The sequence below is a fragment of the Bidens hawaiensis genome, unplaced genomic scaffold (genome assembly GCF_021521415.1).
Source record: "Bidens hawaiensis isolate Kalapana, Puna unplaced genomic scaffold, B.hawaiensis_p1.1 tig00000820_1, whole genome shotgun sequence".
NCBI lineage: Eukaryota > Viridiplantae > Streptophyta > Magnoliopsida > Asterales > Asteraceae > Bidens > Bidens hawaiensis.
This window is the reverse complement of record NW_027491048.1, coordinates 457,262-529,350: the sequence shown is the minus strand read 5'-3', so window position 1 is coordinate 529,350 and position 72,089 is coordinate 457,262. Positions and strand designations below refer to the sequence as shown.

Sequence of the window (72,089 nt, the reverse complement as noted above, 5' to 3'; positions counted from 1 at the left end):
TGCCGCGACTAAATAACTTATGAATTACTCGTGGGCGTTGATTACGAGGCGTAAAACTTATTTAGTCTTGACGAGTAAATGGTTAGTAAATCTGCTCGTTATGGTTAGTTTAAAGACACGTGTCAAGTTTTAATTGGTTAGTTTTGGTGGGCTGTGGCTACAAGTCAAACATCATGCGTCAGACATGCTGTGCTCTTCGCGTCGGATAAATTGACATGTGGACCCAACCTCCCATCCTTTTTTATTATTCACTTTTGTACAGCTCAACAAAATTATTAGATTTACTAAAGAATAAAGCGAAAATTACCAGAATAGCCCATTTATAGAATGTGGTTTCAAGTTTGTCCTTCTAAATTCAAGTTTTTAATTTTGTCCCTTTGGTATCTCGTCGCCGGCAACATGTTAGCGAACATCGACGATGTATTAACATAACATAGGGTTGACGATGCGTTATGTTGCTAACATAGGGTAGCAGCGATACGTTAATGTTTAAAGCGGGGTTCCACGATGCGTTATTGGATAACGCATCGCTGCTACCCTATGTTAGCAATTGAAGAGGAGTTTTGACATAGTATGTTATAGGTGGGACCCTGCTTTTATTTCCGGACACACTTTTTAGAGTATAGAGGTCACATCTTGCATGTAGCTTATCTAGCAAGTCCTAAACGTTACATGCTTCGTCGTAGGAGTTACATCAATGAAGAAGTCGTGTAAGTTCATCCGTCGGTGAGATCATACTTCATGCATCTTATCAGTATGTAACTCATATTATAAATCTTTTTATGTATTTCATGATTAAATAAGTAATCTATGATATAAATAAGATCGAATGAATATATTAAAAGTAATAATTTTTAAAGTTTTCTTTTAAACGTTTACACATTTTCTAAGAGTTACACATTTTATTTTTGTTGTCATTTGTAGAATCACTTAACATTTCCTTTAAAGCCGTTAAATAAAAGTTTTGTAACAATAGTTCATGCGTTGAGGTTACCTAATTAGTTATGTAATGTACCCTAAATATCATGTCACGTTAGGTATGCCCTAACGATCGTTTATATAATCATATCAATTTTGACTACTGAGTATCACGTTATACTTCTTGTTATGAAACCAACGGACAATAGCCAGGGCCGGCTCTGAGAAGGCGAAAAATTTTTTGGGCCAAAGGCGAAAAATTTTTTGGCCCTTAAATAAAAGAAACATTTTGTTGGATTTAAACAATTTAATTTTAAATGGGCTTATTTGATTAAGATTTGAGTTGTGTAAAAAACTCTTGTATAATCAATCAATCATACTCAGTAAAGTCCCACCGACAGCAAAGCTATAAGTAGGGTCTGGGGAGGGTGGGATGTAGGCACACCGTACCTCTATCCAAATGAATAAAGAGGTGGCTTCCAGAGAGACCCTCAACTCTAAGTACATGTGTATGAAGCAAAATAAAGGAAATCAAAGTTTAACAGTTATATAAAAACTACTACTACTACTACTACTAATAATAATAATAAGATCACAGTTTAACAGCTATATAAAAACTAATAATAATTATAAAAATAATAATATATGTAAGAGAAATACCATTATGGTATGTGACCTAAATAAGTTAAGTCTAAGCCCTAAGGTATTCAATTCTCCCTAAAAATCCTTAACTTTAATTCTACTTCTCCACGAATTCCTATCCTTAACCATGTCCTCGGAGAGGTTTAGGTCTATCAAATCATGCCTAATCCTCTCATCCCAAGTCAATTTCGGTCGTCTTCTACCCCTCCTCCCCTTTATAGTAATGTTTTCTACGGATCTAACAGGATTCGTCGTCTGTCTTCTCTTCACATGTCCAAACCATCTCAATCTCCACTCTCTTATCTTGTCTGCTATGTTCGCCACCCCTATCTCTCGCGAAACACAACGTTTCTTATTCGGTCTAGCCTTGTGTGCCCACACATCCAACGTAGCATTCTCATTTCTGCTACCTCTATCTTCCGCACTTGTGCCTTCTTGATGGCCCAACAATCGGTTCCATATAGCATTGCAGGTCTAACTGCCACCCTATAGAATTTTCCCTTTAGTTTAGTCGGGAAACTCTTGTCGCACAATATACCTGTGGCTGCTTTCCATCTACACCATCCTACCTGAACTCGATGGGTCACATCACTGTTTAATTCCCCATCGCTCTGTACAAATGATCCTAAATACTTGAACTTCGTTACCTGCGGGACCACCTGCCCTTCAATGGTGATGTGTGCGTCGTCATTGTCGTTTATCCCACCAAAATCACAGTGGAGGTACTCCGTCTTAGATCGACTAATCTTTAAACCTTTTGTCTCTAAGGTTGTTCGCCACTCCTCAAGCCTCATGTTTAGATCTTGTTTTTCTCAGCAAGTAACACAATATCGTCTGCGAACATCATGCACCACGGGAGAGTCCCCTGAATCGACTTTGACAACTCATCCAAGACTACTGCAAAAAGAAACGGGCTCAACGCTGACCCCTGGTGAAGACCTACCTCTACAGGAAAGAAATCATTATCCCCCACTGGCGCACGGACACTTGTTTCACTCCTTGTATAAAAATAATCTTAAATTTGTCTTAAATAAGACTAGAACTCACAACCTTTTGGTTAGACGTCATAGCCCTTTACCACTAGACTAAGCTAGTAGTTATGTAATTATCTTAAAATATTGATTATACATATTTTTTTTATAAAAATACATATAATTTTTTTTGAAAAAAAAAATTTCTGACCTATGGCCGTCGACTACCCTGCCATGCCTCAAAGATGGACCTGTCAATAGCACAACTTTCAAGCCGACATAATGTGTTCTCAACTCCTCATTTGACTTAATGTCGAATAAGTTGGTATGTATGTTTGATAACTTTGTACATCAATGGTCTATATATATATATTATTATTTCCTGCCGATAAGAAAAGTGAGTGAAGTAGACTCTAAACAAACAAAGGCGTAAAACAATACAATACAAGAATCTGAAATACAATACAGAATCAAAGAAATAAACCAAATACAATACGAAAAAAAATATAAACGGTTTGGCTGAGGATCGTGTTGAACACGGGGCCCTTAAAACAATATTTCGAGTCTCCCAAGATAACTCGTTGTTTCCCAGGGTACAACAGCCGGAGCAGTAGTACTGTCGAATTTAACCGTAAACCTGAAAAAGGTTCGAATAAAAGAAACCAGAAATGTAGAAGAAGAAGAAGAAGTTGGAAAAACCTTGCAACAATGCTTGTGTTGTGTGTAAGGTTTTGTGTGTGTTGCAACTTAGTTTACCTCTCTATTTATAGAGGAAAAACAAGACACAAGTTTTTCATCCCATCAATGTGGGATACACCACTATAGTATTTTCTTTCAAATACACACAATCACACATCGATATCTCATTCATCAATGTCTATTAGTGTGCATTTGTTGTGTCATAACAACCTACTAATGCACACGTAACAAATTTTCCAACAATCCCCCACATGAATGAAAATCGATTCTTCGAAGTAAGTTTCAGTAGTTGAGTATTGCCGGATAGGTAGGTGTTACCCTTTGAACCTTCCGTTGTGAAGCATACTTAGCCTCCTAGCGATTTGTAGTCGCGATGACTTTGAACAGACCCCCATTTGTGTAGACGACAATATGCCTTCACACAATACTCTCCCTGGTTTGGTCAACCCCTCATTCTTGTGTCCGTTACGGTCATGAATCACGGTCCTGGTTCTGCGAGAGCTCTAGGAAATTGCGCCTCCCCACAATTCCATTCGAAGCGACCACACTTCTCTCTAACATAGGTGATTCCCATAATCATTAAAAGCATCATGGTTATTTCACTTAACCTTAATATGCTTAACCTCTCCCAAATGTCACTGGTTTTAGGGTACTCCCCTAGGAGAAAGGACTAGGAAGTTCAAGACTCCCTTTGGTTTTGGGGTACTCCCCCACGGTGACTGCCTTTGGTCATATGATTAAGTTTGCCTATTGAACTTAGCTCTTGGGATCTCCAGTCTGCTAAGTTAGGTTTCCCTCATACTTCCTTTATCGCGGGCTTTAGTCCCATTCCTCTTAACAACTTATAAAATTTATCCGTGCTTAAGCCTTTTGTTAACGGGTCTGCAATGTTATCTTCTGACCTCACATGGTCAATCGTGATAACACCCGTTGACAGTAGTTGTCGTATCGTGTTATGTCTACGTCTCATATGCCTTGATTTGCCATTATACATTGAACGTTGAGATCTACCAATTGCAGACTCACTGTCACAGTGTATGCAAATTGCCGACAACGGCTTTGGCCACTGTGGAATGTCTTCCACGAATTGACGTAACCATTCTGCCTCTTCCCCAGATTTGTCTAAGGCAATGAATTCAGACTCCATTGTGGATCTAGCAATTACAGTTTGTTTGGATGATTTCCAAGATATTGCTGCCCCACCAAGTAGGAACACGTACCCACTTGTTGATTTGGAATCTTTCATATCCGAAATCCAGTTCGCATCAGTATACCCTTCGATCACAGCTGGATGGTTGGTATAATGCAAACCATAGTCTCTTGTGTATCTTATGTACCTAAGCACCCTTATAATAGCTTTCCAATGTTGAACACTTGGATTGCTAGTATATCTACTTAGCCTACTCACCACGTATGCTAAATCGGGTCTCGTACATGTCATGAGATACATTAGACTTCCAATGATTCTTGAATACTCTAATTGAGCAAACGGCTCAGCTCTATTTTTACATAGATGTAGAGTAGTGTCAACAGGAGAACGAGCCACTCGCTTGTCTTCCTTGTTGAATTTTTTAAGAATCTTGTCGACATAGTGTGCTTGACTCAAAGTAAAACCTTCTTTGGTTTTAATGATTTTTATTCCAAGAATAGTATCAACTAAACCCATGTCTTTCATGTCAAATCGTGCCTTTGACATGCCCAATGATAAGCATGTCATCCACATAAAGGCATAAAATAACATAACCTCCATTTGTGTTTTTAACATAAACACATTTATCACACTCCTTAATTTTGAAACCATTGCTAATCATGACTTGGTCAAACTTTTGGTGCCATTGTTTTGGAGCTTGCTTCAAGCCATACAAAGACTTGATGAATTTGCATACTTTGCCCTTTTGACCAGGGGCGGAGAAACCCTCAGGTTGCTCCATGTATATCTCTTCTTCCAATTCACCATTTAGAAAAGTCGTTTTTACATCCATTTGGTGCACTTCCAAGCTTCGTAAAGACGCGATTGTAAGCACCAACCTTATTGAGGTTATACGTGTTACAGGTGAGTAAGTATCAAAATAGTCTAGACCTTCCTTTTGTTAGGTATTAGGTTCACATTCAACCATAAAGCTTACGAAGTCAGGACCAAAGGATTTTGCAACCTTTTGTCTTTTGCTTCGTCTTAAATTACCATCCTCAGTCTCGGGCCGTTCATGTGTTCCTTCATGAACCAAGTCGTCATTTTGTGTTGACGAGCTTGCACCTACATCATTCACTCGTGATGATGAGGCCTCATATGTGTGTCCTAACTTAGGAAACACGTGTTCAAAATACGAGACAGTATTGGGGCTCGCCTCCATGAAAGTGTTTACGTGTACATTTGGATTTTTGGATTCATGTACCTAAAACCGATGTGCACTACTATTGTGAGCATATCCAATGAAAATGCAATCAACAGTTTTGGGACCAATCCTAAGAGCTTTAGGAGGTGGTACGATGACTTTAGCTAGGCACCCCCACACTTTCATGTATTTGTACGAAGGTTCTCTTCCCTTCCATAACTTATAAGGAGTCTCGTCCCTATTCTTGAGAGGTATCTTATTTAAAAGATAATTTTCCGTTAAAATGGCATCCCCCCACATGTCATGGCTCACCCCAAAACTAACCAACATGGCATTCATCATCTCTTTCAATGTACAGTTCTTTCGTTCCGCCATGCCATTTTATTGTGGAGAATAAGGAGGGGTTAATTCATGTATTATGCTACTTTGTGCGCATAAATCCGCAAATGGTGAAACGTATTCACCTCCTCGATCGCTTCTCACACGTTTAATTTTCTTGTTAAGTTATAACTCAACTTCATTTTTAAACAAGATAAATTTTTCTATTGCTTCATCTTTACTTTTAAGTAAATATACATAGCAATATTTTGAGCAATCATCAATAAACGTGATGAAATATTTGTTTCCCCCTCTTGTTGGGCACATTTTTAAATTGCACACATCGGTGTGAATTAAATCAAGTGTTTCAGTTATTCTTTCAACTGATTTGAAGGATGATCTTGTAAGTTTGGATTCAACACATGATTCGCATTTCGAGTTTGTATCAATGTGGAATGTTGGTATGTTTTTTAATTTAATTAAACAACGAAGTGAATTGAAATTTACATGTCCTAATCTGCCATGCCAAACATTTGAATTTAAAGACTCAATAATATAAGCAGAAGTAGATGCCTTATTCATTTCATTTCCAATCACGGTTACATCAAGTTTAAACATACCATTGAGGGCATAGCCCTTACCAACATACATTCCACGCTTAGTCAAGACAAACTTGTCCGACTCAAACACTAAACGAAAACCAAACTTATTAAGCAACCAACCCGAAACCAAATTCTTACGAATTTCGGGCACATACAAAGTGTTGCTCAAAGTAAGCTCTTTTCCCGAAGTCATATTCAAGATCACATTCCCTTCACCCTTGATGTCGGCCGTTGCTTGATTCCCCATAAACAACTTAGCATCACTAACAGCCTCCTTAAAGGTGCTAAAGAGGGTCTTGTCACCACACACATGACGGGTCGCACCCGTATCAATGAACCATCCTTGCGGTTTGTCCCCCACAAGATTGATTTCTTCAATCATTGCCGAGAGCTCGGTGATCATTGCCACCAACGGTTCACCATTTTCATCCACCATATGCGCACGCTCACGCTTAGGCTTCTTGCATTGGTTCGCATGATGGTCATTCTCATTACAATTGTAACAAACACCTTGAAAGTTTGAAGATTGAGATTTCTTTTTCACTACCTCCTTCTTCGGTCCAAGGTTCACCCTTCCCTTTCCCTTATTCATTTTACCCTTACCCTTATGCCCCCCTTAGAAGATTGTCCAAGTTCAACCATGTTGGCCTTAGCCATTGGCTCCACATGAGCTGATTTTTGAGTCATTTTATTTTCTTCCTCAATTCGAAGACGAACAATTAGTTCATCAATAGCCATCTCCTTTCGTTTGTGCTTAAGATAATTCTTAAACTCAACCCAACTAGGAGGCAACTTTTCAATTATGGCTGCAACTTGGAACGTTTCACTAAGTGTCATACCCTCGGCATGAATTTCATGAAGTATAACTTGTAGTTCTTGGACTTGGGTGATCACAGTCTTGGAGTCAACCATTTTAAAGTCCAAAAAACGGGCCACAACAAATTTCTTTGTTCCCGCATCTTCGGTTTTATACTTCTTGTCTAAAGACTCTCATAGTTCTTTGGCAGTCTTTATCCCACAATAGACGTTATACAATGGATCCGCCAAACCATTGAGCACGTAATTGCGACATAGAAATTCAGAATGTTTCCAAGCGTCCAAAGCACTCACACTTTGGGCATCATCTTGGGCAGTGGGTATGGGGGCTGTTTTCTCCAAGAACTGTGCTAAGTTCAAGGTTGTCAAGTAGAAAAACATTTTCTGCTGCCACCTCTTAAAGTGGACACCCGTGAACTTTTCGGGTTTTTCAGCATGGTTAGCCATTGTGGTCGCTCCCACATTGGCTGGGGTGGTCAAATGGACAGCAGGGGTAGCATTAGAAGTGTTTGGGGTTGGTCCTGTCATTCTTGCACACAGAAAACAGACCAAGTTAGTAAATTAGAAAAAAAATTCAGAAAATTCTGAAATTTGCCAGATAAATTTATCCCGTGCGAGATAGCTTTATCTCGTGCGAGATAACAAAACCAGCCTAAAAAAGGAGCCTTTTCTGATTTCAGAATGCTAAACCAAAGAACGAATCTGTCTAAGTCCAACTTTGAAGATCCAATTCTTGATTCTGAGACCAAAACAGAAAAGAAAAACTGTATTTAAAACATATACTATTTTGAAACAAAACTGGTTTGAATCAAAATAGAATAGTTTCTGAAAATTTAAACAAAGTTTTCACGATAAGCTATCTCGTGCTAGATAGCCAAAAACAGCCCAAAAAGGAGCTTTTTTCTGATTTCAGAATGTTAAACCAAGAACGAATCTGTCTAAGTCCAACTTTGAAAATCCAATTATTGATTCTGAGACCAAAACAGAAAAGAAAAAATTGTTTTTTATACTATTTTGAAACAAAACTGGTTTGGATCAAAACAGAATAGTTTCTGAAAATTTAAACAAAGTTTTCACGAAACGGTTTTAAAAATATTGTTTTAAGATTGTAAGAACCGAATTCGTGAATTGAGTAAATAAACATAAAATTAACAAACAGTTTTATTACTCATACAATACAATACAAGAATCTGAAATACAATACAAAATCAAAGAAATAAACCAAATACAATATGAAAAAAAATATAAACAGTTTGGCTGAGGATCGTGTTGAACACAGGGCCCTTAAAACAATATTTCGAGTCTCCCAAGATAACTCGTTGTTACCCAGGGTACAACAGCCGAAGGAGTAGTACTGCCGGAGTTAACCGTAAACCTGAAATATGTTCGAATAAAAGAAACCAGAAATGTAGAAGAAGAAGAAGTTGGAAAAATCTTGCAACAATGCTTGTGTTGTGTGTAAGGTTTGGTGTGTGTTGCAACTTAGTTTACCTCTCTATTTATAGAGGAAAAACAAGGCACAAGTTTTTCATCCCACCGATGTGGGATACACCACTATAGTATTTTCTTTCAAATACACACAATCAAACATCGATATCTCATTCATCAATGTCTATTAGTGTGCATTTGTTGTGTCATAACAACCTACTAATGCACACGTAACAAATTTTCCAACACCGTATTTGCTTCCAAACGAAAAAAATTCAACAATGATAAGATAATATAACTGCAACTAATTTGAAATTATATATAAGTTATAGATAAACTTACATGAAAACAATAGATATCTTCTAGAGGCATAGAGCAAGAGTGGCCAAGTGCATGGCATTATTAGAGTTAAGTAACACCGGAACCTTTTAACTTTTTTATACTTTTTATAATACCAAAAGTTGAATGAGCCTATGGTTTTTTTAAATGATGACCTTTGTAAAAAAAAATTGTGATACGAAAAAGAAAAGGCATATGGTTATAGATTGATAACCAAATCATTCCTTCACTAAAATTTGAAGGTTTGAATCATATTCTATTTTTTTTAATGTGAGAGAATAGACCAATCATTTTAGGTGTTATGTTTAAGGTCGACTTCTCGACCGTATCCCTTGTGCAGGAACCAGATGGAATCTGTAACTGTCGTCCCCTTGGTCGTGTATGAACACATGATTAAATCTCTGATTCGTCCTCAAAGTGGTCCAAGTGGAAATCAAACTAGCATCTCCACATTGAAAGGATATGTCTCTTACCACTATACCAATTTCTTAAAATGAATTATATACTCATATTTTTTTTTCTTGTTTTCTTGAATCACTTTCTATAAGTAATTATTTATTTTTCTTTTTCTTTTTAAGTTGTTAATTTTTTTTAGTCTATACAAAAATATTTAAATCACCTTCAAATAGGTTGAGCAAAATCCATGTCACATCCAAAGCTCATACAAACCAAATCAAATCATCTAAAGATGATTAAAATCGATTTAAACCCACGGATCTAGATTTAAAAGCCGAAAATATTTTGGTAAGTCGACCCATTCTAGTAGAAGTTATTTTCGACAATCTTACTCAATACAGGCACAACTTAATAGAAAGGCAAACAACAAAAAGAAATTAATTTTAGTGAAAAAAAATTAGGGTATGTTCATCAGTTTAATTCAATTTCCTTGGTTATAATATATATCCTTTTATTGAAGCCAAACTCCTTTTCGCTCGTTTCTATTTCACGGCAAAAACGCGTATTCACCGGTTCACCATGGTCTGGTTTCTTCGATTTGTAACGGGCTAAATGGTTGATGAGTTACATAAACAAGAAAATCTTATAGCCCGATACATGTAATTTGGATTTCTCGATTCTAAACGAATTGCACATTTCAGAACCGAAAACGAATTGCCTAACTTGGTTCGGGTTAACTCTGGACTAAAAACCTGATACAAATTGAATTCAATAAATATGGTTTCGCTTTAGTTATATTTTTTGTTTGTTAAACTAGCTTAAAATCGAATATTCAACACCCTTAACCCGAACTAAATATAAGCTCTCACTATTTTTAGACAAGTCATCTTAAATATGTATTTAATCGATCAATAAGAGTTATATAAATTGTCGTGGCCAAAGAACATGATCTATATTTTTTTAATTAATAAATCTTTAGTGATTACAAATTAATTGCGAACTAACTAAAAAATTGAAATTGCAGTTGGTCTTTTGGTCTAGTGACTATGGTTAAGACTTGAGATTTTATGGTTATAGCTTCGGAACTTGACTCAATGGACATTTTTTCACGGTGTGTGTTTGCTCCTTGATGATGTTACTAGTCTGGGTAAGTCAGGTATAGAATATTAAAATCATTATGGATGATTGACATTTCGTCTTAAGAAAACTTAATTACATATCTTAGTAGTTTCAAACACATTTAAAAAATTTGACATCGAAATATCTCTAAAAGCATTGGAATGGGTCCCACAGGAACAAGAATTGAGATATACGGGCACAAGTGTAATTTCAATATTGGCGCATGCGGACGTGAAAGCTTTCATAAACTATGATTTATGAATATTTATTAAATTTATAAAAGTATATTAATTTATTGATTTAAATTAGTAAGATGGCGTAGAATGGCCACGTCAGCCACATGACTATTGAAGCTAGTTGTCCAATTCTTCACGACGTGTAAATCGATCTGGATCTTGACACGTGTATGATGATTATGACATTCAAGATATTCAAAATAGTACAATTTAGTTGTTTACACTTTGCACCCACCCTAATAAATTAGAATATTCAAAATGCATCCTTTTAGTTTCTTACTCCTTACTTATCTCTCCATTCTTTCATTTATAATTTGCAACTTATGACAAAAACAAGTGAAGGGTAATATTGTAACAAGTCAAACATCCTCTTTACAAATGTGCATTACTTGTAGAAACTAGATATCCAATCGTCGGTTGAAGAAACAAGACGAACCTACTATATCACGAGCAAAACTAAGGCTAAAGGGGTGTTTGGGATTGCTTCTTAAAAATGTCTTTTGCTTTTTGGAGAGGTAAAATATCTAAAATGCCCCTCCAAAAAGGAAAAAAAACATTTTTAAAAAGCAATTCCAAACACCCCTTAAATAATACGTTATAAACTTGTGTTATTTTATTAACAGAACGGATCTCAAAATTTACCTTTTTTAGCTCACACACTAAATATCTAAATTTTATATGATGCAATGTGATTGTTATTATTTGTTTATTTACACTCCTAGATCTAGTACAATACCTCATGTACATGCTTGATAGTTTCAAGCACGTTTATGAGTACATACTATGCAGATCATACCCCACATCGTAAGTTAGTGTCTACGAGAACTGAGAAGTATACAAGTCAAGTTATTGTTTGATATTGTACCTCTTCAGTTTTAATTTTAAATGTAATTAAAAAGGAACTTACGAGGATATTTACATACATCAGTAACATCACATGAGACGAGATTGTAAGTACACATGAGAAATATAGAAGTCATGCAATTTTTAATATCATGAATCTTCAATTATAATTGTGATTAAATAATACAACCTATATGTGGATTTTACATGTATCACACGAGACTAAATAATATGAATTCACAATATAAATACAAAATAAAGTTTTGTTTGGAATGCAATGAATTTGATGGACTAAATAGTTATTATTGCAAAGAAAAAGGAGTTAACACAAAAGTGCATTAAATAAATAAATAATATAATAATATTTTATAAAAGCAAATCAATTCGAACGGCCAGAACGATATCAATGGGCCAGCTCAACCACCACCTTTCTTGCTGCATGATTCGTTGTTCAAAAACACAATGCTCTTAAATCATTGAGAACCGTTGATCTTTGCTGAGTTTTATCTGCTTATTTAACGGCTAAGATTAAAATATAGTAGGTCTAAAATAGAAGAAACAATGAATCATCGAATAAACCGTTTGGCTCATCATAAATCATCACCAAGTCATCGTTATTTTTATTTTCAAAAAGAAATAAAAAAAGTTATCGTTAAGCTACGTGGAATGACCACTCGAAAGATGTTTGGCCACACTATCACGTATGTGTCACGTAAACAATCTCATCACTTATGCCATGTGTAGTGGAGAGGTTACAAAATGAGGTGATTTGCGTCATGGAAACCCCAGTCAACAAATAGTGGGTTTTTGTTTTGTAGTGGTATTGTAACCCTATACACACACATATAATGTAAGAATAAATATATTTTATATATTTATTTATATGGCAATCATTATCATTTATATAATAATATATCAAAATAATTAATTATACCTTATTATATATTAGCTTGGTAATTGTTGATGGACCATATTACTCTTAATAGCTAATAAAGGGTTTCCCCTTTGGTGTATATATAAAGAGAATAAATTAACATCACAACCTAATCTCACACACATAAGTAAATCATGTGTCTCCTCTCTCTTCTAAACCGGGTTCCTCTCAAGAACCCTAACCATCCTTAACTATACATCCTAAAGGGGAACTCGATCAAGATGACAAGCATGTCGACTACATCATACCCTGCTGCGCTTACTACTCTTTATGTTGTAACAGGTTCATAGGTTTAATATTTATCATGTTTTATATTACTTACATGAAGAAGTGATTAACATGTGGCATCAGAGTGATGTTGATTAATCAGTTCTTCATGTTTTCCGTAAATCTGTAATTGAATCAGAAGACATGGACTAAAACATGATAAACTCTAATTTTTTAGGTTTCTCTTTTTTCAAGTTCTATTACGAAAACAATACATGAAACTGTTAAAAATCGCTAAAATTCATATTTAGTAAACTCTAATATTTTCGAAATCTGTTAATTTCATGTTTAAAGATTTCGATTCCAAGTTTTTTTTTATGTTTAATTGTTAAAATTTTCGATGATGTTCTTCGTGTTCATTATTATTATCGAAAATTATACATATGTTGGTTCAAAATCTAGATTAAATTTTGTTAATGATTATTTAAGGAAATATTTTTTCAAATCTTGGACAACTAAAAAGTTTTAATATTTTCTTAAAAAGATTTGAATTCCCTTAAAATAGGAAACAAATATAATTGTTAATTATTAAAAAGATTTGAACAAATCTTATCATTATTAATTTAGTTAATAAAGATCATGGGTTAAGGGCTTAAACTAGTTTACGGGTTCACGGGCTATTTAAAAATCATGTATTATGGGCTTAAAATAGCTTATGTGTTTTAAGAGTTTATGAAAAACCCACTAAAAGCCGGAAACTGGCAATTCTCGGGAACCCAAAATTTCCGAGAACTAATTCCGCAAAATAAGGTCTACTGGAAACTTAAAAACCCCTACTCTAAACATTTTCTGCTATTAACTAATTAAATGTTTTGTAAACCTTAAATATTATAAAATTTTACAAAACATAAAGGCTTAACTTGAATGAACTTTTGATGTAACACTTCTGCCAAAAGGTGATGAGTTACATTTACCCTATCATTCAAGTATAACTGAAAAGCTTTTGTTAGTTTTACCTAACATGATACAAATGTTTCACTTCTGCCCAAAGGTGATTTGTTACATTTTTATTTAGCAAAACTAGCCCGTGTATAATTAAATAATTGTCTCACTTCTGCCCAAAGATGATGTGTTACAACTGTTTTGCACATATACTTAAATAAATTTTAATTATGCCAAAAGGTGATTTTTTTTGTTTAAGTAGAACTATTAATTATAGTCTATTAGTTTGATGTTAATAATAGATATATCACATCTTTAATAAAATATAGTGATCCTCATATTAATGATCCTTCATTAATCTAATGATCATAAACTATAATCTATATTATTTTAATATCCCATAATATTACTCACTATATTTTCTTCCATAGATAACGATCTCATCCAAATCATCCATTCTAATCTTAATATACAATTGAATTTTGTCTCATAAAGAGTTTTAATAACATTTAGCTCTTCTCAATATTAATTATTCATTAAGACATGATATGGCTATCCTACTACTCTTTCTAATAACAATCATTATATTAAAAACTAGAGCATAACAAATGGAATGCGTTAATCATAATGTCTCTTATAATAATGTTAATCAATAATTTATTTAAATAAATGCTATCACTAGAGTTATTCATGATTTAGTTTTTCCTAAGACTAATCAAAATAACTCATAAGATGCATGCATTCTTTCTTGAAAATTATAACTATAAGGTTAAATGGCATTAACAAATACATCATAATGTAAAATACCATGACCCATAAAATTAAAAGCTTACACATGGAAATAAATACATTTTTTAGTACATTACATACTAAAATTTTCAGCTGTACAATTTGGTGCCTTACGAATCAACTATAACACTCATAAGTACCAAAGGAAAATGAGTGTGTTGATCAGCAACATATGTACACGAAAAGAAATGTCTGGTGCTAGAAATAAGATGTTATTCAACTCACTACCACTAAAACCTAAAAGAGGATAATTCTAAGGTTCATAGACAAAATACAAGTATTACTTCCAGCTTTAGGTTTCTTAAGGAGAAGTCCATTGCAAAAATATGTTAGGCATTGACATTACAAAACTATCCATAATTCAAAAGAACAACTGGCTAAAACTGATAGTTGTATAATAATGATATATAATTATGCTAATCCTAATATTCCCATTAACACATGATTTGTTGAGTCTAGTTCTATATGTTTACCCGAAATCAACAAATAACTAACATGAGTGTTAGTTACAAATTTAAATGTTAAGGTTATTAGAACCATGATAAAATGTCTTTTAATTACATTTTATGATACCTTAAATATTCTGAAGATTAATCAGAATTTAGTATCAATACTTAAGTTACATTATGACAGTTATAAGGTTTGCATAGCCAACATAAAGTCATCTTACCTTAAACTCTTATATTATTTGTTATCAATATCTGGATTGAAACATTTATAAAATAGAACTAGATGATAATGTATACTTTCACAACTTTTGTTATAATGCAATAAAAATTTAACGAAAGACAAATGAGACCTATAATATTCATCTATTAAAACCAAATTTCATGAGAAATCATGACATGGTTGATGAGGGTGATTTTTCATATAATCTCATTCTTAGTGATTTTAAATCATGTGTTAAATACCCTAAACATTACTTGGCTTAAGGAATAAATATGGGTCCACCATAAGTTATATTTCACTGACATTCATGAAACTTATTCAAATGGAATATTCAGACATAATTCTTTTATCATTTAAAATGCTATTTACTTGTATTTAATCAGTATTCTATGGTTCGCGGTCTTAAAGAGATCCGTTCATATATACTTAATACGATTTCTTCTAAATATGTCCTTTAAGTTTATTATGAGATCTGGATGTTAATGGAATCAAATCAAGTCTAACATATATATGACAGATTCCCACGTCATGTACATCATTGAAACTTCTCTTGTATTTTTCCTAGAGATATTAAAGATCAGTGGGAGCCTTAAGTGTCTCAATCATAACTTACAAGATTTGCAAAAGGTGGGGAAGTGAAAACTTGATATGATCTCAAATACACCTCTTGTACAAGACACTGCTCCATCATAACACTATTCTATCAAAACTTATCTCTTTAGAATTTACTACTACTCTTACAAAAGTTTCATTGTTGCTTAAACGTGGACAAATTCAGATTTCTTACTAAATTAATCCTCACCAAGAGAAACTGCAACAACTTATATCATTAACTTGTTTCTCTGTTAGAATCTATTGGTCTAATACTGACCCTAAGTATGCTAATTTCCTAAAGGTTTCTAAGGTCAGTGGGAGCAGTAAAAGTCTTTATAATGACTTGTTAGAAGTACAAGAGACGGGGGGAAGAGAGATTAAATTTTACTCCAATTACACCTCTTGTACACCATACTGCGCCAAATCTTACACACTTAGAATCCTGAAAATGATAGCAACCTAACTAAGAGCTAATCCATAAAACTGAGACTTTTAAAATTACCCAATAATCAACCTAGGAGGCCATCTAGGTTTTAAAACCTACTAAATTTGATGCTTATGTAACCTCCCTAACTAAAGTTGAATTGGGTGTTGGAAAGTTTGATGATCATACCCCTTATAATTAAACTATTATCATCAATCATAATTGACTCCATAAGTCGTTAACGTTTTGAGATTTGGTAGAATCACCTAAAGGTGTTCATAACTAAACTAAATCCTAACACAAACGTTAAGACACTAAGAAGCATAATTGATTATTAAAGGTTAGATTCAAAAGGGAATAAGTCATCAAAGAATCTTATAACCTATATTATAAAACATTTCTTTGAGGATCATCACTGTTCAAGTAGCTTATAATAGTTAAAGAGCTACGTTTGAAGAACATTAAAACAACTTTCCCTAATAACTGACTTACATATCTACATGCTCATAAAACAACCTAAATGTTATAAACTGAAGGTTAATGAACATTTAGTCTATAAGTCAATAAAATCCATATATGGGTTAATGCAAACATCAAAATTTGATGAAATATTTATACAATTATTTTCATCAAAAACCAAGTGGATTAATGTACCTACCTCAAGATGAGTGGGAGCAACTAAAAACAAACTTGTCCTTATATAGATGACATTCTTCTGACAAGTATATGTTACATAAGTCAAAGCATTGTTCACACACTTTGATATGAAATATCTCAAAGATATCCCTTACATAATAGATATCATAACATTCTGAGATAGACCCAAAGGGACATTTGTTTTGTTCTATAAGTTTTATCTTAAATGGGTCCTTACACATGTAACAAACAATATTGCTCTATTTAGAGGATAATAGGATCATTAAGATTATTACCTTATGCTTCATTAAGTAGAAGCCTTATGTAGGTTCAAGTATATACTCGTTCAGATATTACTCAAAATTGTAATACACTAGATATGCCTAGATTAATGTGAAACATCTAAAAGAGTATTAAAATATCTTTAAAAGAAATGAAAGACTACAATTTAAATGAAGAAGTGAGAATTCAAACCGGTATATTACTCTAAACTTTGTCATATTCAGAGATAAGAAAATGTAATTTTCGGGATATATTCTTATGTCAGTAGATAAATCTATCTCATGGAGGAGTCATAATGAACTGATAACAACAACCTAAGTCATAACAACATAATATGTTGATTAATTACAACGTTGTTGTCAATAAATGTTGTTGAATATTTATTAGTGGACTCATAAGTTTTATTAAACTCCAAATAACTTATATATTGAAGACTAATTGTGATAACGTCAGCTACCATGTTTTCTCAAACAGTAACAGTTTGATAGGTGCTGCATTAAATTTTAATATGAAATTAATTATTCGTTTATGAACGAATTGAGGAATCTAAATTTTCATATCGAATACATTCATGATATGCTTAAGGATCCTATAACTAAAAGTCTATTACCCATAAGTATTATGAAAGCGCTTATAATCATGAGGGGTTTATATGACCACGTACAACTGCATATCGTACTATGAATGATTAACTATTAAATTTCCTCATCAGTTTTGATCTTGTACGTCTCTTAATATGTTCAGCATGCATAATGACATATAGACGAATTAAATATACAAATCAAACGTTCTGAAGGGCTTACTTGAAAATTTTGATCATAACTACTTAGGTTTTAAATAAGGTCTGCAGTATGATTAATGGGGGTCTTGAGCTGATGTTCAATTCAATGACTGTATTTCTCTGCTCCAGTTTGAGTTTAAAACTAAAATGAGTGTTAACTCCTGATCAGGCTTATCTAATACTCATAATAAATGATTACTCGGCCAAGTGGGAGAATGTAAGAATAAATATATTTTATATATTTATTTATATGGCCACCATTATCATTTATATAATAGATCAAAATAATTAATTATAGCTTATTATATATTAGCTTGGTAATTGTTGATGGACCATATTACTCTTAATAGCTAATAAAGGGTTTCCCCTTGGGTGTATATATAGAGAGAATAAATTAACATCATAACCTAATCTCACACACATAAGTAAATCATGTGTCTCCTCTCTCTTCTAACCCGGGTTCCTCTCAAGATTCCTAATCATCCTTAACTATACATCTTAAAGGGGAACTCGATCAAGATGACAAGCATGTCGACTACATCATACCCTGCTGCGGTTACTACTCTTCATGCTGTAACAGGTTAATAGATTTAATATTTATCATGTTTTATATTACTTACATGAAGAACTGATCAACATATAACATTACTAAACACACACGCTAGGCGACAAGAATTAATCCCCCCCCCCCACACACACACATTTCACCCCTTTGTCGCCTGGGATGGGGGGGTTAAAAATGTTTGTCGCCCCATTTTGGGTTGTTTTGTCGCCCACTACAACCACCCTTGTAATTCAGTTGAATATGTGTAAACATCACTTGTCAAGACAATTTGACCACACTTATTGCGTAATTTTATTTTTGATATGTTATAACTTCAATCATTTTTTATAATCAAGAGGTGTTGTGTAAGTTATGAGGTAAATGTTGTACTTTGTGCATATATGACCACTGTGTGGAATGACCGGTATAGCGATGAGAGAAAGAAAACGTCCTTAATGATTAATAATTTAAAATGATAAATTTATAATCGACTTTCTTTAGTAAGGTTCCTTGTTGATGTTTTAGATAAAATAGTATATACATGGGTACTCGTTCTTACTTCTTAGATTGTATTTAAGTTTATTTGTACATCAATGTGTTGCTACTTGTTATCGTCATTGGTGCATTCTTCTTATGACGTGTTGGTGCATTTGGAAGACTAGAAATGATGTCATTTTCTCTAACAAGCCGTCTTGTCTTTCAAAAACCTTTGAGGATATCAAATCGTTAGGCTTTTTTTGGATTAAAAAACCGCTCATCTTTCAAAAACTTGTTATGGAAATATTGGTGTAACTTTCACTTGTAATTTTTTTTTTGTTTGTTTGTTTGGTTTTCTAGCTTCATGCTAGTTTTTAACAAATTTCGTTGTTCAAAAAAAAAAATTTGTTATCGTCGTTACTTAATAGTTGTTAAGATTCGAATCACATAGGTACGTTGTCCACAAGGCTGTTTGAAGCTAATAAGATGGATTCAAAAGTTCGCACGTCATGTCATAACATATAATCCGGACATATTTCAAACATTCTTAATGTACTAGCTATTTTCTAAGCTTGTAGAGTCATGGCTAATTCAAATTGTGACAACGTAACTTATTTCTAGAATATGGGGGCCTGTGGGGGTCCATGCGTCATTAGTCCAATTGGTTTGATGTGATCAATAAGATTCTTATATGATTCATGTCTGGTTAGTTTAATTAGTTTGATTTTTATTTTTAATAATACCACCACCACCACCACCACCACCACCTAACAACTACTACGGGTGAACAATAACCGAATCGTTAACCGAAACCGAACCGAAAATCGACGAAACCGAACCGATATGACCGAAAACCGAATTAACCGAACTCTTAATTTTTTAATATTTTCAAGCCTTTTTCCCTCTATTTCATGTATTATATCTATTAATAGTTTAATACTATCATTTAAATGCATTTATATCTCCATTTCATGTACTAATATCTCAATTTCATATATTTATACATTTATTTCATATAGTTATGCATTCATTTCATGTATTTAAACATTCATTTCATGTATTTTTAAACAAAAATTTAGCACAAATTTGATATTGGTTATTAACCGAAATTAACCGAACTAAACCGATAACCGATCGGTTAGATTGGGTTAATGCTAATAACCGAACCGAACCGAACCGAACCGAACCGAACCGAACCGTGCACACCCCTAACAACTACTACAACACGATCGTTACCACCACCACCACCTCCATATACATAAGTATCAATTTAATTACAAAAGTTAATACATGCTAATAAGTTGGAGAACCTTTTACAAAATAACGTTTAACTGAATGCTAGTCATGTTATGTAGGTTCCGATGCACCATTTGTAACGTGTGTTAATGCAAATGTATAAAACTTGTGCATATAAGCATGTTACAACAATGGAACAGATATACAAAGTTTCTTTACGACACATAATGTGATTGATGAACATTTACAAACATGTGTGTTACAAAACATTTAGGTTTGAAGGTGTTGTCCTGTTTCATATATTTTTTAAATAATATTGCAACATTTGATAAAATCAAAACACACATAAAATTATGGATATTTTTGTACACTTAGAAAAAAGTTAAAGCATATCGAAGATGTTTGAGATAAAAAATAAAGGGCGTGACTCTTTTAAAAATTTGATCAAGTTAGCGTGTAAATGTTCATCCCTTATATTGATCGTGGAATCAGTTGGTGGAAGACACCAATGGTGGCGTGCACCATTATAGAGGCAGAGTACTGAAAGGATCAAAATACTCTTAAGTATTACCCGCGGGTCAACAAGAAGTCCCTCATAAGGCACCCGCGGGACATACGGACCACCCGCATAGTCACCTGAGGAAGAAACACCCTCACAGGACATGCGGAAGCATCCCGGCACCCTCAGAAGTTATCCGCGAGACGGAATATTCATCCGCGTAAATAATCATTAGGTAATGCCTCGGGACATCTGTCAACATTCTAGAAGATCTACCATGATGCTTTCTTTAACAATTCGTGATGTTTCAGCTAATCAGTAAAAGACACCTGGCCAGGCCGTTATAACTCTGCACATGGCCAGGGTTGTCTATTATCCTATTGATGTGCTAGAAACAGTCAATTAAATATTAACTAAACTAAACAAGTAATAAAAACTAGACTTAAGACTCAACTATACAAAACACCGGCAAGTGAACCGGTCAATTGTAGTAAAGCTAAGTAAGTTCGGAATTTCGAACACACAGGACTCTATAAGTTACGTTAATTAACTAATTAGACTCGACTTACGACATGACTATTTATTATTAATGTTTAAAGGAGTTTTTTAAACTAATCTTAAACTAAGAAAGTAAATAAACAAACAAACTAGAAAACAAGCAATTAATCACGAGATCGAAACCAATCAAAGAAGGAATCTACCTAGGTAAGAATCCCATGTATCAACAATCATCAAGCAATGGACAAATAACATGATATGGAAACTGATTTCTAAATGTATTCATCTAACAAACCCTAAAGAACCCTTGATCGCATCAAGTAAAATCCTAAAGAATAATTATTAGATTATTAAGCAATCAGTATTATTGATTTCCTCACGGTTATCAAATAGGGTTAATTAATAGTATCTAAAGCAAGCAATCTTACGAAACACAAAACTCTAGATAACTTGATAAACTAACATGACATCATGAACAAGGATCAACACAATAAGCGAGAATATTGTCACTGCTATCCTAGCATGCAATTGACCAAGACACATGAACAACTCCTCACCTTACAGGTATTGGAATTTAGCAAAACATTCAAAACCCTAACCAACTATCAACTAGCTTCTATGATCTAATGGGCCCATTCAATCACAATAATCAAAACACCAAGTAATGATTAAACATAAACCCTAAATCTAAAGAACACAATCAAGAGATATAAGATCTATGTGAAGCTATACTTAACAATCAATCAAGATAATAAACACTCATATGCATCATGAAAGAAAAATCAAGTATTTACTATTAATATAACAAAACCATAATCAAACAAATTGTCCAAAGCAAGAATCATGCATCAAACATGTTCATCAAACCTAGGTAGACATGAAGTCTAGCCTAGCATAGTTATAATCAAAGACAAATAACTAAAACAAAAGAGAATCATGATATATAGTGAACAAAGATGATGAAAAAGAACGAAAGAACCCTTCTTAATCGACCCTTGAACACTTGTATGAAAGCTCGATGATCCTCCTTGATTCCTAGCCTCAAAAGCACCTTCAACACCTTGGTTCTCCTCTCAAAATCGGCTGCTATTAAGCTTAGAATCGGATTGGTTATAAAGATGTATATATAGAACGCATAATGGGCTTGGCTTGCAAAATTTGGCAGCCCAGAAGGCCTAGGCGCCCGGTGACCGCCTTGGCCCTTGCCTTAGCGCGGCGTGGCGCCCTCCAGGAGGGAATTTCTGGATTTTTTTTATTATTTCTTGATTATTCATATTAGATCTTGATAGATTTCTTCCTTGAACTCCAAGTAACGATGAGAAGCTTCTAGACCTTCTTTCCCTTAACTTTCAAGCCACCATCTACATGCAAACAAATCAAAACACTAAGTGGAATAATCATGTAACCGTTGACGAGCAAAACGAGCATAAACTTTGCATGAAAAGATAGAAAGAATTAAAGCTTTAACATGCAAGACACCAAAAGAGTTAAAACATGATACATATTAAATACTTGACTCAAAACCTTAAATAATAAAAGACAAAACAAAACTTGAACTAAACCGAACTCAAAACATTAAAGAAACAAAACTTTACACGGGATTCGAGATGTATAAATAGACTTATATCACCTATCCTGTAAAGACGCGTGTCCAGGTTGTTATACATGCACATGCAACGTATAAACTAAACCTATAGTATGAGAACACGTGTTTAGGAGGTTATGAGAGCATCTTCCAAAGGGACAGCTGACCCAATCACCTTCCCATACCCTTCGGCTATAAATACCTTCTCAATCATCATGAGGTATTCATATTCACTCCCACTGTACTTTCACTATTTACTTAAGTGCATTATCTTTGTCAGAATTGTACTTATTTTCACGTCGGAGGGTGGTTACGGGAAGACCCCCCCTCTTGTCCTTCCCGTAACGAGCTCATGGTGTCTGTTTTGTAGGTTCACGTCATTGGACTTTGGGAATTGTGTTCATATCGTATTGGCAGTTAACCGTATCCTACCCTGTGGAATCATTGGATCTAAGACCCGTTAAAGGGAGTATATCCGTGTTTCTTCAACCATATTTTTCTAACCTGATCCAATGCCATTACAATTTCTAATACTTATGTAGACCTAGTTGTAGCTGGCCGAAACTGATTTGATGCGCATGTTGAGTTAATTGAGATGTTAAAACAAAACTAAAATTGAATTCAAGAAAGTGCTACTGCTAAATCAAGTTTTTGTTTGAAATCAGAATCAAACCGAATACGAATTCAAGTCCAATGACGTGAACCTACAAAACAGACACCATGAGCTCGTTACGGGAAGGACAAGAGGGGGGGGGTCTTCCCGTAACCACCCTCCGGCGTGAAAATAAGTACAATTCTGACAAAGATAATGCACTTAAGTAAATAGTGAAAGTACAGTGGGAGTGAATATGAATACCTCATGATGATTGAGAAGGTATTTATAGCCGAAGGGTATGAGAAGGGGATTGGGTCAGCTATCCCTTTGGAAGATGCTCTCGTAACCTCCTGAACACGTGTTCTCATACTATAGGTTTAGTTTATACGTTGCATGTGCATGTATAACAGTTGATTGGTCTAATACTGATTTCGATGATTTCTTCTTAGGGTAGGGGATCACTCTCGGGTTAAATACTCGAGGTCAAACGATACCATACTCCAAGACACTCCTATCAAAACAGGTGTTCGACGAAATTACTACTTACGTTCAGATAAGTTAAAGGTTGTTTACTTGCATTGGGTGCTTAAGGGGGTATTTTAAGTTGGAGTTCTACCCATTTTGCTTTATTTTGGAGTTATACCTTCCTCCTCTTATGCCTTAGCGGTTGTTGTGGGGTGCTAGATGGGGGGTGAGCAACCCGTAGTTGCTCCCCTCCTTCGAGTGTGAGGGGTTTGGTCTTTGATTCTTGCTCTAACTCATCTCGAGTCGGGGTCTTTAGGGGTCCGGTGTTTTTTGTGATTTGTTTGTTTTCTGTTCTCGTGTGTACCATAAAAAGAATTCAAAACGTAAATACAGGAGGGCTTGGTCCTAGCTCCACTTACGGTTTAAGGCCATGCCCCTTTAAGCATTTCCACGAGTGTAAGGATGGTAGACCTGGGTCCTCGGGGTTTTTCTGCCTACTTGAGCACATGCAAAGTACCCATTTCAAAACGGATACTCGGAAGAACCTTTTAAAAGATGCTATCTCCAAGGATTTGGACCTTTTTATAGATGTTGGGGAAGCCATTCGGGTGGGGAATAAATGGTTATGTGGGAGGTGCATGACGTTGCATGCCCTAAGCAGGGGGTGCAAGCATGCTGATGGTGTCTATTCTTTTTCTGTGGATTCTGGAGATGCTGGAGAATTCATCGTTGGGATCCAGAAACCTAATCGTGTGTCTGTGGATAGGGACCCAGGTCCATCTGTAGGAGTGGTTAGGGATGTATCCCTTTTGGAACGGGTTTTCTCCCTTCCCATTCAAACGGTTAAGAGCATCCCCCTAAGTTGTCATTTGGCGTTTGCTCAGACTTTGGCATGCGCTTTACGCAAGGTAGTGGATTCACCAGGCTCGATTGAGAATTGGGTCAAATTACTATTGCTGCCGCGTTGTACTTTAAGGGTGGTGAAACCTTCCACTAGGCAGGAACGCAGGTCAGGGAATCGAAAGTCTTTGCAATGTAGTAGCATTCAGCAAGCACTTGCGGTGTGGAAAGATGGATCTGGTTTTGCTGACTTGGTTCTTTCTCTCTTTGATAACGTGGGGGGAAGCACTTTTTCTAAAAGAGAGGTGGGAGGGGAGGAGGGTTCTGAAAACAACCTCAATATTAAACAATGTCTCAGGAAAGTCAGGGATGGTCATTTCACAGCTGCAGTCAAGGTATTATGCTCAAGTGGGGTTGCCCCTCTCGGAGATTCAACCATGAAAGCCCTCATTGATAAACACCCAGTGGTGCCGCCTCCGTCCTTGCCTTCTAGCTCTGTCGCCCTGCCTACTCTCTCTGTGGATGGGGACTGTGTGCTTAGATGTATCTAAAGGGACCTCATGCGGGAGAGACGGGATGCGGGCGCAACACTTGTTGGACGCTCTTAGTGGTGAGGGATCAGTGACTTCCATGGGTCTGCTCTCAGCCATCACTGAAGTCGTCAACTTATGGCTAGGGGGTCTGTGCCCCAAGGTGCTCGCTAAGTTTATTGCTTCGGCCCCCTTACCCCTTTATTAAAACCGGATAATGGAATTCGGCCCATTGCTGTGGGGGCTATCTGGCGTAGGTTGGTTTCTAAAGTGGCTATGAAGATGGTTGGGAAGGAAATGACTCAGTATTTAGGGGACTTTCAGTTTGGGGTGGGGACCCCTAATGGGGCAGAGGCGGTGCTTCACAGCGCGAACCGGTTTCTTAACTCCTTTCACGCGGACGGTTCTTTAGCTATGCTTACTGTGGACTTCTCCAACGCCTTCAATATGGTCGACCGCACAGCCCTTCTCCGGGAGGTTCATCATCATTGCCCGTCTATCTATCTATGGGTTCAGTTCCTTTATGCCTAGCCGGCTAGGTTGTACGTTGGTGATGACTGTATAGGGGCTACTACTGGGGTTCAGCAGGGAGACCCCCTTGGGCCCCTCCTCTTTGCCTTAGCATTACATCCTCTTGTTCTCCGGGTACAAAATGACTGTAACCTCCCATTTCATGCTTGGTACTTGGATGATGGGACTATTATTGGTGGTGCCAACGACAAAATCCCCAGAACGGATGTTTAGAAGTCGCTAAAGCTCTAGACATTATCAGCTCGGAAGGGCCATCATTGGGGCTGCAACTTAATATTAAGAAAACCGAGGTTTTTTGGCCAGCGTGTAATGGGGTGAAAGTCAAAGATGGGCTCTTCCCTAGTGGGATTGGTAGACCAGAGAGAGGGGTAAAGCTCCTTGGAGGGGCTGTTAGTCGAGATCCCTACTTTATTAAGGAGTTGGCGAGGCGGAGAGCATCTCGTGCGTTTGATCTTATGAAACTCTTACATTGCCTTAGGGATCCCTAGAGCGAACTCCTCCTGCTTAGGTCTTGCATGGGGGTTGCTAAGTTGCTTTTTGGGTTATGAACATGCCACCCCCATATGATGGATGATGCGGTATCCTGTTTTGATAAAGGGCTTCGAGAAGCCATCGAAGACATAGTTGTATGTGGAGGCCCGTTCTTTGGTGATCTTCAGTGGCGACTTGCATCTTTACCGATGCGCTTAGGGGGTTTAGGCCTTCTTTCGGCTCATGATGTTGGGGTTTACGCTTTTATAGCGTCGAGGGCTCAGTCTTGGAAGCTACATAATCACATCTTAAGGAATAGCGGAGTTGTCGACCTGGACTCAGACTACGTGCAGGCCCTGGAACGCCTAAATGGCACTCTCCCAGACTTTGACATTGGCGGTTTCTCTAATATGGACACCGCCCCACCAAAGCCTCAAAAAACTTTGGCGAATGCCCTTTTTGGCAAAATCGCTCAGAGCCTGGGAGAAGTTTTTGGATTGTCCCCCCGACAGAAGGCGATTATTGAATGCTTACAAGGTCCTCATGCCTAAGATTTTCTGACCGTTATCCCGATTGATGGCTTGAGCCAAAGCATGTCTGCGGTCGAGTATAAGGCCATTCTTAAGTACCGTTTGATGGTCCCAATGTACCCAGAAGACGAAACATGTACGATCTGCCATATGGCTTGCCTGGATAAATTCGGAGAGCATGCGGTTCATTGCAAGGAGATGCATGGGTTCAAATACCGACATGATTGGGTGCGGGACGTTCTTTGGGACATCTGAAGGCGAGCTGGGATATCAGCTAAAAAGGAAGCCCCCGTAAACTTCCTTACAGACCCCACGGAAGGGAGATCCACTCTACGACCGGCAGATTTGCTCGTCTTTGGTTGGGCCGGGGGAAAACACGCTTGTGTTGACCTCACAGGGTTATCTCCCTTAGCTGGTTTGAGGGATAATAGGTTTGTAGCTGGGCAAGCAATGAAAAGGGCTGAAACGAAGAATGTGGAGAAACATGCTAAAGCCTGCGAAGAGAACCAACATGTTTTTGTCCCTTTGGCTTTTGATACCTTTGGCTCCTTGGCACCGGAAGCTATCCGTTTCCTAACCAGGGTCCAACGGGTTGTGCATAGCAATGTGTCGACTCCAAAGGAGCAGGGGTATGTCTTTAGCAGGTTAGGGTTTGCAATTCAGAAAGGGGTGGCGGCGCAGCTTGTTGCCCGCCTACCTGCTATGTTGATGTAATATATATGTTTCTATATATTGAAAGAAGTAAATCTAATTATTACTTTAAAAAAAAACTTATGATTTAATTTAGAAAACTTTAAAGGAATCAAATCGAGAAAATCGAAACCGAATCACTAAAATCTTTCAAAGGTTCAATCCAACATATTTTATGTAATGAACTAAGGATGCATATGTAAAACATGTTCAACCTTGTCACAAACTTGATTATTAAATTTTCTATGTTTGAGAAAAAATTGACAATATTCTAACCCTTTTATATTTTCCAGATTTGAAAAACTATAAAAAAAGTTATTACTTATAACACCATAACTAATTAACTCCTTAACTTATAAATAACTAACCATATCTATATATATATTCGTTTTCTACAACTTTTAAGATAAAACCCAACGCACGAACACGTGTCTGGTGACGTGGAGTGTTGTTATCTCTCTCTCTCTCTACAAGCTGCAAAATAACCCACACTTCTTCTTCTTCCCTCCCATATGGCCATATTCTTCTTTCATATGTTTTAGAGAGAGAAAGTCTAGAGAGAGAAACTACACCTCTCAAACTATAACATAAGTATTCTAATTTTAATCCCAGGTATGTTTTATTAACCTTAATATTCATCTCAACTGATCCATAACACACAATTTATGTGACACTGTGTGTGTATGTGTGTGAGAGAGAGAGTCGTATGTTTTTTGTCACATGCTTACGATTTTAGTTGTGAAATTGTTTTCCAGATTTTAATGTTTTAGCATGTATTGGTTTTTAACTTTTTATGAATTTACATATGAGCATGTTATTTGGACAAATAATAATAATAATATTATTATTAATATTAATATTAATATTAATGTTTTTGTTGTTATTAATAATATAAATTTTGGTGATGTAAATATTGGGAGGACAATTTAGTAAATTGGTGGGTGGGTTATGTTTGATTGGTAATTATAAGTTGGACTTTGGTGGATGCTGTGTTACTTTCTCCTTGGATCATGAAAAGACAAAATAACCCCTACCTTTTTTTTATTTGTATTTTGTTTTTAATTTTCCATGTTATCTTTTGATCAAGATAGTTAATTACTAGATCCCAATAGTATAGTATGATTTTGATGGTTTAGGATTTGTTACATACTTACATATTGATGATGATAATAATAATAATAATAATAATAATAATAATAATAATAATAATAATAATAATTTACTCAATTAAGATATTCTATATTTTCTTGATATTATTATTATTAGTATGATATTGATGGTTTAGGATTTGTTACATACTTGCATATTGATAATAATAATAATAATAATTTACTCAATTAAGAGATTCTAAATTTTCTTGATATTATTATTATTATTATGTGTGTGTGTGTGTGTTCAACTGTAACATATTTATGTATGTTACCATTTTTGACGAAATCGGTAACGTTTAAGTTCTGAATATGGTATGATAGCGGCACTCGTTTATACTAGAAAACGAATACAAATTATTTCCCTTTAGAAGTAAAATTTGGTAAAAAATAAAATAAAATATTATCTTGATTTTTGGAATCTGGACTGCATTTGCAGTGAGTGAGCAAGTGAAGAAAGACAGTAAGACACTGCTTTGTATTGACTTTGACCAGTGTTGACCGTTGGAATCGGTTGAGGCGTTTGCCGATGGGCAGCTGTGAAGAAACGACGACTTGTAAACCTGAAAAGTCGTCTTCGCCTCCACCTGTACCTGTAATTTATAAAAACTTGTTCATTTTTTTTTATTCATTAATATATTTGTAATTATTACGTTTATTACGCGTATGGAAATTTATTTTTAATTTTGGCAGGAGCATCCACAGACCGGTGTCCATGCGTATCCCAATTGGGCACCCATGCAGGTTCGGTTAATTAACTGTTTAATGGAACTTGATTAATTAATTAAATCAAATCTAAATTACTATTACTATCGTCTGTGCAGGCGTATTATGCGCCTAGGATGGCAATGCCGCCGTATTATAACTCAGCTGTTGCATCCGGTCATGTTCCACCGCCTTACATGTGGGGTCCACCACAGGTATAGTACATTAGTACGCGTATCCAAAACATTGAAAATTTGAAACATATCATGGCGGTCAACTCATCGTCGTGTTGACTTTTATTTCAGCATATGATGCCACCGCCTTACGCTGCAATGTATCCACATGGAGCCGTGTATCCGCATCCTGGAGTTCATGTTGTAAGTCCTCATAACATTTTTATTTCTTTATATCGTTAATGACTTGTATATTAAATTTAGTTTTTGTCGTATTTGGGATATTGCAGGCGAGTCCTGTGTGCGTTGACTCTCCCGCTAAGTCATCGGGAAATAACTCTGACCGTGGCTTGATGAAGAAGTTGAAAGGATTTGACGGGTTGGTGATGTCTATAGGCAATGGAAATGATAACGGGATATCTCACAGGTATCATTAATCATTATTTCAAATAATACTCAAATCATATAATAATTAATCGAATAACACTTTTTTCAAAAGTGGCGAAGCCGAAGGATCTAGCGAAGGAAGCGATGGCAATACAACAGAGGGAGGTCAAAATAATAGGAAAAGAAGCTGCGAAGGATCACCTAAAGCTCGTAAGTTCACCGGACTATTAATATTTATTTTTAAAAATTGTTGTTTTAGTAGTTGACCTATGAAAAATTATACCGACAGCTGAAGTTGGCAAAACCGAGCCACTGAACGGCCAATTTTTTTCTACTGAACCAAATGAAGCCACCAAGAAACCGACTGCTGCACTAACTGTAACCCCTTATAAGGCTTCTGATACCGAGCTGAAAAAATCTCCGAGTGTCATGGCGTCTGCTACACTATCGATGATGCCAAGTGAAGCGCTGTTACAGGTCCGTTTCATTATTTCGTTTTTATTTTTATTTGGTGAAATTGTTATCTTTTTTGAATATTAATTTTGCGTGTCTTTTTTTTTAAAACTCGTGATAGAACGAGCGAGAACTTAAAAGGGAAAGGAGAAAGCAGTCGAACCGAGAATCCGCTAGGAGGTCTAGATTAAGGAAACAGGTAAAAATAAAATACTTAAAAAATATATAAAATTATAAATCTTTGAAGTTAAGGAAAATAGGTTTACTAAATATTACTAAATAAATGTTTGAAATTGTGATGATCAGGCCGAAGCCGAAGAACTCTCTATTAAAGTTGAAGCCCTCACTAATGAAAACTTGAACCTCAAATCCGAGATTAACCGATTAACCGACACGTCACAGAAGCTTAAGCTTCAAAATACCAAACTAATGGTAAGACAAAAAAAATAATAATAATCAAATAATGATATATGGAACCTTATTACATTTTTGTTCTATCACAGGAAAAACTTAAAACCGCACGGCAAGAGCACGATACGGAGGACCCGAGACCGGGTCGACTCTCAGCACAGCTAACCTCCTCTCTCGGGTCAAGTTCATCTTCTGGTGGAGAAGGTGAAGTGTACGAAAATAATAATAACCAAAAATCTGGAGCAAAGCTGCATCAACTACTGGACGCGAGCCCACGGGCTGACGCCGTTGCTGCAGGCTAATTATTAATCAAATAACCGACCCGGCCCGATTAAAGTATTCTGTTTTTTTTTACTTTGAAATTTAAAACTAATTATGTGATTTTGGCGTCGTTTTGAAGCTGGAATTACCGCTAACGCTAGTAGATAATGGGACTAGGACTTTTACAGACTCGTGTCTGGTTGTGCTTTGTGGCGAACACGAAACGTGTTTTCAGTTTCGTATTTCGCTTCGACATTAGCCACCGACAGTTTATCTGTTTTAAGTATCAAGAGGTGAGAATATTGATGGGTGTTTAGGTATTGTCATGGAACATATATATTATATATATATGGTTTGTGTGATATATGGAAACATGTAATGTAACATATTGGATTGTTGGTGACTACAATTTTATTTTTATTCAAAGTTGGTTTGCATAATGTTGGTGTTTGCCAATTGTAGTAGTAGGTTTGGAAATGAATTTTATAGCATATATTACATTATAAAACATTATTTCTCACTTGGATAAATTCTTTTAATTCATTTTTAAAAGGTATATTGGTTTTTTATTAATTTCAATTACTAATTGTTGGTCGCTGCCTGTTCCAACTAATTAATGAATTGGCTTCTGACGGTCCTAGCTTTTAACGTATTTAATTCCCACGGTCTGTGACTAGCAAAATCCTAACGCCGTTAGTTGCAGGTTGCCGGAAAAAAACGTTTTCGCCCGGAAAACTCAAATTTTTTTTCCTGAAAACTCAACATTATCGTCCCAAACATTTTTGTAACTTTATATCGGACCTTTAGGAAATTTTTTCTAGTAAAAGCCTCAATTATTGAGGTTGTCGGAACCCTGGAACAATCGTCGGAATCGGTTGGTGGTGTTCAAGTGGTAGTGGTGGCGGTGTTCAAGTGGTGATTTCCCGAAAAAATGTGACTTTTCCGGCCAAAAACGTTTTTCCGGCGACCTGCAACTAACGACGTTAGGATTCTGTTAGTCGCGGACCGTTGAGAACAAATACGTTAAAAGTTGGGACCGTCAGTAGCCAATTCGTTAGTTGAGACCGGCAACGACCAAAAGACGATAGTTGAGATTAATTAAAACCAATATACATTTTTATCACAATTTTTGAAAACCATGTAGATTTTGTTTAAAAAAAATCCGGATTATATTTCAATAACTTTGGTCATTTGATATTTTTCACATAGACCCATTTGGCCAGACATATTTTGGTCGAACCACGTTTTGGCCCAAACCAAATTGAATATGTTTGGGTCCGGTCCATCCTAACCCGAACTCGTTGATCCGTTACCCACCCACTCATTTTGCCAGACCTAATATTTACTTTATAGCTCAATCATTAGAGTTGCATGCAACTTTAGGTTGCACTTAAACGATAAAAGATATGTACATAGAGAATTAAAACTCGTCGTTTACTACTTTTTAAGTTTTTCATGGGAAGATAAGTGATGGAACTAGGAATTTTTACGGTGCATGAATTCATAACTATCCGACGTCAAAATTTCCAGGTCATATTAAGTTCGACCGGATTTTTTAGGGGGGCTTGTCAATTGGGACCGATTTGTAGAACAATTAATTAGGTTACATAATCGATCGGGATTTGTCACTTTGTCGAGCAATTGAGTTCGAGTAAGCGGCGTTCGTTAGGTGGGGAATTTTGATCAAGTTAGGTTGCGATCGTGAACATAACAAGTGTAACACCAATTCTAAATCAATCAGTATCATTAAAATTGCTCATAAAATCACATTGGATCGGCTCATTTTGGGTTTCATATTTGTAATTGAACTTTGTTGGCCATTAGCCCATTAGAAGCTAAAATTTGGTTTATTTGGGCCATTGGCACATTGCCGATTTAAAAAAATAAAATTGGATTTTTTAAAATTCTTTTGAACGACGACTATCTTTAATATTTATCCTATGTGGGACTTTGAATCCAATATCATTCTCTCAAACTCAGGTGTTTATAGGCTTTGCTTCGCCAATAAACCACCACCCGATTGATAATTTGGGCGAATCAGGTTCCAACTTTGTTTATAATTTCTTTATTTTGACATGCTACAAAGTAACGAGTTAACAACAATATCCTAAACATGATTTCTTAAAAAACAATAAACGTCAAAATTTGAACAAAATAGTAACACTTTTGAAATGATTATTTATTATTGTATCTTCTATTAGAGATGATATATTTGTTTAGTTTACTTAAATTAGTAAGAAATTTTATATGATATACCACTTTAACTCATTTAGTTTTTTACCAATCCGATTTTTCTTCAGTAATTTTCGTATATTAGCTTTTGAAAAACAGAAAAAAAAAAACCAAAATACGCAGTTGTGTTGAACCCATTTTATTTTGATTTTTTTCCTTCTCAAAAATACATTTAAAGATGAAACCGTTTTGAGGGGAAGATTCATGTGCATTTTAATTTTAACATGAGAATGTAGGAAATAATAATAATTTATAAAAAAATGAGAACGTAAGAAACAATACTAACTACAATACCAATCTACATAAACAATGATTTATAATAACAAAGAAAAAAACCTAAAAAATACAACAAAATAATCAAAATCAAGAACAAAATAATAACAGCAAATACCAACAAATATTTATAACAGCAAAAGAAAAAATCTAATAATAATAACAAAATATAAATCAGCAAATACTTATAACGTCTCATAATCGAAAACTAGCAAATACGAACACAAAATAACAACAAACACCTATAAAAATAAACATAATAATAACAACAAATTGATTCTCACTGTTTTCATGTTAAGAATAAAATGTATTTGATTATGTTTCACCGTTTTAATATGACAGTTTTAAACCGGACTAAATTGATACCTTTTGTATATATGGTCCGTTTTTATCAGCACTCATTTGATTTGAACTTACTAACCCGGTACCAACCCATTGTTTGGCTTATTTATAAGTTGGAAAATTTTCATAGTCCTTGATTGTACAATGTTATTATAAAATATAGTTCGAATAGTATCTAATATGGTTTATATCATATGCACACTAAAGAGATATTTTACTTTATTATAGTGGATAAAGTGGTAATCTAAAGAAAATATAATGGCTTAATCATTTTTGTCTTCTACATGAAAGTATTTTCTTTTCTTCTATTCTTATCCTCCATGATTATATTCTTGTTTAGTGTTTGATTGGAGACAAGATGATGATGGTAGCTTCCTTGAGGTTGAAACAAGTGCCAATTTTCTTTTGTTTAGTATTTATCCTAAATTTTCATGTTCCCTGTGTACATAACTAGTTTAAGACCCTCATACTATACAAGTAATTAAATAAAATATATTATTTAATAAATTATCGATATACAATAAACCTATCAAACACTGACACTGAAACTGCACAATCGTTAATAGTTTTTACACAAATTTTAAAATAAACAATACGCTTTTATTTTTTGAAGGGCTTTCAGTTTTTAACACAAATTAAATAAATCGAAAAGCAATAAAATACCCTTAAATTTTTATCAATCAACTTTCTTAGAAAAGTTATAAATAACAAATGTTTTAGTTCGTAGTAATATACTTTATTATTTGAATCTATCATAAGAGAACTTCAACAATAAAACATACATCTTTGTCATTAATTTAGTGAGACCTTCAGATACCTGACTGAGCAGAATGTTAGCAATGAAAGTCAAAAATTTGTATATGACACGCGATATATATGCTGTTTACAAAGTAAATATTTATTCAGTTTGAATTATTATTTGTATTAATCAGTATGGGAGATATAAAACAATATTATATTTGTTTTTAGATATGACAAAATTTGATAAACATACAGACGTATATTTCAACTTCAAACATTAAAGTTAAGTTTCGCTAAATGTACATATCTTGAATAATGTTTTTTCTTTAAATAAAAGATAATTATAAATTTCAAATATTTTTAAAAGTACAGAAAGTAAATAATTAATTAATAATTTTTGACGCATGAATTTTAAGAATAGTAACATTATTATAAACTAGGGCATAGACTCGCGTGACACGCGGGTGGAATAACATGTCACTTAAAAAAATCAATTTAAACATACGTTTAAGTTAACATACTACTTGTTCATATTTGTTACCAAAGTATTATAAAATTACATTGTCTTAAGATTTAAACTTCAAAATTACAATGACTTAATTTAAACAAAACCACCAAAAGACATTAACAAAAACACTAACCATGTTCTTTGATATTAAAACATCATCAAAGTCTTCAAAAGTTATACCAACATAAACTCTCATTTCCTAAACACCTGAAAGTTATAAAAACAACACAATATTCAATTAAATTAAACTTAACATAACAACATGTTTAATAATTACTAACATCTAAGCATTACAAAGTTGTTATGTACAACCTACAAATCTAAAGTTCATAAATATAGTTATTAGTTGGTCTAAAAAGATGTTGACAATATACTTCTTTTATTAAATCTATCAACAATATCTAAAGCATTAATATATTACCTTCTCCTTCATCATCGGACAACAAACTTTCCAGATAACCATCATAATCACTTTCATAGTTTGCACATTCGGCTAACCATTCAACCTTCAAACCCACATCCCTTTCCAACTCAAGATGTGCAATTTCTTTTTTATGATTAGATAACTTCAACATATCTAGCTCTCTTAAAAGGAACAAATCATCACATGACAATAGTTGTTTAGGATTCAAATTTTTATACTGTCCATTCTCAAACTTGATAACAACTTTGTTTTGGTTAGGAAAAAAAAAACCAATCCCTAACATGTTCAAACGGTAAAACATCTTGGTGGAGATCATCAAGGTGATGATGTAAAGGATTTATGAGAATGATTTCTTGTATACATGGAGAAAGTTTCCGAACACCAATCTCATGAATCTGATGTTTAAGGAGGTTATTAAACATCATCACAGATTCAATATTATCTTTGTGTATCATAAGGAAATCGCTAAACAGGAATTCATACTTAAGTAAAATCGTAGAAAACTTCCAATTGACAATGGTAGACATTTTTAGCAATTAATTTTGTTATGAAAACCTTTAGAGTGTAAAAGAAGAAGAAGATGAATTAAATTGATAATTATAAAATATAAAACTTAATGTATGAACATAAAAAACAACCCATGATAGAAATGTTCATAATTAACCAACAACATCAGTGAGTATCAACGAATGAGTAGCATCGTTATACTCGAAAACAGCCAATAGTAATATTATTATAGATTTATGAGTAAAGTGCCAAATTCGTCCATGTGGTTTGATCAGTATTGCGACTTTCGTCCAAAAAGTTTGTTTTTTGCAACTAGACCATTGAGGTTTCTCGATTCTTGCCAATTACGTCCAAGTCACTAACTCCTTTAAATTCCATTGTTAATAGAGGGGTAAAACCGTCTTTTAGACTATTTATTATTTTATTTATTTTCTAACCACCCCCCCCCCCCCCCATCATCTTCATCAGTTCATCACCCCACATCTCACCTAACCATTCCATCCTCCGTCCACTCCACCATCAAAAAGAGCCTGGCTACCGCCACCTCCACCACCTGAATCGCATGTATATAAAATTGTTGACTTTTAAGACAACGTGTTCTCATGTTGCTGATGTGCGATGGTGCCGATCAGTTTGTGGGATGTTGAAATTTGCTGGCGGTTTTATAGAGGGTGGTGACGATGGTCTCCGCAACTTCAAAGAGGAGAGGTGGTGTGGTGTATGAAGTGGTTAAACGGACTAGCTTTCTTCCTCCTATAGTAGCCGCCGTCGGTGGATTGCGATGATGTGGTTAAAACTTAAAACTTAAATTAAAACCGGTGGGTTAAAGTTCATAAAAGATCTGTATGTGTGTGAGTGTGACTCTGTGTTGGCCCTAATTAACATATATACATGAATACATCTATCGTTGTATGTTTTGAACAGGGTCTCATTAGTTAAATAATCGTGGTTTCATGAATGACACAAATGCCCTTCACTTAACACAAAATAATTAAAGGAGTTATTGATTTGGACGCAATTGGCATGAATCCGGAAACCTCAAGGGTTCATTTGCAAAAAACAAACTTTTTGGACGAAAGTCGCAAAAATGACCAAACCACAGGGATGATTTTGACACTTTACTCTAAGTTTATTAAAAATGTGAGATTTAATGTAGGAATGACAAGTGGCGAAACTTTTGATTTTATTAAAGAGTACATAATGCATTAGTTTTAGAATACCGGTGTATATTGCGTTCTATAAATGACATGATTGTGTATTAGTGTCACAAAGCTTATGCAATTGTTTTATTTTATACATATCGAGAAAGAAATAAAATTAGAAAAAAAAAAAGTGCGTATATGGTTTATATTATTTCGTGATTGGGTACTAGAAATCACACCTTTACTTCAGTGATTTGGGACTTCACCATGCGTCTATGTTATTGGTCCTTAGTGTGGATTTCAGTTTATTACAAGGATTGTCCAGCGGTTAGACTGAGGGGGTGTGGGGCTTCAACGGGGGCGCTAGAGCCCCTCCGCTCGCGCCCCCAGGCGCTAACGCCACACCACCAGGGCGCTAGCGGGGGCGCTAACGCGAAAAACAATGCAGGCGTGAGCCGGTTAGCGGGAGAAGAGAGAGGGCTGCACAACTTTTGATGGTTTTTTGACCGTTGGGAGCCGAACAAACAAAAAAAAAATATTTTTCCTATATAATTATACCCCATTTCACCCATTTTTATACCAAAACTTCAAACCTTCACCCAAAATCAATTCATCTTCTCAACTTTTTTTTACAAAAAATGGCTGGAAATTGGTTCCCAAACCTTGATTCAGATTATCTTGACGATGATTTATGGTCGTCACCGCACCAACCGATGTTTTATTCGGAGCCGCAAGAATCATCCGGCTTTCAACTATCCAACACACAACCGTCTCCTAACTTTGTTGTTCCGGAGACACAAGAATCACACGGTGAAGCTACGGGACCAAAAAGACGCGTCCACCGGAAAAAACAAGTTGCAACGGACGGGTCGGGACCGGCTTCGACTCCGAGAACGAAACGGAAAGCCACTCCGTGGTCATCGGATGAGAAGGAAGCCTTGTGTCGGGCTTGGATAGTCATTTCTGAGGATCGGCGTTGCGGTAATTGTTTTAACGTTTTTAAAAATGATTTTTAATAAAAAAGTTAAATAAAAAAGTTAAATGGAAATCTAATTTATTTAGTCATTTTGCAGCCGAATACTAAAAGAGCAAGATTTTTTGGACAAAGGTTAGGGAGACGTTCTACATGCTCGTTGGGAGTACAGAGCGGAACGCCGATATGATTTCGGGTCGGTGGTCCGAAATCAGAAAATTTGTCGGCTTGTTTACTAATCTTTTCAACAGGAACAGCGGTCGTATGAGACCAAGTGGCAGTGATGATTTGGCGGTTTACAATTTCACGGTCGAAGAGTGGAAGCAGGAGTGTTTGCGGAGGTATGGGATGGTGAAGACGTGGGACGATTTAAAGTTGTGGGAGAGGTTGAAAAGGTGTTCCAAGTGGGTTGAGCTGGTGGCGCCGGACTTTGATACGGAAGTAAGGCCGAAACGGACTAAAACTAGTTCGTCTGGAGCGTATAGCACTTCAACCGGGTCGGATTGCCGCGTTGGATTCGACCTAAACATTGCGGAGGAGGAAACGTCTTCACCGCCGAGGAGGTGGCCATTGGGAAGGGACGCCAAGGGGAAAAAACCGGCTGAGGGGGAAGCCGTAAACATCGCCAATCTTGTTGAATCCCTCAATAAATTCAACAAAACCATGGAGGTGGTCTCTTATGACAAAAATGAAAAAAGTCGAATGAGAGATTTGGACTTTCTTACTAGAGACTTCAGTAACCTAAAACCGGTCGATCAAATGCTAATGGAAAAGCAAAAGGAACGTATCCGAAAGAGGTTGATCGAAGAAGACCAAGTCGAAGAATAAGAAGAATGTTTTTTTTAGTACTTTAATTTTTATTTTATTTTTAGATATTAATGTGTTTTTTTTATTAATGTGTGTTTTTTTAATAATTTATGAGTTTTTTTAATAATACGTTGTTTGAATATATTTATAAAAAAATAAAAAAAAATTCGCTGGAGCCCCTGCTGGAGCCCCCCCCACACCAGGGCCAGAGACTCCAACGGGGGCTCCAACACCCCCCTTATCCAGTTTCTCTCTCTGCCACACGTCATAATATTATTGGTTGGAGCCCCCATTAAAGCCCCCCACACCCCTCAGCCTTTAGTAATTTAGTATGATGTTCAAGTAGACATGTCATGCATGTGAACCCATGATGACTTGTTATAATCACTACATACGAATAAAAAAGGACTGTCGTTGGTGGCTCAATCTATCGGTGATGGGAGTCGCTGACTGTGTGATGTGCCACTGATATTCTTTGTTTAGTAATCCATACTTGTTTAGTTTATTTAAGTATCCCGTTACAAAAGGGTTATTTGTGTTGGTGTTGAGACGTGTGTTGTCCATGTTGATGGTAAAACCATAGTGATTAAGTGGTTAGGTTTTTCGTTTTAAGGTGAAAATATTTTATATTATGTTAAGAAGTGTAACAAAAAAAGTGACACAATAAAAGTCATGACTTTGTCATGGTTATGACCATGACCGTGGGCAATAATAAAGCCCGGCTTAGGTTAGAATGAACATTTAACAAAAGTCACGTGTAAGGCCCATAGATATATGCCCGTGAAAGTTACCAAAAAAACTATGTGAAAATATTTTACTCATGAATTCACCTAACATATCTACTAGACTACTACGGTTATTTGAATCATCGACTTTCAAAGAAAAAACGCATCTATTATGCCGCTAGATACCGTTAGACCAAATATCCTATGGTATTAAGTGTATGGTTAGCCACATAAGACAAGAAAGTAGGGATTAAAGGCTTTTGGTTCCTTAACACCCTCTCTATTATATGTCTGCTCTAGTATACTCCTAAAGTAATTACATATGCACTATTTACGATTTAAACATACAACTACTTGGTTGAAGAATACACCATTTTACCACATGAATTCCTTGCGAAGACGTCAAAAACTTAATAAATGACCAGACACGAATACTTTGAACTCAAATCAATAAAAACAAATGTAAAAAGTTCAATTCAATCAAATCAAATATTAAGTGGCCCTATGGCATTCCTCAAGACCCTCTTTTGAATTTGGTTGGCTAAGTTTAGCATAAAAACTAAAAAAATCTAAATATAATTACATTTTTTATTATAATATTAAGTAGGGATGTGCACGGTTCGGTTCGTTTCGATTATTAGCACTAACCCAACCTAACCGATCGGTTCGGTTAATTTCGGTTAATAACCAGTATCAAACTTGGGCCAAAATTTTGTTTAAAAATACATGAAATGAATATTTAAATACATTAAATGAATGCATAACTACATGAAATGATGGTATAAATATATTAAATTGAGATATTAGCACATGAAATGAATATATAAATACATGAAAATGATAGTATTAAAATATTAATATACATAATACATGAAATAGAGGGGAAAAGACTTGGAAATATTAAAAAATGAAGAGTTGATTCGGTTCGGTTAATTCGGTTTTCGGTTATATCGGTTCGTTTCGGTTTACGATTCGGTTATTGCTCACCCCTAATATTAATATTAAGGTATTAAACAAATTTGAATCATTCAATAATTATTTTGTTCTTAACCTTTACATTACAAAATCTTTTAGATGTCCTTTTCAATAACCATTTGTCAATCTAAATGGAACCTTCTAATCATATATTCAGGCGGGTTGTAAACTTGAAAGTTCAAACTAGAATTTGCAAACAAATAATAATAAACACAATTCAAAAGAAGCAAACCTTGTTGGTCAAAAACAAATTATGTCCTCATTAATCAACTGAGATACAAATTCGGTCCTCATTAATCATCTGAAATACAAACAAGACCAGGGCCGTCTCCGAGAATTTAAATACCCCGGCCGAGCCAAAAAAAAAGGCCCGTAGGCCTTAACGAAATTTTTTTATTCGCTAATCTACATGGATAAAACTTTTATCGACCGATTTATTATAACCAGAAACCATTCTGTGCATGTAATTATCTCATAAACCATTACAAATAACCTTGTTTTTAACACCAAAAAACATATATATGTAAAATGTATAAAAAAGTTTGTGCCCCCGAAACTTATGTGCCCCGGCCGACGGTGCGACTCGCACACCCTCCAAGCCTCCCCTGAACAAGACCCTATAATGCATAATGACCTTGATGAATTGGAGTGAGACTAAAGAATATGCATACATGGGTGCTTGGGACCGTATATAAGGAGTATTGTCTCTACTTCATAGTCAATCGGTTTCTACAAGTTGTCTTGTTACTTTCTAGCGGAGATTGCTTTAGTAAATTTTTCTAAAACTGAAAGTTACACAAATAGTCCCCCCGTCCCGGTCAAAGTGTCTTAGTTTGAAAAGCACCAAGGTTAAGGAAGATTAAATTATTGTTTTCTGTGCTTACCAAACGATAATGTCCTTGAAAATTGGTTCCATCAATATTGTTTATTAATGTTAGTTGTGTGTGTTTAAGGGTAAACTTGGAAATTGGCTAATAAATTTTGAAAGTAGACATTTACAATGAGACAAATAAAAAAGGAAATGTGGACACTTTTAATGGGACGGAATGAGTATCATATAAGTGCGTGATAAAACATGATCCAACTATATTAGAGAAAAGAACCATTATTATTGTCTCTACCTCATAGTCGATCGGTTTCTATATGTTGTCTTGCTACTTTCTAGCAGAGACTGCTTTAGTAAGTTTTTCTAAAACCAAAAGTTAAACAAATATCATCTAAGTTCGCGATAAGATATGATCCAACTATATTAAAAAAAAGAACCATTGGGTGTTGTTAAGACTTAAGAGTGGCACATATGGTAGTTAGTAAGTTTGTACTACACAAAAGATAGTATGAGTGAATGAGTCATAATCATTTGAATCCGTGAGATCTTATCATTCAAAAATAATCCATTCATCTTTAGTTGTCAACTTTCATTTTCATTTCATTTCATTCCATGAACATGACAACCAATTCCACACCACATATAGTGTATTGTAAATTTTCAATCGAAATTGCTTACACGTCTTTAAAACTGATCCAACTTATCCATAAGCTACCCCAAGAATATTGCATGTTGGAAAAAATAGTGAAAAATGAATTCTCATTGATTTGGACATGAATTATATTGTTACATAAGTAATTATTTATGGGTTTGCTTTCTACAATGTGAAAGTTTCCCGATGAACCAAAATGTGTATAAAACGAAATGAAGATGAATGAGATATTGACGTTTAAAGTTGTAGATATGTCCCACATAGGTAAGATGACAAAACTTGGATTGGTGTATAAAAAGGAACACTCGTTCAAACACTAGTGGGAGCTATAGAGTGTGCCACACATCCTAACTCCCACATATGTGTGTGGTGAGGGCCCAATGTGACAACTTGATGAACCCCCCCCCCCCCCCACTGACTATCACAAGACTTTGCATTTTTCTTCGCCGCGAACCACTTAAGAGTCACCTTTTGTGTTGCATGAAACATGGGTTAGTTGCCACTAATGTGGCACTTCCCACTACCTGTGACTCCGTGTTGTAACTAGGTCTCAACTGTAACTGCTCAGTATTAGTTCTACTGCTTGTTCATCACAAAGATTAAACTGACAATTTCAATTTCTCTTTATGTAAGTATAAAATGATCAAAATGGTTCATTTGGAAAATACACAAGAAACAAGTTCATACATACATTTTGAGAGAAAACCTCTAGCTGTAATTTATTGTAGAATCCTGGTAAGGTGGTTTTTACTTGGTTCAAACAGTGTCACCACTTCAATTTTTCCACAATCACCAAAGAACAATTAACTCGGGGCAACCATCAGCGCATGAGCTATCTCTTACATCACATAATGTTTCAGATGTTGTATATTGAGAGACAGACGATTTCTCCTAGGGGATACTCGAAATCTGCTTTAAGAGCCTTATAAACACAAATCCTTATCCACCACCGTAGATGAGAAGTTTGTTCATTCATGCGGCCAAATTTACTACAAGAAGGCACAATTTGAGTTCGGTCGACAACATCGATTCAAATAATATATAAATTTGTATTTTTATATATAATATTCGTTTTATATACAATATTGTAGTATTTATTCCCAAGAATAAAAATAGTATCATCATTATTATATTATTACTTGTCATAATAAAAAGAACATAATTTCCCTACATCAATAGTCTGTTACACTAACAAACTTTATATATACTTACCTCGTTACGCATACTGATTATATGTATCTAATAGCCATGTAAATGATTGAGAACCAAAGGGTATTTCGTGCCAATAGATGCACTAACATATTAAGTACTCGTAATACGCAATGGTGACCTTCGGTCTTTGAGGCTACGGGTAAAACTTGCCTAATTAGAGGCTTTAAAATAATTGTTAAAATCAAAATTTCATCTTTCTAAGATATAGAAGTAACATATATTCTTAAGGACCACCTTGAGAAAAAAAATATACAAGGGGGTCTTAATGTATTCATGTGATAAAAGAAGGCTCAAAATGAACATCTTGACAATCTATCATAATTTTCTTGGCCCATTTGCCATCCTATCAAGTACCAACCTCCTTACCTCCATAAAAATTTAAATAAAAAACAATTAAATAAATAAACTACCCCCTTGTATATACAATTTACATTCTAACCAATTCAATTCGTCCTGTTGTTAGTTGGGTGGGAGTTTGGTTCAATCAACGAAGTCATTTAAGTTAGGTGTTAGAGCAGTGTTGTTTCTTTAAGATATAGGGTTCTAGCCTGATTAAAAACGAATTTAATTATAGTCGTGAAAAGATGGTCTCTCTTCAGTACATAAAAAGATAAAATATTCAAACACAAATATTTGAATCCCTGGATTTCCTTTTTTAACTTCTTTTCCCCCTTAAATCTCGATTAGTGGTGGAAAGGAACTAAGCCATATATGAACTACCTGAGATCCGATCAACTAAAAGCTCGAAATGAGCTTCGGCTTTATTGAGCCCTAGCTGAGCCTGAACGTCAAAAAAGCTCGTTTAGTTATCGATCTCAGGCTCAAGCCATGTATTGAAACACCGTTTAGGTTCACCAAACCTAGTGTATTACTAAATTTAAAATCCTTTGAAATTCCATATATTTGTTTCACACACCACGACCGAGCTTGAGTCGAGCTCTTGCTTGTTTAATATACTATAGACGTGCTCGAGCCGAGCTTAGGCCTTATTAAGTTTTTTTCTCAACACACACACACATATATATATATATAATAATTAAAAGTATACACAAATTAATAAACAAGTCGAGCACAAGCTGACCACTAGCTTGAAAAATGACTCACGAGCCGAGCTAGAGACATTCTCACAAAGTTCGAAACAAGCTGAACTCATATTTAAACTTGAGCTCCACTCATTTACACCCTTTAATTCTTGATCATGTTTTTCCTCTTTCCCAGGCACATAAAAATTGAAACTTTCAAGATTTACTTCCCCTATTTTTCTGCTCAAGGTTTATATATTTCATTATATTAATAATTTAATATTAATTAATGGCACATGTTTTCACTCTTGGCCCATGTTTCTTTATTCTCTTGTTGTCTAGCTTTTAAAACAAAAACAAAAACAAAACCCCTGAAACTTTTAAAAGCTTCTTAAATTCTCTCTATTCCAAACGGTTACAACACATCTGAAAACCATCGATGTGAGTAGTATTTAAATAAATTTAAATAAATAAATCTTGTTCATTTTTCATTTTATTTTCTTGTTATTTCTTCATATGGGTCTTGTTTAGATTTCATTATTTGTTTGCTTAGTGTTCTTGTTTTCACAGATTTAGTTTCAAGATTTGTTTTCTTGAATTGGGGATAATGCTGTGGTTTCAACAGTTTGATGATGAGAAACTCAAATGGGTAATTAAAGATTGTGTCTTGGAATTGAAATTTGAGATTTTTATTTGATTTGGGGATATGGGTTTTGTTCATTGAATGTTGAGAATTATTTCTTGGAAATTTTTAATTTTTTTAAAGAATTTGGAGAGCCCCGTTCGCCCACTTTGGCCTGGACTATGTTGTCTTAACTGGCCCACACTGGCTTCAGAGTTTGGCTCGGGCGTTCCCGGAAACCATACCATGGGCTGCCACTTGACAGTCGTTGTGCCGCCACAAGAGCAGAACTCTCTGGCGTAACACACGGTTGGACGAAAACCTGGGTGGGCTCGAGATCCGAACTGACAACCTCGCAAGGCCACAAGTGGGGGTTTTGTTCATTGAATGTTGGGAATTATATCTTGGAAATTTTTATATGAAAGTGTTGGTGAAATTTACAATCTTTTTAATATTTTTTGTTTTAAAATTGGAAGAAAAATTAAAACTTTCGTGTTTCCCAGATGCTGGTTTTTTTTGTAAAGATTGATAACTAGTTGTTGTTGATGTGTTTCTATCAAGGGGGTAATCTATTAATCAATGAAATATACATGTATTGACAATAATTCTGGTTGAGTTTTTATTTATTGTTGAAATATAGGTAGAAGATCATGTATGATGTATCTATCATTTTGTGGTTTGTATTTAATTAAAGGTAACATTTTTAGGCATAAAGTCTTGAAACCTTAATGTGGACTCGTCTTTGAGAGCGATGGATGAATTTTGCAGCAACATGTGTTTTTGCTTGTTATAGACTAAATTTGTTGCTTTTGTTTGAAAACTTTGTTGAATCTTTAGGGTTTGAATATTAGGTAAGGATTCTTGCCTCAAAATCTTGACTTTGTCAATCTTATCCTTTTTCTAGGTGGTATGAACAAAAGCCTTCAATCTTGAAAACCGATGTGATGGAATATTTTGAGGGTCTATTTATGCGAAAAGCAGAATAATTAGCCCGGGATTTTTAAAGATTTTGAACACAAGATCACAAAAATATTTTTCTAAAGTTGACACTTGGCACCGGCTCTTGAATGATATCGGCGCTCGTACTTGAAAAGTGTGAGTAGGGATTTTTGGAAACAAATTAGGAAATGGGACACTCTGCAGCGGTTTGGGATTCCAGGTTGGCGCTTGAGACAATAAAGGATTGGAACGGAATCGAGCAAATCGTGCTTCGGAATCCACTAGGCGGTTCAGCTAGGGTTAGTTTGGTAACTACATGAATTTTTGTTTAGTTTATAAAAAGTTTTGTGTTAATCAGTCTTTGTATTTGCTTATTTTTGCAGGTTAGCTTGCATGGTGGTCAAGTGATTTCGTGGAGAAATGAAAGAGGCGAAGAACTTTTGTTTACGAGTAGCAAGGTGTGGCCTTTTTATTTAAGTTTTTGTTTTTTGTCATGAATTTTAAGATTTCATTTGGATTTTACTTCTTTTTATTCTCCAAATCGTTATCGGTTCAAATATTGGATAAGATTTATATATGATTAATCTTTAATAGATTATATTATATCATGGTTAGATTCGAAGCTATGAAAACAGATTAGATGTATTAATTTCATACGTATTACTAATATTAAATTTGATTAAAAAATGTTACTATTCAAATAATGATCTTTATGTTTTGCATAAAACAATTTAGGAAGGGGTAGAGGAGAGAAGGGGTAGAGGACGTAGAAAACATTACTATAGAGGGGAGAAGGGGTAGAGGACGACCTAAATTGACTTGGGATGAGAGGATTAGGCATGATTTGATAGACCTAAACCTCTCCGAGGACATGGTTGAGGATAGGAATTCGTGGAGAAGTAGAATTAAAGTTAAGGATTTTTAGAGAGAATTGAATAACTTAGGGCTTAGACTTAACTTATTTAGGTCACATACCATAATGGTATTTCCCTTACATATATTATTATTATTATTATTATTATTATTAGCTTTTATATTGCTGTTAAACTGTGACCTTATTATTAATATTATTATAATTAGTAGTAGTTTTTATATAACGGTTAAACTTTGATTTCCTTTATTTTGCTTCATACACATGTACTTAGAGCCGAGGGTCTCTCTGGAAGCCACCTCTTTATTCCTTTGGATAGAGGTACGGTGTGCCTACATCCCACCCTCCCCAGACCCTACCTATAGCTTTGCTGTCGGTGGGATTTTACTGGGTATGATTGATTGATTGATTGATTGATAAAACAATTTAGGAAGTTGTAAACACTTAATCTTACAGGTTAAAACTGGTTGTGGCCATAACAAGTATATTTATTTAGTATAATAAATATTCTAAATATGATTACAAAACTATTTATTATAATAACGATCCAATTTTATAGAAAATAGGAACACTTCAGAGATTCTAAACGCTTAAATATTGTGTAGCGTTGACTTGTTATATTTTTAGTTAAATATTCAACTTGCAGGACCATTTTATCTTAAATTTTGTGAAACTAATGCATAAATATTAATATTTGACAATTTTAGGGGATTCTTAAGTCCCCGAAGGCAATGCGAGGAGGTATTCCAATTTGTTTTCCTCAGGTACGTCTATGATTCCCGTGCATTTGCCTATAATCAACAAGCATGATTCACTTATGCATTTATTATTATTATTATTATTATTATTATTATTATTATTATTATTATTATTATTATTATTGTTATTATTATTCATCTTGATGTAGTTTGGTAACTGTGATTCACTTGAGCAACACGGCTTTGCAAGAAACAAAATTTGGGCGGTTGATGACGACCCGCCGCCACTTCCATCCAATGATTCCAACAGAAAATCTTTTGTTGATTTGCTACTCAAACCGTCTGATGAAGATCTCAAGTTTTGGCCACACAGGTTCGTGTCAACTTTTATATAGTATTTCTTGGCTTCTAAACCGTTTGACCCGTATCCTTTAAAGCTAATATTTGTTAAGTTTTATGATTCTTGACACGTTTTCTATAAAGCTAATATCTTTTAGTTATATAAATCTTGACCCGTTACCAATAAATTTTTACCATCTCCTTTAAAGCTAATATTTTTAGTTTTATAGATTTTATAGGTCTTGACCCATTACCAATAAGTTTTTTCACACGTTCCCTTTATAACTAATATTTTTTAGTTTTATAAATCTTGACCCATAACAAGTTACTTTTTGACCCATTTTCTTTAAAGCTAATATTTTTAGTTTTATAAATCTTGACCGATTACCAATAAGTTTTGACCTGTTTCCTCTAAAGCTAATATTTTTTCAGTTATATAAATCTTGACTAGTTACCGTTTACCAATAAATTTTGACCTGTAAATGAAATTTGTTTTCCACAGCTTCGAGTTTCGTCTTAGAGTTTCCCTTGGGATGGATGGAAACTTGACATTGATATCTCGCATTAGGAACGTTAACGGGAAACCGTTTAGTTTCTCATTTGCTTATCACTCGTATCTCTCGGTTTCCGACATTAGGTATGGATCTACAGTCTACACCTTTGATTTCCTATATTTTTAATATTTTATTAATCTTGACAATTTGTTTACTGAAAATGAGTTTTTGTGATTCATAGTGAAGTGCGGGTTGAAGGGCTAGAAACAATGGACTACTTTGACAACCTTTGTAAACGAGAGCGGTTTACCGAACAAGGAGATGCTATTACTTTTGAATCCGAGGTAAAAATTTTAGGACAATTTCAAAATTTTCATATATAATCTACATATTCAATTTATTATAAAGATTTAGTTTTTATAAGGATTGATTGTTTGTTTCAGATTGATCGAGTTTATCTTAGTTCTCCTAATTGTATTGCGGTGCTTGATCACGAAAGGAAGCGTACATACGTGATAAGAAAGGAAGGGCTGCCTGATGTTGGTGAGTAATAATCTTATTTTTACACGAATATTTATATTCATATTCTCCATGCAGCCTTTGACAATTTAGGTCGAACTTGTCAATTCTCATAGTCAAATTAAGGACCAACATTTTGCTAGTGACGGTCGTTATAATAATCCGACATAGCTCTTTTTTAAGTTTTCTCAGATATCAAAAGAACAATATGCATTTTGAAGTTCAAAACTTTGTCGGTTGACCATGTAGGTTAAACCCGTTGCATTATTTTCTTGCATTAAGCAGGATAACATATCTTTGACTCGTAGTTCTTGACATGTTTCGTGTCATTTTTGGCAAATTAACCAAGTTTTCATAGCAATAGACGCATCCTTTGACTTTTTATGTCAAATTGGTTACTTTTTAAATTTAAAATCAATGCGAATCTCTATACGTGTTTACGACTAACATAATTTTTTCTTAAATCTTTGTAGTAAATTTTAATTTTATTATCAAACGTCCATAAAAGTTTTGAAATAACCGTTGTCAAGTTTGAAGTTGAAACTATCTAAAGTTGACCACAAAAGTCAACTCACACCCTTTTTTTATTAATTTTGGCATTCAAGATAACATTTTTTTTGTTGTGATCTCTACGAATCTAGTGGTGTGGAATCCATGGGACAAGAAGTCAAAAGCGATGTCTGATTTTGGAGATGACGAGTACAAGCAAATGCTATGTGTGGACGGTGCAGCAATCGAGAAACCAATTACTTTGAAGCCAGGTGAAGAATGGACGGGTCGTTTGGAAATTACTGCTGTGCCATCGAGTTTTTGCAGTGAGGATCTCTGATTTTCAGTTGAGATGCCTCTTATAACTTTATAAGATAATCTTTTTGGGTTTGATCTTATGTGTTGAATATGCAAGTAGATTTTAGGCGCGTTTAAGGCTTAAACATCGTGTAATCTATGTTTAGGACGGTGACATGCTTTTTTTTTCTTTTATGGATGCACCAAAAATGTTATCTTGACCAGTGTTAAAGATTTCTAGTTTAGTCGGGCTGTAGTGTGAAACGATTTGGCTATTTATAGGAAAGCCAGGGATTCTATATCTCTTGTTGGTTTTATAAACAAGGATTTATACTTATTTTGATTTTATATATTCATGTTTGGTCTTCTTTATAACAGTTATGTATAGCCTTAATGGGCACAACTGGTTGGGAAACCAGAGTTCAAATCTATTCAGAATATCCAGTTATGTCAAAATGTGTTAGTTGGCGCATGATCGCTTATGGATTATCACGAACCATATGCGAACAAGCACAAAGTGCTTAGTATGGTCATAGAATAGCGAACTAGCACTCATCAAAAACCTTTCAAAACTTCAACTGAAACCAATTTACCAGAAACACTGCACATGGCCCGGTACTGCTGATGATTTTAACAGTTGACACAATTACTATTTCTTATTTTTAGGCTTGAGCTCATTCAAGTTCGGTCAATTCAATCCTTTAGCAAGCAGATCTAAAGTAATCCACGTAAACGATTTAACTCACATGATTAGAATTCAGAATCCAATCCCACCTACAAGGCATCCGAGGTAACATTACCTCAATGTCTTCGATGCTTCTCAAACTAACGCATGACATCATCAAAATCATACTTCAACAACAGGTTTACTAACTGACAAATACGATCATAATAATCAACATAAGAATACACACCGAATTTACAATCTTAGTTTTAATGCACACCATCACCAAGTAGCAAGCAAAAAACCAAACCGTTACTTCAACCCTTTTCTACATGATCATCATGAAGGCCCTGTAAAATAGATATCCGATTTGTTAAAAAGAACTAACGCATTTGATTTAATAGAAAACTAGACAAATATAGACGAAGAAAGGTAAGTACGAGTCTACGACATACTTAGCCTGTTCACATTGCTAACTTGGGATCAACGGTCCCTGTGGCATTTCCTTCCCCTGTTAGGAGATGATCCGGATCCTGAATGGCAAATAAATTCATTATAAAACATATTATAAAATTATAAGAAAAATGATTTATCGTATATTAACATACCTCCATTCCCCATTTTATATAATCCGGGGACTCACAGGCCTTATATTCATCAACCAAATTCTCAATAATGTCCCTTGCCTCGTCAAATTCTGAAAGATCGTTGTCCTAAACAAGGTTTACAAAAATCATTATATCCCATAATACATATGTGATTACATATTTACATACACTAAAATCATTATCGGTTTAGTGTAGTGAGAAATAACTTACACCAAATAACGGGAAATCCCTGTATTTGTCAAGAAAGGCCTGTCTCTTTCGTAGGAGAGAATACTGGCTCAAACATTTGGAGAATAAATGTCGAATCCCAGTATAACTTGCTAACATGAGCCCGCTCACCTAAAGGGTATAAAGCACACAAATTTCATTATTTCATCCATTCTTATATGTCAAATTCATCACTGTTATTATTAAATAAATATAGTAATGTTCCAGAATTTAAATAAGTCTCACCCTGTGAGCGGTTTGAACATATGGAGATTTTCTCGAGAGAGCAACCTGTTTCATAAAAAAAGGAAAAATTATAATTAAAAAAAAGGAATTAGTAAGTTATAATACCCAAGGTGTTGTTATAAGACATACCTGAATGCTAGCAGGGCCCCACTCAATGAAATTAACAAGCTTTCTTTCACGTATACGCTGCAAACTATCATGTACCTAATGAACCCACCAAAAGGTGTTTGCAAGTTAGAACTTAGAACAGAAAATAAGTGTTTCAAATAATATAACCGTAGATTGAAACAATATGTTGACTTTGACTCACTTGGGTGGGATCAACTTCTCCCTGAATAATGTTCAGTATTGATATGTATTTAGCCTGACTAGCTTCTTTAGTTCTAGCATGTGATGAAACCATGATATTCTTTGTCTGCAAAACATACATTTGTTAAAACATATGAAAATCCATGGTTCATTAAAATATAAAAAAATTACTAGTCTTCTTGCCTGAAGAAGTCTTCTCATCACATCCAGTACAGTTGTTTTGCGAATCATATTAGCCTGTAAAAAGATTATAAATTAGAAAAGCTTTTCATTCAAGATAATGTGACACACTGACACATAATGCCACATGGATATTGAAGTCTGACCTGGTGTTCGACTGTCAGTGGTGTATACCCTGTCATAAGAAAGTGGCACCTAGGTGTCGGGATCAAAGAAGCAAGAAGGCCAACCAGATCATTGTTCATATATCCAGGATACCGGAGGGTGGTTGTACTGGCAGACATTACAGTTGAAACTAAAGAATTTGTCTGAGAAACAGAAGGGTTTTGTATATGCAAACGTTCTACAGCAATTCTATTAAGTGCAGTGTTATCAAGAACAACAACACAGTCAGCATTAAGTGTGAGTCGTTTGAGAGTCAAAAGAGAGTTGTATGGCTGAACCACCACATCACTGATTTCGTTTTGGTTAGGAAACACACTGTATGTTTGAACAAGTTTCTTGCTGTAACGATCGTTTAACGTCTCCAAGAGGTATGAACCCATACCTACATAAGTTTGTGTTATAGAAAATAGTCAATAAATGTTAATAACACAGAGATAAAAATGCTAGCTAAATTATCGAAACCTGAGCCAGTTCCTCCAGCAATCGAATGACATAAAACAAATCCTTCAAGACTATCACTTCCATCTGCTTCTCTGTCAATCATGTCCATCAAATCCTCCTCAAAACTCTTACCCTGCAAAAAATGTTATTTTGTTACAACACCATGAAAATATTGGAGAATGATAAAGTTGTACATGATATAATTGTGGTCACAAGAAGGTAGTTACTAACCTGATGATATCCACTGGCCCAATTGTTTCCAGCACCTCCTCCTTCCCTTGAAGTAAATATATTCTCATGATTATAAAGATTTCTGTATTCACCAGTTTGGATTCCATTAATCACCCTGGGCTCCAAATCCATTAGCAATGCTCTAGGTATGTAGTGTTGATCATCAGCTTGATAGAAAAACACATCTTTTCTGTCACCTCCCTGCAACAAGGTTGTACACAAAATATTAAAACAAATCATGCAATGACTTAGGGCGGGTAACTTGAGGTTTGCACTTGTAACTCCAAAAACTCAAAACAGAAAGCTTGGCAAGATAACATATAAATCAACCAAAACCGTAGTAAGGATTACCAATGATCCTCTATTGAGGACTTGTAGAGAGCTCACAATACACAATTACAACATAAATTCCTAGCATCCTTGTCAGGCCACAGTACTCTAGTATCTACACAGAAATAACCTAAGTAACTAACAGAAATAATATTGTTGCATTTGGACAACAAACACCATTGACAAGAAGTTATGCTTAGCCCACTAGCAAAACCTAGGTTCATAATTCATTATCAACTTATGTGAAAAAAATACTACATTACTTTCTATCTTAAATTGTTCCTGAACAGAAACCTAGCCCAGTAAAATTACAGCATTCATAGATGACACTACAATGGATTCATAAACAGCAAGAAATACGTTCACATAGCATAACACAACATCCATACAGCCTGTAAAATTTATTCAGACAAGGTTCGACTGTAAGTTTGTACTTGTTGGTTGTAACACCAAAATCTCAAAACAGAAAGCTTGGCATGATAACATATACATCAACCCAAAGGCCAGAAACCATGGTAAGAATTATTGGTGATCTATTGAGGACGTGTAAGGAACTCACAACACACAATTACGACTTAAAGTCCTAACATCCTTTGTTAAGCCATTAACCCTAAGATATCGATAACCTATTATGTCAAAAGCCCTTCGGACGTGCGCCTAGGCCCTCGGGCAAAGCGAGGCGCAAGAAAAGCGCCTTTCTGCCTTCCAGGCCCTCCGGCGACCTTCCGACAAGATTCCAGCCAAATCTTGAAAGTTCTGGTATTATTTTGCAAAATCCAGGCAAACTGGTCTGTAACATCCAAAAATGACCTGGAACCTATGCAGTTAATGCGGAAAAATATCGGATATCGGTTACTGCGGTGGGATATCGGTAATTTTAATATGATGCAGAATTTATATACGTAGCAATTTAACACTAACAATTCAGTATACTCTCCTACCATTAACAAATCAACCTTTTCCAACTTACAAAACACAACAATTGTAGCAAGTAAGAACTGATTAAGACTTAAAATTAACAATTAAGACTTAAAAAACTGATATCGGGAAAATCAATGATATATCGGTCAATATCGCTAATACTATCAGTAGAGGTGTTCAAAAAAACCGGTTACGGAACCGGTTTGGCCGGTTCAACCGGAAACCGGTTTTTTAAAAACCGGTTTTTTTAAAAACCGGTTTGACCGGTTTACGTAACCGGTTTACGTATCGGTTATACGTTTTGGAGCCAAAACCGGTTTTATAACCGGTTTTTTTTATAACCGGTTTTTTTTAATAACCGGTTATTAAAAAACCGGTTAACCGGTTTTTAAAATAACCGGTTTATTACCGTTATAAAAAAAACCGGTTAACCGGTTTTTTAATAACCGGTTAACCGGTTAAACCGGTTTTCGAACGTTACCAAACGGCTTTATAGCCGTTTTTTTTTTTTTTTGACCGTTTTTTAGCCGTTTTTTTTTTGTTTTTTTACCATTTTACCCCCACAAACATCTATATATAGTTTAGGTTGGGTATTGGTTAGATCACACTTGATTATACAACTCCAAACGCTCTAAACGTTTATTTCATACGCGATTATACAACTCCAAACGCTCTTCTTTCGTAGTCGTTTATTTCATACTCGAGTATACCACTCTTAATTCGTAGTCGATTATCATGGCCTCCCAAAGTGCTGCTTCATCGGTCAACATGGGTGCCTCGAACACGGGAGAAACCGTCGTTCGGGTCATCCCCACGAAACGAAACCAAGATATTTGGCAACATTTCGACCTATGCGAAATGTCTAACGGAACCCAAAAAGCTAGATGCAAACATTGTTTGAAGTTTTATAACAAAGAAGCAAACTCCAGTTTAAGAGCTCATGTAGAAAAGCCCTCTTGCAAGGTCTTGAAGGACGAATCCGGAAGTAGTTCGCAGCCGGAGATGACGAATCAAGGAACGGTGTTTACGTACGACCTTGAAGCGGTACGTCAACAGTTTGGCAACTTTGTGATTCAACAATCACTTCCTTTCAACCACTTCGACAACCCTCAATTCACGGAGATGATGCAAAAGTATGTTCAACCACGCTACCAACACGTAAGTCGTTCGACCCTTAGAAGAGATTGTCTTAAAGCATGGAAAAACGCTAAATCCGAACTAATTTCATACTTTTCAAACTTACAAACTGGTGTGAACTTAACAACGGATGTGTGGTCGGTACCTAATGGTTCGCCCGACTCATACATTTGTGTGACGGCTCATTGGGTTGACCCCCGGTCGTGGCAAATGATGAAACGAACCGTTGCGTTTCAATTGTTTGATTACCCGCACACGGGTAGAAATATTTTTAAACTCTTGGATAAAGTCATTCGACAATACAAGATTGAAGATAAAATCTTTTCAATATCGTTTGATAACGCGTCCAACAATACGGCCGCGGTTGGCCATTTAAAATTAAAGTATAAACCTATCTGTGATGGAGCGTTTTTTCATAGCCGATGCATTGCACATATTATCAACTTGGCCGTGCAAGATGGGTTAAACGTGATCGAAACGCAAAGAAACAATTTTAAAAGAATGTTACGAGATGTTTTTAGCAACAATTCAACATTTTCAAGATACAAAAAATTTTGTGAAGAAGCTAACTGTCAATGGTTGGGGCCTAATTGGGATTGTCCAACAAGATGGAACTCGACTTGTGAAATGTTTGAGAAAGCCATCCAACAAAAACAATCGTTAATTGCGTTTCATCAAATTTTGTCAAATAGGGGTAAATGTGCACCGTACGATCCTAGAAACTGGTTATTGATTGAGATCGTTACGGAGGTTCTTCAAATTTTTAAATCTTGCACAACTAGTTTATCCGGGGTTTACTATCCAACAAGCCCCATTGCTTTACCAAAAATTGCTGTCATGTGCACAAAGTTGACTGAAATTCATTGTAGGGGTGCACCTTATTTTGATATGGGTGCAAAAATGAAAGAAAAATTTAGAAAATATTTTCAACAACTACCCGCTGTTTTGACCTGTGCGGCTGCGTTAAACCCTTGCATCAATGTTGGTGGTGTTGAAGCTTTAATAGAAAAAATTTGTGATGAGCTAGAGTTAAACGACGATCAAAACCCCCATTATAACCAAACTTTAAAGAATGCTTTCAACACCACCTTGGCAAACATGTATGATGTTTACCTTACAAAACACGGGTCGTCTTCCCAAATTCATGACTCGTTAAGAGCTGTTGCCCAATCCCAATCCCAAACCGACCTTGAAATGGGGATGTACTACATGATTTGGGAAGACGCCGGTAAACGTCAAAGGGTAAACACCCCAAGCAGTGAACTTGGAAGGTATGGTGGTACCAACTTTGTGAAACACATGACTCCGGATGAATTTAGAAGTCTTGATATGCTGGCTTGGTGGAGAGGTAAGGAGGATGAGTTTCCGATCCTCGCCGCCATGGCCAAAGATTTACTAACGGTCCAAGCTTCCACGGTAGCTTCGGAGTCTGCTTTTTCTGTTTCTGGCAGGGTTATATCGATTAGGAGGACTCGACTCACTCCACCAGCTGTAGAGATGTCGATTTGCTACAAGGATTACTTGGACTCTTTAGATAGGGCACAACATCAACGCTCACTCGAGGGGGAAATGGAGTATGAGGCGGCCTTGTATGAAGACGAGGTCAATCAAGGACACACTCAACCAATGACCGATGAAGAAGCCGCGTACGACGATTACCTAAGGAATAGCTCGGGATCGGGTAGCGAAGAAAATGAGTAACAAACATCAACTTGTTAATGTAATCGTGTCTAAGCATTCTTTAATGTTTGTATTTTTGAGTTACGAATATGCGATAACGATTTAATGTTTGTATTTTTAATGTAAAAGCTATAAATGAAAGTTATGTGTTTTTAATCTTCCAAGCAAAGAATGCTAACAACGAAACCCTAAACCCTAAACCCTAAAGCAAAAAAAAAAAAAAAAAAAAAAAAAAAAAAAAAAAAAAAACCGGTTAACCGGTTAGACCGGTTATTAAAAACCGGTTGTAAAAAAACCGGTTTAATAACCGGTTCTAACCGGTTTCTAAACCGGTCCAAACCGGTTTGGCCGGTTTGAGTTTTCATTGACAAAAACCGGTTAATAACCGGTCCGGTTAATAACCGAACCGGTTTTTTCAAAAAAACCGGTCCGGTTAATAACCGAACCGGTTTTTTCAAAAAAACCGATTTGTGCACCTGGAACTATCAGTACCGATATTCAGACTGCTATTTTGACCGATATTCTGCTAGAGGTCCAATAATCGCCTGAAGAAACACTAACCAGACCCCGGGCAGATTACTGGTAACCTGGGGGTTGGAGAGCTGTTTCCCACGAGGGGTTAAACCCTTGGAAGATGGTTCTTCTGATAACCTGCAAAACAGACACCGTGAGCTCGTCACTGAGAAGGGGGGGGTTCCTCCTTGTGACCACCCTCCGGCGTGAGAATCAGACTAGATTGCTCTTTAAATATAAAAGTATATTAAGAGATTGCTAGAGCAGATATCAGGTATATATGATAAGATAAGATGATCATACCATTGGGGTATTTATAGCCGAAGGTAGGTTTCCAAGGGGTTTAGCCGGCCCAACACGCTACCAACTGTAACCTATGCACGTGCCCTGCCTGTGAGTGGTGGATAGGTAGCGGCTGACACAGAGCAGGCGTGTCGTGCACTCTTCCTCTTCTGCCAACTACAGGCTAGGCACGTGGTATGGCAGGAGTTGGTGGGTAGGCGGCGGCTATTGGTCACAGTGCTGTGGCGTGCTGTCTGCCATGCTGCTGTCAGTGAGCTGTCGCATTCTTGGTCAGATCTTTTGTCTGTACCTCGTCAGGTATCACACAAAAGATCCTCCATCATACGGACTGGCTCGTTTAGGCGGGAGTTTTCCCCCTCCCGCCTTTGCTCATTCCTTCAGGTGACACTGGGGAGAGTTAAGTGCCTAGTGCGTGTAGCCATGCTGCGCGGGTGGCCTTCCCTCATGGCTTGTATCCGAGGCTGCGGGAACAGGCGGAGTCCTTCACCATGGGAGGCATTTCCTGCGGGACCAGCTTGCATACTGCGCGTAAGGACGTCACTTCTCTGAGCATGGTTGGTCCTGCGGATCCAGTTGGTCTCTGCGCAGACGTCCCTGTTTAAGGTGAGTCTTGCGGGTCCAACTGGGCTCTGCTGGGACCTACCTCTTCAAGTCCCCCCAGTCCAATGTTCTTCTCATGCGTGTTTAATAAAGTGAGGTGAACTTTTGGACTTAAAAGGGTTTTGAAAAGGGTTTTGTAAGGTTTTCCATGGGAAGTCCTTGTCACTTGCAGAAATGCCCGAGTTTCCTGCTTGGTCTTTGGGTATGATGCGGGTAGGTCTGTAACCTCCTCGCAAGTCAGGAGCATTGAGTCCCAGTTGTGTGGATTCTCCATGAGGTTTTGGTAGTTTTGAACATAGTGATCAATTATGTTAAAACCACCAATTCCATCCTGGAGCTTCAAACAACGTAGTTCTCGACGTTCCCGCTATGCGGGGATGTTATTTCCTTTTCCGCAAGCATTGCCCAGAAGATCCTTCTTGGTTTCAATTCCCAGCGGAGCGCTAGGTATGTGAAGGGTTTTGCCTTAACACTGTACCTGCGCTCGTCTTACGGTTACTTTACTTCCAAGGTATTCCTGGCGTCAATTCCCTGCGGGTGCTAGGTATGTGAAGGGTTTTGCCTTTACACTGTACCCGCACCTGTCTTATAGTTACTTGGTTGCCGAGGTACTTGGCTTCAATTCCCTGCGGGTGCTAGGTATGTGAAGGGTTTTGCCTTAACACTGTACCCGCATCCGTCTTATGGTTACTTGTTCGCCAAGGTTTTCTTGGCTTCAATTCCCTGCGGGTGCTAGGTATGTGAAGGGTTTTGCCTTTACACTGTACCCGCATCCGTCTTATGGTTACTTGTTCGCCAAGGTAAGGGGGTATTTTCCCGCTTCTTTTTAAATTTTGAATTTTGAAATTCGAAAGGTTGGTGGAAAGATAGGAACAGTCCAAACCTCTGAAACGTCGCGCGACGGTTTCTTCTGACTGTGTCAGGACGTGCAGGAAGTTATGGTGACGTGACATTATATGGTCATTCCAGACGCTTTTTCAGGCGCGTGGGCGCGATTTTTCGGGCGCGTGGCCGCGAAATTACTGGCACACGTCCTGTCAACAGCTGTTGCCAGTCTGCTTTTTGCCACGTGTCATAGTTTCATTGCACCTTCGAATTCTCTCTCCTTCGCATTAAATTCACCGCATTAATCGCGATTAGTATATAAAGGGGGAGAGGGTTATTTGCAATTCACACTTTTCACTTTCATCTCTTCTTCTCAAGTAATTTCCGGCGAATTTTTCTGTTCAGTAAAGCATTACCCTGAAATCTCTTTTCATCTTTCTTCCACCATGCCTTCTCATGATGCTGATGACCAGAAGACTGCTGGCGAATGCCAGTGCTCTCTTCCTGTCGATCTGTACCAGTATATCGTCAGGAAGTTCATGCTCGAGTCTCTCGAGCCTGAGTTTCCTGAACCCCACCATACTGTGTACGATGCCCCTAGTGGCAAGATCGGGGTTTATGCTGCATTCTTTGTCTACGGAAACCTTAGGTTTCCGTTGACAAAGTTTGTGTACCGTGTTCTGGAGAGGCACGGTGTGCACCTGACAGAGGTGCACCCCATGGCCATTGCCAAGGTCCGGCACTTTGAGTGGGTGTGCCGGATACTGGGCCTTGAGCCCCTCGTTGACCGTCTGATGACCTTCTACACTTGGAGGTGCATCCAGGGGTGGTATACTCTTACAACCGTATCAAGGGTTTAAAGATTTGTACCACCGAGCGGAGTCTTCGCTCATGGAGAAGAGAGTTCTTCTTCATATCCGCTCGCGCCATCCCCATCGCCATGAAGTTCAAGAATGGCCAGGCGCTTCCGAACCTTCCCGCCCTCAACTACGAGGAGGCGGAATGGTTCTCGAAGATATCCCGGGTCCAGTCCCCGGTTTTCCGTTTTCCGGAGTCGGCGATGGTGATGCTGGGGATGAGCCGGGTGTGGAAGGCGGCGAATGCGGATAAGGTTCCGATCGTTCTTGAATATGGTTCGAACTCTGTCCCTTATGGTACGTCTTGTTTCATTTTGCTGACTTCGATTTTTTCTAACTTTCTTGTTGATTTCAGAGGGGAACGATCTTCAGTCGCTCCTGAACCCGCGGGAGGAAGATGGTCCCGCGCGGATGGGTACTCGTGCTCTGGACGAGAACGAGTTGCCCATCTTAGAGCAGACCGCGGGTCGGTTCGTGGAGGTTTACCCGCCAGGCCAAGAGATCCTGAGCCACCGACGGCCAGGTAAGCCTATCTTCTACCCTGAACCTCTCAATGCTGTGCCTGCTGCTGGAGTTGACATTTCTTCTTCTGAGGAATCCGCAGAAGGTCCTCCACTGGTGCGGAAGAAAAAGACTGCCGTCGGGAAAGGCAAGGAGAAGGTGGCCTCTACGGCCGACCCGGTAGTCCTATCTGACTCGGAGTCAGATAGTGCAGAGGTGGCGGGGGAGCCCGGTGGTGAGGAGACCACCGCTCCGGAGGCTGTAGCTGTTACCTCCGGGGAGGCAGCGACGACGACGGTTACCGGTGTCAAGAGGCCGGCTCCATCGGGTTCGCCCCCGCTCGTCCGTACGTTCAAGCTCAAGAAACCCCGTAAGTGCCCCCATAATTCTTGTCTAGATTTGTTGTTTCAAATAAATTTTTCTAACACTTTTGCTTGTGCAGGTGTGGATGTTGACGCATTCCAGGGTGGAGTTGGAGCAAGTATTCCCCCGCCAATGAGGGAAGGCTCGGTCAGCCTTCCCGAGGCGTCGACCCAGGCGTCTGTGCCTGCTTCCGCTGGTTCCAGCCTTCCTGAGGCTGTTCCAGCTGAGAAGTTGTCTCCGCCGGCCGTGAGTGCAATTTTTACAGCATCTTTCACGGAGCCGGCGGTTACTGTTGCTGAGGAGGTGGCGCCAACAATGGCTACCACAGCGGCTGCCACTATACCTGCGCCACCGGCACCGATGGCCGGACCATCAGGTACGCGCCGGGCTTCCCGCCGATCTATGCCACCTTCCCGTCTACCTGACCTGTTGGATGGATTTCCTTTAGGTTCAGGTGATGGGTTTGGCGGCTATCGGCCTGTTATTGACCCTACAGGTACGTAGGGTTCTTTTTCCTTTGTATATTTTTATCATCTTTTCCTAACTGCCTTTGTTTCTTTTGCAGTGTCGGATTCCAATGAAGTGTATGTTCCAAGATGGAACATACGCCGAGGAACAACCCTTCGTACCCCTGTGGAGTGCGTGGACTGGGCTCGCCACGCTGCTCCTCATGGTGCGTTGGGGGAAGCCATGGCTAGCTACCAAGAGGGTAGGCTAACCAATGAGCTTCGGGTTCTCCAGGCCCGGACGCAGCCCCGCGTCGAGCTGCTTTGTCGTGAAAACGACAAGTTAAAAGCAGCTCGCGCCAAAGATGTATCTGAAGCGCGGGCTCTTCGGGAGGAGAACCGGCAGTTGGCCGCTGCCGCAGCCGAGAAGGAGAAGGCATTCAAGGCCCTCGAGGTTGAAGTCCAGGCGCGACTCGAGGCCCGCTCCAAGGCTGCCCAAGCTGTGAATGAACAGCTTTGGCTGGCCAAGGAGACTGCGCGAAGCTCAACTGAGAGGGCTGCCAAGGCTGAAGCTGTTGCTGAGCCGCTTCGCGAAGAGAATGAGCAGCTTAAATGCAAATTAAAGGCTCTTCAGCATGCTCATGACGCCTTGGCAATGGAAGATGCCAAGAAGCTGCAGGAGATCCTTGACCAGAGGGGGGTGCTTGACCGCACTGAAAGGAAACTCAAAAGCGTCGAAGAGGCTGCCGCCAAGGAAGTTCAACTTGCCAACCTTGATAAGAGCGGAGCCGAACGTGCTTACAAAGAAAGTCAAGCTACCCTCCAATGGCTGCTTCGAGAAGCGTTGCCTCAGGTATCTTTATCTTTTTCTTTACGCTTTCCGCTCGTAATTAGAAAATGTTCTAACTTGTATTCTTTTGTAGGTTGTGCGTCGGGTTCTTTCAGAGACCTCTTATGACGATGCGATGAGCACAGCCCTCAACGCTTCTCATGAGGATGGGGAGAAGACTGGCTTCCTGCTTGGTCTAGGGTTTGCTGAGAGAGGCTTTCCGCCCTCCAACTTCCCTTTATTCAATGTTAATACTGAAGCTGCTTATGACCAAGCTGTGAACCAGTACGCTGCCTTCCCGCATCCAGTGGTGGAGAAGGTGAACGAAGCTGCTGCTGCTGATGATGGGCTAAACATCCTTAAGGCTTTCCTTGGGCAGCCGCGCTCTGACGGTGCTGGTCCAAGCGGAGGTGGCCCTGAAGCCTGATCCTGAAGGTCCCTTCCCACTGCTAAGATAGACTTCGCTTTGTATAGATTTCTTTTAGGCGGGTAGTTACCCGGCCACTGTTGTAATATATCATTGAAATATACGATTGTTATTCCTTTCATTGGATTCTTTGCTTTATAAACTTATGACTTGCATACTTAGTTTAAAATAGCAATTTTCCAAGTGTTTAGAATAAGAACCTTTGAACGTGGTTGATAGTGGGTTAAAGTTTCGCTTCCTCCTTCGTGATTGTGCGGGTAGAACCGTCACTTGCACTTGGTAGGATGGCTAAACTTTAACTTTTATCTAACCTGCGTGCTGGTTTTTCTTACTTTTTGAGGATAAGTTAACCTTTGAACGTGGTTGATAATAGGTGTGAAGTTTTGCTTCCTCTTTCGTGATTGTGCGGGTAGAACCGTCACTTGCACTTAGGATGGCAAAACTTTACCCATACCTGACCTGCGTGTAGGTTTTCTTACCTTTTTAAGAATTTTGTTTTGAACCGTTCGACGCGCGGTTGTCGATAGGTTAGTGTTCATTTTCCTTTCATGATTCATGCGGATAGACCGGCACTTTCATTTAATGGGATGAACTCCTTCAACTGACCTGCGTGAAGGTTTGCCACGTTATTGGGTTCGTGCGGGTAAGACCGCCTTCCCACGCAACGACTTCACGTAATGTGAATGTCGTCACCAGTGTTGGATAGTTTTAACCGTTCGACGCGCGGTTGTTGACAGGTTATTATTCAGTTTCCTTAATGATTCATGCGGATAGACCGGCACTTTCATTTTTGGGTGCTGAACTTTTTCCCCTTCAACTGACCTGCGTGAAGGTTTGTCACGTTATTGGGTTCGTGCGGGTAGGACCGCCTTCCCATTCACTGACTTCACGTAATTATGCGGTGAAAACCGGCATATTAGTGTCCAGAAAAGTATAAATGTAAAATCATCAGCTTCGATATTCTTAAAGAGAATCATTTCCATTAGAAGTGGCTCTTGGCCTTCTCTTTACAAATTGGAATTGATTACATGCAAACTGTGTAATTGAACTCCCTTCCATGTTGGGACAGGAGTGCCATCGAGCCGACACGCACCTGTTTCGGGATCTCGTTCTTTACGCAGCATGTAGTCTCTATTGAAGCTGATTTTTTATTCGTGTTTACCCCAGCCGTGGTTCCACACGCACCTGCCTGCCTGCTTAGCTTTTATTTTGCCACGAGGTGCGCGAGCGTCCCATCTCTGACGAATGTTTCGACCATGTCTTTTACGTCTATGCATTCTTCAGTGTTGTGGCCTTTTGTTCTGTGATAGTCACAGTACTTGCTCCGATCAGCATCGTGACGATGTCGGATTACTGGAGGCTTTGGCCATGGGAGTTCTTCAGTAGCAAATATGTCAGTGACGCTTTTGGTAAGTGGCGTCCATCTGGAGTTCCGGTGCGGCTTTACATTATCCCTTTCACCCAATCGGTGCTGTAAGCCGGATGAGGTGTCAAAGTTTACCCTTGACTGCCAAATGCCTTGCTTCCGTTTTTTGTTCAATCGGGCGGTGAGGACGTTGTCCTCTCTCGTCCTCTGGGTGTAAAGGTTTGTGCTCTGCGGAAGGTCTCTACCCAGTTGCTTCTCCGTTTCCGCATAGCGTTTGGCTGCTTTCATGATGCCATCCCATGTGGATGGCATTCCATCTTTACCCGTTAGGGTGCGGATAAGCTCTGGGTCCTGCGCGCCCTGGATGAAGGCTGCGCGAACAAGATCCTCGCTGATATTGCCCAAACTTAACTTCTTTGAGTTGAAGCGAGTGATGAAGTTTGGCAGAGATTCATCTTCTTCCCGTGTGCATTTGAGGATTGTCCATTGCTCCTCGGTATATTTTCGCTGCTGGCTGAAGTGTTGGCTAAACTTCTGCTGGAAGTCTGCCCAGTCGTAAATGTGGTTAACCGGTAAACGATCGAACCAAGCCCTAGCAGCCCCCACCAGCGTCATTTGGAACATGTAACACCACGTGGGTTCCGTCCAATTGCTAACGGTTGCCCCCGCTATGAACCTGTTCAAATGATCGTCTGGATCAGATAGGCCGTCATATGTGCCTATGTTAGGCATTTGTTTAGCACTCTTCGGGGCAATTGCTTCAGCAATGTCCCTTGCAAATTTGGACGTTCCTGCATTTGTAACGTTTGGTCTGAACGTTTTAGAGAAGTCTCGTGGACTTCCATCTATGCTTTTTGGTTAGAAGGCTTGTCCAAAATGCCTTTTCGGTTGGGTTTCCGTTTCTTTACGCTTCCCTTTTGCCTTATGACGAGGGTTCGCGTCGGAGTCGGATTCCTCCGAGTCATCCTCCCAGTATTCGAATTCGTCGGCCTGTTGCACGGAACGCAAGCGTTCGTTCAACTCAGCCTGGAATTCCTTTTGTCGTGCCTCCGCCCATGCCTTGACTTCGTCGAGAGTCTGGCGGGGGAGTCTTCGTTTTTCAAACTGGGTATCGGTGGATCCCAGTAGGCGGTCATTTACTGCTCTTGCCCCTGCTTTAGTAAGTGGGGTAGTGTTCGTAAAATTTACTTCACTTGCTCCGGCTTCGGTAGCCGGAGTAGTGTTTGTAAAAACTGTGTTGCCGGTATTCCCCCCAATAGCTGGGGTTGTGGTTACCGGAATTTCTCTAACCATCTTTTGTAGAAAGTTTTGAAAAAACTGGAGAAAATTGTAGTTCTAGCTTTATGCACGGATGGCGCCAATGAAGAAACACTAACCAGACCCCGGGCATATTACTGGTAACCTGGGGGTTGGAGAGCTGTTTCCCACGAGGGGTTAAACCCTTGGAAGATGGTTCTTCTGATAACCTGCAAAACAGACACCGTGAGCTCGTCACTGAGAAGGGGGGGGTTCCTCCTTGTGACCACCCTCCGGCGTGAGAATCAGACTAGATTGCTCTTTAAATATAAAAGTATATTAAGAGATTGCTAGAGCAGATATCAGGTATATATGATAAGATAAGATGATCATACCATTGGGGTATTTATAGCCGAAGGTAGGTTTCCAAGGGGTTTAGCCGGCCCAACACGCTACCAACTGTAACCTATGCACGTGCCCTGCCTGTGAGTGGTGGATAGGTAGCGGCTGACACAGAGCAGGCGTGTCGTGCACTCTTCCTCTTCTGCCAACTACAGGCTAGGCACGTGGTATGGCAGGAGTTGGTGGGTAGGCGGCGGCTATTGGTCACAGTGCTGTGGCGTGCTGTCTGCCATGCTGCTGTCAGTGAGCTGCCGCATTCTTGGTCAGATCTTTTGTCTGTACCTCGTCAGGTATCACACAAAAGATCCTCCATCATACGGACTGGCTCGTTTAGGCGGGAGTTTTCCCCCTCCCGCCTTTGCTCATTCCTTCAGGTGACACTGGGGAGAGTTAAGTGCCTAGTGCGTGTAGCCATGCTGCGCGGGTGGCCTTCCCTCATGGCTTGTATCCGAGGCTGCGGGAACAGGCGGAGTCCTTCACCATGGGAGGCATTTCCTGCGGGACCAGCTTGCATACTGCGCGTAAGGACGTCACTTCTCTGAGCATGGTTGGTCCTGCGGATCCAGTTGGTCTCTGCGCAGACGTCCCTGTTTAAGGTGAGTCTTGCGGGTCCAACTGGGCTCTGCTGGGACCTACCTCTTCAAATCTTGAAAGTTCTGGTATTATTTTGCAAAATCCAGGCAAACTGGTCTGTAACATCCAAAAATGACCTGGAACCTATGCAGTTAATGCGGAAAAATATCGGATATCGGTTACTGCGGTGGGATATCGGTAATTTTAATATGATGCAGAATTTATATACGTAGCAATTTAACACTAACAATTCAGTATACTCTCCTACCATTAACAAATCAACCTTTTCCAACTTACAAAACACAACAATTGTAGCAAGTAAGAACTGATTAAGACTTAAAATTAGCAATTAAGACTTAAAAAACTGATATCGGGAAAATCAATGATATATCGGTCAATATCGCTAATACTATCAGTACCGATATTCAGACTGCTATTTTGACCGATATTCTGCTAGAGGTCCAATAATCGCCTATAGCACCGATATTGTCTAAAACCCCCAAAATAATATATATTTACTCTATGTGCCTTGCTTATCTTAGGCCCTCGCTTAGGCCCAAGGCTCACTCTTTGCGGCTTTGAGAACAATGTCGATAACTCAATATACTCTCCTACCATTAACAAATCAACCTTTTGCAACTTACAAAACACTAACACATGCAGCAAGTAAGAACTAATTAAGACTTAAAACCTAACAGCAAGCACTAAAAAATGACAATGACTTAAACAACTGATATCGGGAAAATCAGTGATATATCGGTCGATATTCTGACTGATACTCTGCTAGAGGTCCACGCCGCTATAGCACCGATATTATCTAAAACCCCCAAAATAATGTATATTTACGCTATGCTCCTTACTTATCTCAGGCCCTCACTTAGACCTTTGCGCCTGGCGCCTTCGAAAACTATGTCGATAACACATTACACATACCGACAAGAGCTTGTACTCTAGCGTATGATGTGTATCTACACTAAAACAAACCAACACAAACAGCATTTCTGCATTCGGACAACTAGCAAACCCTAGACTCATAATTCAAAACATCATCAAGTAATAATAATATAAAACAAATACTAGACAAAACTTTACATCTAAAACTAGTCAATAAACAGACGCAAATGGAAAGAGTACTCATACATACTCAATTAGTTACATAGATCTCAATTATATAGCAAACTAAAGTTGAATAAGAATCATATAAGCTTGAATTAAGTAATAATAATAACCTGAGTAGCGAAATCTTCAAGGATGCCGTCTTCGGAGATACCGTGCTCCAAACAGAGTTGTTTCCAGAACTCCATTCCGATCTGGTTGCCGCATTGTCCTACTTGCAGTGTTATTATCTCACGAGGCATCTTCTCTGATTATTATTATTATCATTATTATTATTATTATTATTATTACTACTCTGTGTTTTGATTCTAGGGTTTTGAAGAAGTGTGTGTGTGTGTGTGTGTGTGTGGAGTGTGGCGGGGACGACGGTGGTTTATTTATTTAAAAGAAAAGGAAAAGGAAAAAGAGTGGAAAAATGTGAGCGGGTAATTGGCTGAACAAATCCCGGGTAAATGGTCGATAATAATTCATATTTACAATATAACTAATTTACTTATAGCTAAAAAGGATCGGGTGTGTGTATGAAAATGAAAAAACTAAAATGAAATGAAAACGAGGATTTGGTTTTTATGTTTTGTGAAAACCGGACTTTCGGTATCGTGTGTAACTAAAACCGAAAAAATCGAACTGAACTTATGGATTTTTATTTTCTGTTTTAAATTTTAAGTAATTTTTAATGTTTAACCCAAATATTTTGTAGCTCAAACTTATAATAATCAATTGATTGTTAGCTAACAAAAAAAACTTAGGTCAAATTTGTTCTTTTTGGTCAAGGTTTCTTTTTCGGCCTAGACTTATCAAGTCCAAATAGCAAAACCGAAAAAACCAAAAATAATTGAATTCAGACAAAAAAAAGGGAAACGAAAAAACCGAAATTGAAAGGTTTTCAAAAACTCAAAAACCGGCAATTCTGGTTTTGATTTGGTTTAAACCGACTCATGCACACCCTTAAAAAGGACATTTTTTTTATCTCAATTATGATGTAATTTGTTTTTAAAACAACATAAATGAATTAGAAACATATGGAGTTACTTTACTGTTAAGACGACATTGATTTTGACAACGAAAGTAAAAGCTAATTAGTTATATAAATTATTAAAATCCAATCTTCAATTCATTTATATTTTGAATGAAAACATACACACAAAATTACAAACAGACATTGTTAGGTTATTAACTTCCTAAAATCAAACTCACTTACAACTCATTAGCATACAATCCAATCTCATCCTAAAATCAAACTCACTTACAACTCATTAGCATACAATCCAATCTCATTATAATATAGGTTAGTTTGACTTGATAAATCCCTAACAAACTTTAAGCATATTAATATAAGACTTGGACCCTTTACTAACGTAACAACAATGTTAAAGTAACCTCCAACTTACCCTCTTTTTGACTCGTTGACCGTTTTGAGATAAACATGCATATTTCATTATTATTTAACTATAGATTTATCTTTCAAATCTTTATAGTTTATACCTATTTCAATAGATATAACCATTTGAAACGAATATACCAATCCTAAATCAACTTGGTACCAATATTCATCTTAGATCAATAAATGAAAGTTTAAGCTTTTACAATTCCATGCACAACTATTGTATTTCATGTTTTTTACCCCGTTACCGTCGAGCTTTGCTTCTTATACTCAAATTTATAAAAAAAATATACTCAATAAGCTTTCTGCTTATTTAAAAAAACGAAACATTCGGTTGATTTATATGTTTTTTTTCTTCTAAACATGGTTGTAACTAAGATATTATTACAAACCAACACTATTTTCTCATACAATTTCCACCCAAGACTCAATCAGACAATCAAACACCCTATTTCGTGGTTATATAAAATTCATCATCGTCGTCGTCGTACTCAATATATCCCCCCAATAGCAAAGCTATTGTAGGGTTTGAGGAGGGTAACATGTAGGCAGCCGCTACCCTTTAGGAATATAGAGGTTGCTTCTGGTGAGACCTCCGGCCCGATAGTAGTTTTGCATCAAGCCTTGGACATAGAGGTGCACAAAAAACCCGGACCCGATAAAAATACCCGGAACCGGTTTTTTAATACTCGGGTATTCTATACCCGAAACCGGAACCGACCCTACCCGTAGGGTATGGATAGGGTATGCATTTTGAGGTCAATACCCGTACCCGGAACCGTACCCGATTTATACCCGTAAATACCCGGACCCGGTCATACCCACCCGGTTATACCCGATACCCGATACCAATTTTCTAATACCCGAAATAATACATGAGTTTTTATAGTATATTTTTATGTTCACTTCACAACTTTTATGTTTAAGTTTTTGTAAAATGCATATTACTAAGTAAATAATTTATAATTAAGTGGATTTATGGTTTTTGTAATATAGTTTAATTATTTTTATAAATTACAAAGCAAATTTAAATTTTAAACAAACTAAAAAATATATAAAAAAAATTACAAATTCAAAAACGGGTATTAATACCCGGTCGTACCCGGTTCCAATACCCGAACCCGATCATACCCTACCCGGGTACATAGGGTTGAGTTTTTCTTCTCAATACCCTACCCGAACCCTACCCGATTTCTCTCAATACCCGATTTTCCAATACCCGATCATACTCGAAACCGGTTCTATACCCGAACCCGGGTATTAGAAAAACCCGATTTATGCACCTCTACTTGGACACAAGGCACATAACACTCAACCATCGGGACACCGCAGATTGGTGCATGTACCATTGTCTTTCGGCTATCAACGGCCACCACATGATGGCTGATTAACCTTCCGTCATTTTAACGTTATTTTCACGAGATTAGTAAAATAACGTCAAAATTAGTGCAAACTCATTTTTGCCCACCCAAGAGTTCACACATATATGCATTATATGCGTGCACCGCAAGCAGAACGATGGTTATATAAAATTGAATATCCTAAATATGTTATACGTAAGGTTTTTTTATTATGATTTATAGGATGCAATAGACACTCAACAACTTAAGGAATCATCCATTGAGCCTAAATTCATTAAGAACTCAAATCTTAATTTCATAAGTTTGCATATGCATTATATGCGTGCACCGCAAGCAGGACGATGGTTATAAAAAATTGAATATCCTAAATATGTTATACGTTAGGTTTTTTTATTATGATTTATAGGATGCAATAGACACTCAACAACTTAAGGAATCATCCATTGAGCCTAAATTCATTAAGAACTCAAATCTTAATTTCATAAGTTTGCATATATGATGATTTCTTTAAATTATAATCACTTCATCATAAATGTATCATAAATGTTGGATTTTCAACAACTAGAGATTCAAAATTTCTTTAATATATGAATATATGGATGGAAAGTTATATTGTAACTCCTATAATTCTACTTAAATATCCAAAAGGAATTCAACAAACGGAAATAAATAGATGAAGCTAAATAATAAGAATGTGAGACAAGTCCGACTTGGTCCAAAACTCATATCTAGAAGAACATGTCAACGAATGCAATGAATATGACGAAAATGAATGCGGTCTAAAACAAGTTGAGGCGGTCCAAATTCGAATCTAGAGGAGGCAAAAATAAAAATGACGAATAAGTGTGATATGGATTAGTGTAAACCACAAGAATCAAAATCAAGTGGAGTTCGAAGTTGAACAAGTGCAATCGCATACTTGAATCCCACTATTTGAATCTGTGTCAAAATCCGATGAAGACAATCGCAACGATGATGGAGAGAGGATGCATGGAAGTATGAAAATCAGGAGTTTGCAGGTTCGAGAAGTGGGGAGTGCCCGGGTAAAGGGAGGGAATGTAAAGAAAAAATGCAATGTTTTTCATTTATATTGGAGATATTCAATATCAAGTATTTTTTTATAGTTTTTACTTTTTAAAGTTTAAGTTGGGAAAATAAAAAAGACTTTTTTTATTGTTATTGTTATTCAACAATAAGATATAAATGATTGTTTGCCAAATAAGACTTTAGGTATAATTATCATTTATTTATTATGATGTTTATTATTATTTTATTTCTAAGATTTTATTTAGTATTTGTAAATATTTTGATAATGATATATGTTTTGTTTGATAAGAACACATGTATTGCTATATTGCTGTATATAGTATTTAATACTATATGGATTTATAATTATAATATTATTGAAAGAAGACAACAATACTATTATATTTTTATTATTTTTAATTGAGACGATGGTACTTTATAATGTTGTTTTTTGACTTTCATTATGTCTTTTCTTTTCATTAAGTTGTTGGACAATTATGTATAGTTCTGAACCATTGGGGATTTGATCTTATACTCTTTAATTCTTTATCTATTAATTGGTTTCAAATTTATTTAAACTCTTTGTAAGATAAAGGCTAACAATTAAAGAATGAGATTAAAATTGAGGACTCCACAATTATATTTTCAACCTAACTTCTCATTGTTTTATTGTTCAAATAAAATATTGATCATAAAGTTAACCACGCGTCTTCTAATCCATAGCACATACTTCGTAAAAAGGAGAGAGGGGGTGAGGTGGGCTCAGTTATATAATTACGAGCTTAAACTCTCATTCTAAAAGGTTAAATAACATCTTGTTATTTTACGATTAGTCAAAAACTTCATTATTTGAGGAGATTGATTTTATGCATTTGTAAAGTTTGAATCTATACGTAATTAGTTAATTATTTTATCTCAACTTCCTAGGGGGTGGGTTGCAACTTAACCAAGTGAAAAATAGCTACGTGTAGAGTTGTAGTGTGCTTGACCAAGCCAGTCAAAACGTTTTTCATTTATGAATTAAATCGTCTTGTTTCTAGCTTTCTAATTATTATATGATGGTCCTATAAGCATCTAAATCTATGAACCTTGGTCTTTTTCATGATCAACTTGTTTAATGGAGAACCATAGCGAACCTAGAAGGGAAGGTTAAGAAAGAAATTGGGAAAATATGATATGCTACTGGCGTGAACAAGAAAAAAAATGGAACGTTAAAGAAGAAAAATACGTACTCCTTCTCCCTCTATCAATTACGAGGCTAGATGT

The 72,089-nt window shown here is 36.9% G+C and overlaps 3 protein-coding genes across 3 annotated transcripts; 2 read left to right on the top strand and 1 right to left on the bottom strand.

Moving 5' to 3' along the window:
* The first annotated feature begins 27,925 nt into the window (after positions 1-27,925).
* On the top strand, positions 27,926-31,387 carry LOC143539464 (common plant regulatory factor 1-like). The gene is made up of 11 exons (XM_077032780.1): positions 27,926-28,021; positions 28,997-29,152; positions 29,251-29,301; positions 29,382-29,477; positions 29,568-29,639; positions 29,726-29,862; positions 29,935-30,032; positions 30,112-30,299; positions 30,397-30,474; positions 30,582-30,707; positions 30,779-31,387. The coding sequence occupies exons 2-11, from the start codon at positions 29,087-29,089 to the stop codon at positions 30,986-30,988; spliced, it is 1,122 nt and encodes a 373-aa protein (XP_076888895.1). The 5' UTR covers positions 27,926-28,021; positions 28,997-29,086; the 3' UTR covers positions 30,989-31,387.
* Positions 31,388-44,625: 13,238 nt separating this feature from the next.
* LOC143541920 (putative glucose-6-phosphate 1-epimerase) lies at positions 44,626-49,928 on the top strand. Its single transcript, XM_077034606.1, has 9 exons — positions 44,626-44,749; positions 45,835-46,168; positions 46,253-46,327; positions 47,448-47,504; positions 47,648-47,811; positions 48,280-48,414; positions 48,513-48,615; positions 48,715-48,814; positions 49,432-49,928. Exons 2-9 carry the CDS (start codon positions 46,058-46,060, stop codon positions 49,617-49,619), a joined length of 933 nt encoding a protein of 310 aa, XP_076890721.1. The 5' UTR covers positions 44,626-44,749; positions 45,835-46,057; the 3' UTR covers positions 49,620-49,928.
* A 358-nt stretch (positions 49,929-50,286) lies between these two features.
* LOC143539455 (tubulin gamma-1 chain-like) lies at positions 50,287-67,360 on the bottom strand. The gene is made up of 12 exons (XM_077032772.1): positions 67,166-67,360; positions 52,628-52,828; positions 52,418-52,529; positions 51,937-52,337; positions 51,794-51,847; positions 51,612-51,716; positions 51,431-51,505; positions 51,302-51,346; positions 51,059-51,187; positions 50,849-50,953; positions 50,696-50,773; positions 50,287-50,590 (listed from the first exon to the last, which is right to left on the bottom strand). Exons 1-11 carry the CDS (start codon positions 67,292-67,294, stop codon positions 50,705-50,707), a joined length of 1,425 nt encoding a protein of 474 aa, XP_076888887.1. The 5' UTR covers positions 67,295-67,360; the 3' UTR covers positions 50,287-50,590; positions 50,696-50,704.
* Between the last annotated feature and the right edge of the window lie 4,729 nt (positions 67,361-72,089).

Excerpts from the sequence above, each read along its gene's own strand:
- LOC143541920 (XM_077034606.1), top strand. The coding sequence starts at position 46,058 with ATGGGACACTCTGCAGCGGTTTGGGATTCCAGGTTGGCGCTTGAGACA. Across the intron at positions 47,505-47,647 it reads TTCCAATTTGTTTTCCTCAG|TTTGGTAACTGTGATTCACT; the intron begins GTACGTCTATGA and ends ATCTTGATGTAG. Across the intron at positions 47,812-48,279 it reads CTCAAGTTTTGGCCACACAG|CTTCGAGTTTCGTCTTAGAG; the intron begins GTTCGTGTCAAC and ends TGTTTTCCACAG.
- LOC143539464 (XM_077032780.1), top strand. The coding sequence starts at position 29,087 with ATGGGCAGCTGTGAAGAAACGACGACTTGTAAACCTGAAAAGTCGTCT. Across the intron at positions 30,033-30,111 it reads CGAAGGATCACCTAAAGCTC|CTGAAGTTGGCAAAACCGAG; the intron begins GTAAGTTCACCG and ends TTATACCGACAG. Across the intron at positions 30,475-30,581 it reads GGTCTAGATTAAGGAAACAG|GCCGAAGCCGAAGAACTCTC; the intron begins GTAAAAATAAAA and ends TGTGATGATCAG.
- LOC143539455 (XM_077032772.1), bottom strand. The coding sequence starts at position 67,294 with ATGCCTCGTGAGATAATAACACTGCAAGTAGGACAATGCGGCAACCAG. Across the intron at positions 52,829-67,165 it reads TTGAAGATTTCGCTACTCAG|GGAGGTGACAGAAAAGATGT; the intron begins GTTATTATTATT and ends ACCTTGTTGCAG. Across the intron at positions 50,954-51,058 it reads GGGATTTCCCGTTATTTGGT|GACAACGATCTTTCAGAATT; the intron begins GTAAGTTATTTC and ends AACCTTGTTTAG.